Raw genomic sequence first — 72,089 nt, forward strand, 5'->3', positions numbered from 1 at the left:
TTTAGCTGTCATTCGGCAGCTAACAATTTAACCATCACAAGCACAGAACACGATTCGCCAAGTCTAATCTTTACTTCCTTTTTTTACGTTCTCTATTCCCAATTTAATGCGTTTCTTACCACGTTTGTTTCAGCGCAAAAAAATGGATTGTTGTATAATATCTACACGACCAATCCAGATTACCTTCTGCAGATTTTTGACTATGAGACGGACACACAGTAAATGCAACACATTTTCTTGGACGTTTTCTGAAAAGCACGGTATAATGAGATACAAATAAAATTGATTAGAATGAATAAGAAACTTTGCATGTTTTAAGAGAAACACCGCAGAAAAACAAGGAAATCTACTGTCATTTGCGTTTCAAACAATTATCTCCCATTAGATAAAATCATAATTATGTACATTTTCAAACTATTTCCGTGATTTGTTTTCTTTTTAAGTTTGTTTCTTTTTAAATACGCGAATCACCAACTCACGGATTTCCGTAAATCACGAATCTTTTGTTTTGATTTATTCATTTTAACATGTATTGTCGGGAATATTTGACAATTCTAGATCTGTATTGTTTTCAATACAGACCAAAATCCTTGGGAAATGAATATTATTTGTTTCTATTCCATAACGCTTACATTGAATCATGTCATTGATAATTTATCTGAGCCTATAATACAAAGTAGAAATTTTTATTTTAATTTGACTCCACAACTCACTTGTATCAGTAGTGGCAATAGCAGTAGTAGTAGTAGTGTCCTTTCAAGTGAACAGGCAAGATATTGTCACGGTACTCACATAGATTGTGTGCTGAAAGAAATATTTTCAGTAATATAACAAGCATTATAAGCTCCAAATGTTATGCATTTACGTTGATCATCTTCCAGTCTCAAATTTGTACATTTGTCCGTTTACATGTCCGTCAGTACCTATCTCTCTCTCTCTCCTAGCAACTTAGAATATTTATTTTATTCAAGCAGATTCTTTATTTAATGCAATTAGGGTTAAAAAAATATTGACAAATAGGTAGTTATACAAACACTGAAAAATAATCAAGGCTATTGCGAAGATTTAAAAAAACTGCCATGAAACAAGTATGTTAGAATGCGTAGATGCAATGTGATTTGTCTTTAAACTCTTCAGCAATGTCATACATCATCCGTCAAGACGTGACGTACATGATGAGAATGACATCAGTAATGTCCGGTTTTCGTATCTTCGTATTTTGTTGCGTAATAAAGAGCGCAGTAAAGAAATTAAACAAATATAGAGACGAAACTAAACAAAAATTGAAAATGTTCCAATAGCAAAATGTGACTTAAAAACCCTGTTGTTGTAATTTGTGCCATGCTGAGAAGAAAATGATGAATTATATAGAAAAACTCATAAATCTATATGTGAATCAGACAAGGAGTAAGGAAGCTGAATGTATATGATCGAATAGTCCAATATCTTGGGTATAATAGGCACTTTATATTACAGAAGATAGAAGTTCAGACCAGAGTCAGATCCACAATTTTTTCGGGGGGTGGGTGGGTTGTGGAGTAAGAGGTGGATCAGGAGTCTGAGGAGTAGGAGCACTTGGCAAGGGCCCTTGATTGCAAAGCCCCAAGATGCACCTGTATATTGAGCGTTTCAAAGGTATCATTTTAACTATTTCAATAAAAGAAAAATTAAATGAGTAGTTTTTTTCTCGCAGAATTTTAATGGAGCTTGATGGTTTGAGTTAATGAGGTGGGAACAGACAGAGAGGTATAAGCGTAGATACGCACGCGTGAAATTTGAAAACACTCAGCATAAAGATATTCCAAAACAGAGCATAAAGTACCATTCGTATCACGGAGAACAATCAGTTCAGTTGTTTTTAGTATGTTTATTACCTTGAGGTTAGTTTAAACATACAAGCAATGTGTTAACTATTATCATAATATTTAAACTTTTTTGAAAAGACAAATTAAAGTTGTGAAATTCTATAAAAAAATTAGATTGTGTCACTGTCATTTGAAAGAAAATTACCTAAAGAGAGAGAGAGAGATTATGACAGTATTATATGCGTGCATATATGTGTGTGTGTGTGTGTGTGTGTGTGTGTGTGTGTGTGTGTGTGTGTGTGCCAACATTTTAAGCTAATGAAGCTCTTCGTAAGGGGAAGAAACAGTTTACATCCACAAAACAAACATAAAACACAAAAGTAAAGCGATATTTTTGTCTCTCACATGTTTGAATGACAAGGAGGAAATCTTCCCACATGATATAAAGAGATGGAAAGAAGAAAATCGGTCTTTAGATGGGTAATCTAAATGTCTCTTTTAGGCTCCAGTCAACGCAACAAAGTTGCATAACAGAAATCAAAGAAAGGATCATCGTGCTTATCTCACAGTTAATCTAGGTGTTAGGAGCTAATTCCAGCTTGGGGATAAAGGACAGAAACCATGCGTGCCTAATAATCATCGCCATGTGTAAAATTTACAACAGAAATTATATTCTGGTAAAATTATGCATGGAAGTACTAAAGTAAATGATTTAAGAGAATAGTGCTGCGAGATATACTACTACTACTACTACTAATAATAATAATCATAAATTTAAACAGTTATTTGAGTAAATAGTATTGAAAAATTGTGTACCATTTGATAAAACTGATGCCAGTTAGACTTTTTCTTTAAGCCGATCTACCTGTGAGTTTTCACTTGTAGCATCCAATATTGCCTCTTTCGTATGCGTTCTATATCCGTCCACCTGAATTAGATTCAGTTAGTAGTTTCTCGATGGACTCGCATGAATCCATAGTCGAGTTGTCGCGGTGGACAAGTTTCGCATAGATTTTGTTGCGAATGACGTTCTAGTGGTTATCCATTTTCTTTTTCTACATCAACACTTTCCCAAGTATGAAGAGTTCCAAAGGTTTTACATGTTAGAAGACTGATTAACTTTCTAGTTTCACACGCTAACTTCTGATTGTTCATGATGCTAACCCCTGTCGTCGAATTTCTGAACGATTTAGTTTCTGGGTTTTTGTGCACATTAGGAAGTCTTGATTTTATATCGGTATGTACCTGAATATGTGCTCTTGTTGGATGCTACTGTGGCACGCACCAGATGGACCTTCAGAGTTTTAAGTCCACCGTACGCAACCATAGAAACTTCTTGATATATCTATTCAGACGTTCGGAGGATTCGATATATTGCCAGTGCTTTGGAGTGATCTGTTGCAAATTGGGGTTTAGGTGGGGGGGGGGAGTAACACTTTTTTGGTTTTCTTGGTTTTATATTTCTTAAGGAATCTTCTTTCGAAGAGTTGTAGTTTTGTTAAAACTCTCCTCACTGTAACTCCATCTCTATGTTCTCCCTCAGAGGAACCCCTTGATCTCTTGGTGACCCTTTCCAAAGCTAGCTGATTTACAGAATATGCGTTTAGTTCCAGTTCACATACCATAAAGAAAATTTTATATACACACGTATACATACAAACATATATATACATATGCAAACGCGCACACATATTGTTTCACCTTTCACGCCGAAGCATCCAAGAAATATTGTTGGAATTCTCCCTTTCGATATGCTAGTATTAATTTTTCTAAGATACTATATCACAGGTAGACCCTTGCCAAACGATATGTATTAGATTACATATGTTTTTACTAGTTGATGGGGTGATCAAAGTTCTGAATGGAGAGTAAATAAAGCATTCTATGAAGCTTTTACATGTTTGAACAATAACCATTTACTGTTCCACATGAATAGATTATAGAGTAGGGATTTGCCTTTAATTCATGATGAAGTGTTTGTCTTGGATATATATTTCTTGATAAAACTACATGTGGAACAAATGTTTAAACGAGGAGAAATGAATGATTGTTCGTCGTTGTGACTTTTTTCCATTTGTGCTATAGAAGGCATTTATTTGAAAGCTAACAACACCCATATCTTACAAGACATACGAGGCCGTAATTCTGGTTCATTGGGCATTGGGACACCTAATGCTATATTTATGACAAATAAAGACCTTTTTACTCTCCATTTACTAAGTTTCAAATCACCTGTTGCTTATGATTAATTCCAACGAGTACAACTTTCTCGATCTTGCGAGTATAAATTGTGTTCTCTCTCTCTCTCTCTCTCTCTCTCTCTCTCTCTGCGTGGACTTTCAGCAACAGTTACTCCGTCTTAGGCATCATTGTTACAAAGGTGGCTGCAGTTGTTCTTCGTCTCATGAATGAGAAGTTTGCATAGAATCTGGATCGATGGACAATTCTAAAGCAAAATTACTTCATTGCCGGCAAACGAACTATTCGTTCACATTGTCATTAACCGAAGCTCTAGTCAGCATCCCGTAGTGTATATATGGTGTGTGTGTGTGTGTGTGTGTGTGTGTGTGTGTGATTTTGACTTTTAATCTACCTTTAACAATTTCTCAGTCATATCACTACGAGGACTGCATTATGGCAGTTGATAGTGCTGTCTAGCACTGAGGAATCCTGCCGCAGACGTCTGGCATCATGTCCCACCTAGTCTTACCACTAACCTCTTAATGATGAGTGCCAATCGAGGCAGATACTAATACCATTTTTTAATAAGTCTTTGGTATGACTCGGCCGGGATTTGAACCCGCGACCTATTGCATCCCAAGCGAACGCTTTAACCATTTAGACCACCGGATAGGTCTGTGTGCGTTTGGCATTGTATCTTTATGGTATCCTTATCAGCAAGACAGACAAACAGACGTGTTGAGCAGTTAGTTCGATTTTTGAGGTGAAATGAATGTGGTCCAACATGGGCCGTAGCACTAAACAGACAAAGGGCCGTGAGGATTACAGTGTCTAACCTCAAGAAATGGCTGTGAGGATTGCAGTGTCTAACCTCAAGAAATGGCTGTGAGGAGTACGGTATCTAACTTCAAGAAATGGCTGTGAGGATTACAGTGTCTAACCTTAGGAAATGGAGGAAGAGCAAGATGTTACATTTGTTCCATAGTATAGGTATAACGATTAATAATGACTTTGGCGTCTTTGCCAAAGTAAATGTGTTATAATATTTAGCATCAGAAGCCTATGCATATTTTCTATTACAACAACAACAACAACAACAACAACGGCAACAGCTACTACTACTACTACTACTACTACTTCTGCTACTACTACTAATAATAATAATGATAATAATAATAATAATAATAATAATAATAATTGCATAAACAGGTATTAAATATATAATACGTTTTTTGCTTCAATTGGACGAGCATAAAAACAAGACAAATAATGCGATGACTGAAATAGGAGAGGGGCATCCTTACAGCAACAATAATGAAATTGATAAACATATGTTGGCTTTGAAGAAATATATCTCGGCGATACTAAATAACTTGGATTTCCATCTTCCATGCATAATAAATATGTGATTCGGTTTCTTGTTTGCATGCTGGTAAGAAAAAGTAAACGACAACACTGATGAACATTACGCCTTATATTTCATGAATTCAAAATATTAGAATAGCAGAAAAGATATATATGTATTGGGGGTCGTCTGTGCGAACTTCTCTATTATTAAAATGAGAAATGTGTGCTATAGCCTATGAAGGACCCTTTGTTGCACCTATGCGCAACTTCCGGTCACCCCGACAGGCCTAATTTTTATACCTAATGTATAATGGATCATAAAATGAAATCAAATTTGTTCTGTAGTGGTGTATTACAATTCTCATTTCCTAAGTGCCTTCGTGATAACTGTTATTGATCTTTTATTTACGTTTGCAGAGGAACCCTATGAGGAAATCACAGCTTAGAAATAGCCAATTGTAATCTCACTCAGAAAGGTTGTTTTCTAAAAGAAACCTTGCTCTAAAGGTTTTACACAGCTCATAGATTTTTTTTAATGAGTTGGTTGCCAAGTACAAGAGGTTTAGAAGTCATAAAGGAAAATAATTAAGTTGTCGACAGAGCAGCGAGCATTATTACTATTAGAATCTACTTTTAGAAGTACATAATTTCAAGGTTTCATGATTTACAATATAATTTCCTATCAACCTGCAGCTGTCCGTATTTGATCCATAATGAATTGTGCTGAATATGTATCAAACATTCCCAGTGATAGAGAACATTAATACAATCTACCGACCACAGCACGATTATTTATTCGGCAATTGTAGAAAGGTTTCGGGTTGAAAGGATATCATGACATTTGTTTCCTGCATTGTCATATCTGTCATGTCATCTTATGTTATTTGCTTTAAGCAAATGCTGGAAGGTATTATCAGGTTTCTTATGTACCATATCCACTTTATATGTCTGGGAGTTTGATAAGCTGTTGAAGCTACAATGTTGATTTCAGTATTCACAGTTTTCCTTCAGTTTCAACTGGCTAGTGTGTATTCCGAAACAACAACTGGTAAGCAAGATCTCTATGTATGTATGTATGTATGTATGTATGTATGTAAGTATGTATGTATGTATGTATGTATGTATGTATGTATGTATGTATGTATGTATGTATGTTATTTACATAATTATGTATTATAAAATAAAAGTTGAATCTTCGGTTTATTCACAAAATGTCACTATTAAAAGACACTTGTTTCATTGGCATTTCCTACATAGTCCAATTTTTAAAACTATAATACCAGCGTGATGTGAGTGGAGTGGTGGTGGATAGTGTTTTAGAAAGGAAGAATACAAATAATCGCACTAAAAATTCATATACCATAATATTATTTGTATTTCATAATGTCTTTAAATAAGAGAGTTGCAAACTCTGTTTTAAACATTTCAAATAAGTGCAAGCTGCGCAGTACTAAAATAACCTTAATGCAATGCATATATTAGTATACCGTTAGTTACCGACCACTTTGGTGGCACAAAAATGGTTTTAACAGCTGCCTCGCTCAGGGCTCAGCAGTTAGAGGTTAGTGTTAGGATTGGTCGGCCTGGTGTGAAGATTATGTGCCTGGGTGGGACATCATGGTACATGTCTGCGGCATGATACCCCAGTGCTAGACATGACTATAAACTGTCACACTGCAGACATCGTAGCGATATGACTTAACAATTGTTAAAGCTACGTTAAAATTCCAAATACACACATTATTAGTTATACAAATTAACAGACCATTGATATAGGTGCATATATTATGCATTGTTTTTTTTAAATACTCAGAGCCGCAGGGAATGACGGGTATGTGCACCCAATCTTAACACCTACCAATTAATTTATAATGGGAATTTGTCGAGCTGCAGTACCTATCTCCTTTTTCAAATCTCAGCGAACTATTTACCTTTTTTAGTGCATCCAGTGAGCCAAATCAGAAAAACTTGTAACATTAATATGGATTATCTTTCCTTTGTGTTCACTTCACGTGCATCAGACGGTACATACGAACTCTCGGATGAGTGTACAGCGTAAGATGAACTTTCGAAAATCTAATCAAATCTAACGGATTTTATTCTGTATTATGACATACGATTTTTAACTTCTGATTGGATCTTAATGTACCTCTTTTACGAAGGAAACGAAACATTGTTCACCCGATTGTCTAACCAACTATCATGGATAACAGCACGAGAAACTTGTAACAACATGTCATACGCCATTTTTCCCGGCATGCGAGCTGCACGTGCTCTTGGAAAGATGCATGTTGGAGAATTCGCCTGGATTGATGGAAAGGAATACACTTTCTGCTATGAAAAAAGTAAGCTAAACACTTTGTTTTATTTTTGTCATACCCTACCTAGCAAAAGTTGGTGGGATTCGTAAATACTTGTTCCGTTTGTTTCCTCGTCTGTCCGTCACACTGTATTCCCAAGGTATAGATCCAAGATCATTCAACATCTATTCATGGATCAAGCTAAACATCTCAAAATTGTAGTTGCTGAAGCTAACAAAAAATAATGTGGCAGAATACATCCAGTGTTCTCTTAGTACTCGATAAGGCTGTATGTTAAATCAACATTTTTGTAATCTCTATGTACTTTCACATTTATATTTGTTCAAAATTAATGGTTGTACGGCATACAAATTAAGCCAAACACAATCCACATATTTGTTATAACGTATGCCGATGGCATTTCTCAAAACTGTTGACTGTATAATAAGCTCTAAACAAAATAATTAAATTTCATGAAATCTAAAATTGCAGAATAAAAGGAAATCTGACTCAAGCATAATCAATAGTTTAAGACAACTGAGCACATAAAAACGATGAAATGTTATGCTACAATAAGGACATTACTGAATTTATTTTAATATGTAGATATTATTTACAGCCACATTAAAAAAGTCAGAAATTAGCAAAGGAAATTAAACTGCTGAAACATGTGCGGGTAATATGTAAATGTCTTGATTTTAAAATATTGTTCTTTGTTTTTGACCGTATGTTTATAAATCAACATTATTTAAATACATTTGAAATAATGGATGTGAGTATATTCATTACATTAAATACTTTAAATGTATACAAATATTTTATTGTATAAATATATTTTTAAACAAACATGTTTCAAACTTCCTCTCTTTGGTCAGTGATTTATACAATCATGTATACCATGTTTTATACGATCATTTATACCAAGTTTTGTTTGTAAACATGGATGATCCTTTAAAGCCAAATGCATGATATCAACTGCTGACATCACCTGGTGAATATGGGTAGGATGGCTTTGCGGTGTTTACAGGGTGTAAAAACCATGTAATCACCTACATCTTGATGTGACTAGACATCATAGCATCCCAGTGTGACATCACCTACTCGCTGATGTACAAGACCTTACCAATTCCTAGTCTGAGTAGAAGATTCTTCATATGATTTGGCAAAGCTATCCTACCACAGATCATTCTCAAGGTACATAAAGCGGGATGATGAAAAAAAAAGACTTTCGGTGAAAGACGAGGATAAAGATAAGAAAGATTTTTAAAAGAGAAATTGTCAATTAAATTGTGTCAGACATTGTGTAGAATGCTAAGAATAGCTTGGGAGTAGAGACAGGGGAGGTACAAAAATAAATAAATAAATGAAACAGAACCAAAAAAAACCCGTAGAATTAAAGTGAATTGTACTTCTTTCTAGAATGATTCGTTGTTCTAGGTCGAGCATTAATTAATTTGAAAGTTTCGTTTACCCCTCCCCCACCCCCATAAACGTGCATGGGGACATAAGTGTCACGAGTATTTAGTATGCTTTTGAAGTTGTTAATGGAGTCGGTTTCATGAGTCTCAATAGGTAATGTATTCCATTATGGAACGGACGAAGGAAAAAAAACGAGATTAATAAATACTTGTTTTAACCTTTACTAATTAAAAATTGTTTACATGTCATTATAAATAATTTAACTACCATACTTTTTTGTTACACCAGTCGATGTTCTGGCTGCCTCATTTCGTATTTTTTTTAATACAAAACAGACGCTAATGAGACGAAAAAAATATGCAGATATGTCACAGTCAGGAGAGAGGACACAAACGAAAACCTTACTTACATTTGCAACAAAGGTAACAACCTTGAATACAGCGATAATGATACTTGAAACAATGTTTTCTTTTTTGCATTGTCGATTTAAAAATAATGGATTAAGAACTACAGCAAAAGGAGACATGAATAACTCGTCATTATGTAAGTTTTCGTGAATCATGAGTAAATTTTTCACCACAGAAGTTAACAAATGATTTGAAGAAAAAATTTTTTTCTGATTCTTTGAATTGTTAACCTTGTAACTTTATGTAACAATATAACTACAAATGAGAAGAAAAATACTTGATCCGGAACCTTTAATATGGATCACATCCGGTTTGTGTCGGTGAAAACATTAGGTATGTTAAATCTTTTCAGGCGTTCATCGCCACGATCCTAAATTCTAGTAATTTACATTTGATTTGAAATAAATATACGAAACATTTAGGAACGATCCTTTTGCACTATGAAATGATTACTGTTTCGAAACCAATGACAGCGTAATTTAAGGGTTGCATATACTCTCAAGGTAATATGATGTGCAAGAACAAATACCGAGTCAATCACAAAGTCGAATGAACGAATAGAAGCAACTGATTGGCTAATATTGGGGATGACATAAATGGTAAAATTATGATCTGGATCCTGTTTTTATCGTCGGAAATGTATCAACATTTTATTAATTTCGATCAGATGGACAGTTCGAGAAGAATGAGGAAATGCTACCGTACGCTGATGCCGAAAATAAATGTCTCAAGTCCAGTGCGTCCATGCAGGGAGTGGAAGCCTTTATAATACCAATGATAATTCCAGTAAACAGGACATACTGGATCAAGGATTTCAATGATATCAGTATTATCAACAAATTGAGTATGCTTTTAGTCCAAATGACATATATAAATTTTGAACCGCGTGAATATATATATATATATATATATATATATATATATATATATATATATATATATATATATATATATATATATATATATATATATATATATATATATTCAGTCTTCATATGGTAGTATAATTCTCATAACACTTTATCTCTCTCAGATCAAAATTAATTGTATACGTATGTTTTAAATATCCACTCTTGAGTGATTTTTGTAGACGATAAGGTGCATGATCAGTACAACTATAGCCAGTGTCCAATGAATAACGTGCTTTATACAGTTATTTCCAGCATGAAATGAATAACTTGATTCAATGAGTTATAGCAAGTGTCCAATGAATAACGTGATTCATTGAGCTGTATCCAGTGTCTACTGATTTATGTGATTCATTCAGTTATAGCCAGCATCCACTGCATAACGTGGCTCATACAACTATCATTGTCAGTTGAATCATGTATAAAAAGTCATGTAAAATAAGTCATGTATAATAGGCTGCACATGTTTTAAGAAGTTATCTCATTGTATCCAGAGTTCCGATGCGTTTACTAAATATACAATTATGTCCTCGCATTTATTTCAATAGACGAATTCATATTACACATTACTGAGAATGCCAGCATCCGGTATAAAAAAAACAGAAGAATAAAAAAAAATATTTCTCTGTCGCATAGATGATATTAAGTGTCTTAGGACCTAGAAAGTCATGTCAGATATTCTACAAACATTTTTATCATGTGCAGGTCATGGACAGACGGTGACACAGATTTGTATCGGTATAGTGAAGATGGACCATGACAGTTTTGAATTCGGTACCACGTCATGTGATGAAAGTCATACAGTTATTTGTGATAAGAGTAAGTTTAATATTTTAAATAAGATTTAATGTTTTCAAAATATTGTTTGATTTAGGAATTATAAGGAAGTACCGTGGAAACTCTTGTCTTAATACTGGTGACAGATTTCTATGACTAGCGAGAATGAGTATTACACAGCGCTTACTGGAAACCAAAATGAATAAGTCAAAACATAAATCACAAAGGCGCACATTCAAGACATGATACTATAGTATTCTCGTCAAAGATGAATTGCTAGATAGAGTTTGCCACTACATATGTAATACTTTCTTGACAAGTGACAATTTATATTTATTACCTTCTTGTGAGCATGCCTACAAAGGTATGTAAGCAGCAGTAACCAATAATATCTATTGCGTTTTTTCTAATACTCCCTTCATAGACTGGTTAATATTCTAGGGGCTTCAATCTGAAGATATACACGCACACACACATATACATATACAACTTTGGAACCTTGGATGAGGAAACATGGCACAGACATGCATACCACCTAATATGAGTTGGATTCTTACATCAAATTTAAAATAAAAAAATACATTAAATCATTTGTGTTAAACACAGGTTATATTTTCCTCCTTTACAGCCGGTATCAATACCTCATTAACATTGGCAACCAGAGATGAAATGGTGCAGAGACTTGGTGACTTGAAGTCTGGAATAGCTTCTAACCAGCGGCAAAATATTGGTAAGGATAATGTCTTACAGCTCTATAGTCTTGAACGAAGTAACAGAAAAGAGCGAAAGCCAACAAGTGTTGAAAATTAAACAAAGAATTTATTTTTCATTAATACAAAGTGATAATTTAAAAAGAACGTACAGTATTGTGAATTAAATCCCAGATAGTCATAAAGTTATATCACAGGTCCAACAGTATAGAGTATTTCGAATTAATTCTAGTTGTGTTCTGAATGAATTTCGATTTTGAACGAGCTGATATGTCAATAACCTGAAGTGTGCTAATGTGTCAAGAGTCATAATTTATCACAGTGATATAACCCAAAATGTCCTTGAATGATCTGCAACAATTCAAAGATAGTGACTTAGTCCTAAATCTAAGAAAAGTTTGTAATTCCAATAAATTATTTTAAATACATAAAGTAAACTTTCTATACAAAACACAACTTCTCTAGACAGATGTTAAGATTAGAAATTAGTGATTCTGAAGTAAACAACGTTCATATAAACAGCTAAGACGTATTAATTGAACCATGATGAGGTTCATTTTCCCATCAAATTCGTATACATCATGCTTATATAAGGTTCCTAATATCCCAAGAAAGCTAGACCTTGATTTCAATAATTGTAAACATGTTTACCGTCAAGTAAAAATGATCTTAACATATAATCTAAAATCTTATACAAGCATTAGCTACGTTATGTGTTGTTTACATAACAAAATTACATTAGTCAGGTAATCTTCTACCCTCAATCGCTGACAAAGGTCAACCACACAACATAGATATATATTACTAGTGACATTTCATTGGATAGTTTAAATTGGTCAGAAGTTATTTTTATTTCCATTTGCATATATAAAGTGAACTTGGCTCAACTATGTCTGTTAAATTAATAATTATTACAATTATCGTTATCTTCTTGTACCGTCTTGACTCAGTTGGCATACATTTACTATTCTGAATCATAGTATATGCGTTAGCTATTGCACAGCTATATAGCAGTAATTTATATGTTTGTCTTCTTCTGTCGAAATATAAAATCGAGACTTTTAACACATATACCATGACATGTCAAAGCACTAAGTGTATCTGCAGAGCTAATTGTTAAAGGACCGGTAAAATAGTATAAATCGTCCGATTATTTGGCCGAGATGAAAACATAAAGGAGAAAGTTCAATATGCATAAGTTAAACCATAGCGTTTGCGTATATGTAATAATTCTGACTGAAGTCATACCTGGGCATTACGTGGAGAATCTACCAGGCACACATCTGGGGCCATGCTCTCGTGAAATTAATGTTGACCAAAGAAGTTTCTGTCTTTCACTAGGGACATCTAGTGCTTTTCTGCCATTGAATTAAAACATCGAATATAATTCTTTTATCGACAGAGTGGAACTACTTGAATCACATCATCTAAACGGGTGTGCTACATACGTACAGACCGCATGTTGTTCACATTTGCTGTGATAAAAGTTCTAGATGTTAAGAATATTGTTAACGGAATAAACTGCGAATTTTCGGCAAATGGACAAATTATTCAGATCGTATTAATCCATTGTACTGTGTTTGAGGGAGATTTCCAGCTGGTGGAAAGGTCCTGATTTTTTCCGCATTTGCATCGTCCAGAATTCTAAATCGAGCCATTCGGGACGTGTTGCCATTGAAAACAAAATGTTCAAGCATACTGAATAACAACAGCCAACTCTGCCTGTGAATTGCTGCTTGTCAAATTTGGACTACATGAAAATGAACGACGTTGTGTGAACATAATTTCCTGACTGGATCTCCTACATCTGAGCGTAATGTAAATTATGTGAGATCTGATTATGTGTGTGTGTGTATGTGCGCGTTTAAAAATGAATATCCTTGTATTTCAGATTGTAAACTGGTCTCACCTTGCTTGATCATAGTCGTCTTGTCTGTTCCAATTGCGATCATCGCCATCGTTAAATACCGGAAGAAAACGTTTATTAAAAACCTTGCATACCATAGCAAATACCGAAAACAGGGGTATGATATAAAACTCTCCTTCCATATCTCTATCTCTCTCTCTCTCTCTCTCTCTCTCTCTCTCTCTCTCTCTCTCTCTTCGTCAAGCGCACCAGTGGCTCAGTTGTTAAGGGGTTAGACTAGTAACCGGAAAGGTACGGATTTCATTATCACTATAGAATCAGCCGAAATCGACTATTGTGTTGTGTCCGACGTCAAGGATGTTTACTATACATGCCACAACACGGTTTAACCTTCATAGTGAAAGAGTGCAATAAAATAAAAAAGGTCACAAAACCAAATCTCCCGAAGCGAAAAAAGTGTATAATAATTTTGGAAGTTGTCAATCACAAATTGAAACAAATATCCCATGTCATTATGAATAAAAAATGCAAAAAGACTATAACTTGTCTGGGCCATCGCCTTTGCGATTTCACTATCTAAACTCAATCGATAAAACGACGACTACATAAATAATCATAAATCGATACTCACTCGATAAGACGATGACTACATTCATGTTCATAAATCGATACATGTGTTCCTAAGCAGGCTTAACACTCGACCTAAGCAAGCTTCCTAACCCAAACAACATATTTAGATAAAGAAAATTAAAACGCAAAACAACGTGACTTAGTGGATACATAAACATTTCTTACATTTAAAAAATGGACTTCGTATCTAAGCCAAAAACAAGCAGTGTTCGTTATCCTTGTTCAGAAGCACGGTTGACTACGCCAGTTAATCAAGACGTTGCACAAAAATTTAAAGAAATTAAAATTTACTTCAGTTAAAAATGTATCATTATGTTATTAATGTGACATGAGATTTAGACAGAATAAATTTAACTCGGCAGTGTGGATGATATCACCTGAAAGTGGTTAATATTATTCGCTTGTTAGAGATAAAAGAGTACAAATCAAGTAAAATATGTTGTAAATTTCATGCCTACTGCTAAATACGAATATAATTTTCTTGATAAAAATATGACCAACTTGCTAAAGGACAAAACATTGGATCACAAAGGAGAAACATATATATTGGATACGGAAGGAAGGATTGGAAACAGCGAACAGACATATATTCAATTAACAAACTGATGTAGGAAGGAACTGATAAAGACGAATTCATTGACTAAAATGAACATGGAAGGACGGAAGATTGGTGAACAGATGAATAGAATGACTCACACACGGATAAGAGATGGTCTGATTGAAAGGTTAAACGTGAGCTTTCAATAAACAATAAAGTTGTGGAACGAATACTTATGTACAAGAGGAGTTTCATATATTTGTATAGTATTAGTTAAAACAACTGAAAGGTCAGTTACATTGGTGTACAGCCAAAAAATGCTTCCAAAATAAATGTACTCAGACTTTACTAACTCTGGGTCACTGAGAACGAAAATAATGTTTAAAATTGTTGATTGACTCTAGTTTTAAAGTTAGGATACTGGGTCAATATATAGGACCCTTGACTTGGAAATGGCGGAAGATAAGTAAGTTATAAAGGAAAGGGATCTCAATTTAAACTAGAAATGACTCAAATACATCTCTGTCTGGATTTATGAATAAATCTATGACTGGATTTGGACAGTACTTGTGTTTTAGGCAAAGCAATGAATGATGTAATCTGGAGTTGGTATTGCATCATACTTGATATGAATTGCATCATGTTATTCCTAGAAGTCATGGACGATGCATTCATAACTAAGATTACATCACTCTGCTGAACATACTGCCCTATATCAGCTCTAGAAGTCATACAGTGTCGTACTCTCTTATTTGTCAGCGTTTGATTTCGCAAAGGGACACTTCTGTTTAGCCGAAGTGATCAAAAAGCCTCGTACTTGCGTGAACAATGCAGATAACTTCTGCTATATTTGTGTGACGTGATTTTTGCCATTATGGTTAAGAAGGCCTATCATCTTTATGTTGGGTGCAAAATTGGAGATCAGGGCAAGAGGTAGTCCCCAAACATATGCGGCAACACTTGTGCAACAAATCTTCGGCAGTGGTTAAACAGGAAAAGGAAATATATGCATGTGCAGTGTCAATGATTTGGAGAGAGCCAAGATATAATATCAACAATTGTTCCTTTGGCACGGTGCCTCCAGCTGGGAACGGTGTGTCATAGAAGAAAACGTGGACTGTGCATTATCCTAACATTGCATCAGCTATACGCTCAGTACCCCACGGAGAAGGACTGCCGGTTCCTGATGCACCAAAATCATTCTCAATTGAATCAGAGGAAGAGGAGGAAACTTCTAGCCCTGAACCATCAGTGTCACATTACCTATATTCTCTCCCATCTTTCTCCTCTGCACCACACCTCTTGTCAGGGATTTGGAACTATCCAAGAGTAAGGCAGAGCTGTTTGGGCTCCAGACTGGCAGGTGACGTTAGTGTTTCCATGTTTCGTGGCCGTCAAAAGGATCGTGTCCCATTCTTCTTCATGGAAGGTGATATTGCAGGCTGCAACAACACCAATGGTGTGATGACAACCCTCAACATCGTTCATGATCCTGATGAGCGGAGACTGTTCATTGATTTATCGAAGACGAGTCTTATATCTGTTTTGCTGCATAATGGCAATGTTTTGCCATCAATTCCAGAAGGTCATGTAGTCCATATGAAGGCAACTTATGAAAACGTGAAAGAACTTTTCAGGTGGTTAAACTATGGCCAGCATCAGTGGCAACTCTGCGGCGATTTGAAGGTTCTTGCTGTCTTGCTTGTTCTGCAGACTGGATACACAAAGTACTGCTGTTTTCTCCGCGAATTGGATAATCGTGCGAGAGCTTCCCACTCCATCAGATAGGTTGGCCATTCCGACAGTCATTGGAGCCTGGGAGGAAAGTGTTCAGTATCCACCACTTGTTGAATCGAGGAAGATTTTGGTTCCACCCTTGCACATCAAGCTGGGTCTGTTGAAGAGCTTTGTCAATGCCATGGACAAAACACAAGCAGCTTTTAAGTACCTCCGTGGAAAATTTACAAGGTTAAGTGAAACTAAGATAAAGATTGGTGTCTTTGTTGGTCTTCAGATTCGCGAACTTCTTCGAGATCATGCATTTGACTGTGCACTGCCTGGCAAGGAAAAGTCGACATGGAAATCCTTCCAGTTAGCGGCAAAAAATTTCTCGGAAACAACAAGGAAGACAACTACAGGGAGTCGGTGGAAAACTCCTCAAGGCATACAAAAGCCTTGGTTACAACATGCGACGAGCACGGCGAGCGATTTCACTAGGACATTGCAACAATGGAGAAAAGGTATCATGGGAAATTGAGCCCATCCATGCCTGAATACTATTGCTGGACAGTGACAAGAGATGGTCCATTTAATGAATGCAAGAGACAAGCCGAGAAGTGCCTAGTAGACACTGAATAAGGACTAAACTATGTACTTATATATACATAAGAATTTGTTGACCTTTGTTTCATAATAAAATTAATTTATATAAGCCGTTTGCTGTTTTTCTAAAGTTTAAATAAACAGGACAGGTGAATTATTATCATGTAATACAGCCATAAATACATGACAAGACCTAGGTGTACAATTTATGATTAAACTTCTACTATTTACACAATATACACAGACGTAAAATGTAAAAGCTTAAATATATTTGAAACAGTAGCCAATCAGTTGTTTTAATTGTCAATTGGGAATTCAGCACACCAATATGCATAATAAATAACACATTTTATCTCTAAATCAGACGATTTCTACGAAACTGTAGACACATATTGTTGGAGGAAGGCAGGACTAATTCTGAGCTAATTTGTTCGTATCGGACTCTTCTGCCATACTGTACTTACTATTAGATGCAACGGTAATTTCATTTAATTTTGTGCGCATCTACTAAAAACATCCACAAGTTCCTAACTCCACATGCTATTACAATCAGATATCTTGCATGCCCAAGGTACCAAAGCATTGATAATATACGAAAATATACTCCATCACCCATCCTACACGTACAAAACAATGCCTTCATTGTCTGTTGCGTCATATTTTACCCCCAGTAAATATATTTTGATATATATGTCTGCTTTATGTCTTGCAACGAATGACATGAAATGTTCCTGCGTGTAAATTGAACAAAGATTCAACTGATACATGCCGTAAGTCATGAGTATGATGCCATCTTCACTGTAAAGAGGAAAGTCCCCATTCCCCGGCGACATTTTCTGCATCAACATTTCACCTGCAAGTAGACCTTACCTTCCATATTTGATTTTCAACTTCTTCTTTTATCAAACTCTGCTGCCGAGAAAGATGTGTCACTTTTGCAACTCATATGGAATCTTTTTTTTCTGAAGGACCGTGACTCGGAACACGCATGCTTTTGTTTTACAGGCTACACAAAATATTATTGTAAAATTCCAAATAAACGGAACTTGTGAAGTCAAAAGAACTTGACCAAAATACTTTCAGCTCTTGAACAGTCCATTTTGGTGATTCAGCAAAGCATCTCACAACAACTTGTTGATAGTTTTGTTCCCTTGTCTGCAATGGTGACATTTAAATGTTAATGCCATGATGAAGCAATCATTTGATAGAATCGTGAGATCACAAGTTACTACATAAAAGATCGTTTTCCTCAATCCAGCTTTTACTGTCATCACCCTTCGGTTGAAGTAATTTATTCAAGATAGATGGGTCACTACTTTTGTATCTGCTAGATATAGATCTAACACCGTCAAACATTTTTCAATAGTTGTGACAGTGATCATGGGATTTACCAGTGAACGACCTTTGTGACTGTTTAAACGCCTTTGAGACTAGAACTTGATACTCGTTTGGATATAAATGTATGTCCCATGAATTACTAGCATAACATGAGGATTTTCTTGATTTCCAATACAATGCTGAGAAGGAGGCCGTGTAATGTTTGAAATAACTTCATGGCGAGTTAACGGTTGAACACCCACGTGTAGAGGACTAAAATATTCAGTGATGACCTTCCTTGCGGAAGCAATCGCATATAAAGAAAGACTTGATTTTGAAATCAAGATGGTTGAACAAATTGTGTTTGATATCTCCTGTTTAAGCTTGAAATAGATCGCTACAGAGGTTCTCACACTTCTGACTGGAGTTTTATTCAAACACGGTGAAAACGTGTGTAAGTCACTGAAGTTTGACTTGGTAAAACCTGTCAGGGTAACATAGTAGGAATCATCAAGAACATCTTGGTTATCAAAATCCAATCTAGTTTTCTTTACTATTCAGAGCAGTATCTCTACAATTTTGTATCAGCTTAGAAATACTGTCTATATTCATTCACATTCACAGTTTCAGAAGATGCTGAAATTTTTCCTGTGTCTTCTTTAAAACCGTTGTCACGTACGTAACGAAAACAAACAAAACCTGGCCTTACTGGAACCAATATGTTCTTGTGGAGGAACATTCTAACTCAGGCATCAGTTAAAACAACTCGTAGGTATGATCTTGCTTTGTTTTCAGACGCAACAGTAAGCGTGACTACTGGATGTGTTTGGTATCGGACTTGCATACAACCTGCTGTGTTTTTATAGAATTGATGGTAGATATCCTCTCTTAAACATTTTTTTGTTATCAGTTCTTGTGCTAGTAGAGTCCTTCGTCGTTGAAGTGGGATTTGCTTCTTTCTAATAATATATTCTTCTACATTACTTTCATAGAATATCATTATCTAAGGCTTCAGTCATGAAACTCTCCCTGACAAAACATTTGAGGTACCGCTTAACTTTTGATACATACTTCAGGTTTTGACAAACTGAGCTACATAGGAAGACAAACAAATCAATGGATAATACACCAAGCATTGTTAACAATGTGTATGACTTAAATTTTACTTCCAAGATTTAGAAATTCTACCTATAGTTAAATGATATTTCCTGAATTCTGATCTTTGGGGTATATCTGTGTCATGTTGTCATTTGTGACATTGATATTGTGTTATCTATTTGCCCTATACTACTTGGTGCGGTAATCACGTTGAACTCGGTTTGCAGCAGCCGTCACATCCCTTAAACTCAAATATATTTTTAGTTTTGAATCTATGACATTTCTTTATATCCATTACTTATATTTTACTATTTATTTCATTAATACATTGTATTGCATTTTTATCATATAAATAAAATTTAGTCAGTATAAATATTAGTTTAAAGATTACCTAGATTATTTCCCTAGAACCTTAAAAGTTATATTTGGATACACTTTATACTTTTCGCTGCAACAGCAATAGAAGCCTGAGAAACAAATCTAGAAGTAGAAGAAGTAATAAAGATAGTTAAAACAAGTGAATGCCTTACTTGATCGCTGGTATTCTTGTCGTTTAACGTCTGGCATTGCAATACGCGGTTCGTTGCGTTTTCAAACACGATAAAACTATCAAACATCCTAGTGACAAAAGGTTTAATTAGCCAATGTACCAGCATAACTGCCAAATCACATCCCAGAAACGCTGTACATTTTTTTATAGTAAATAGACTGGCATCAATCTAGGATTTATAATTTCGTGATTTGTGAGCTCTTGCAATTAATGTAATTACGGAAGAAAACTTAATAGTGGGCTATAGTAAAATAGTTATAGAAATTAGTAGAGTAAATATTGGTTAACCTTTTTAAAGAGTTACCAAAATTAATAATACAGCTGGTTCACTCTTGTATAATAAAGAAATACATTATCATGGCAGGTGAGTTTATCGAACTGTATAAAGCAAAGAACAGACATTATGTCTGTAATAATCTTCAACATAATACAATCATTCATGACGTCTTTCAGAATATTATATTTCTGATGTTTCGGTGTAGAAAAATAAACGTACAAATGTTAGTTTAAAATTAGCAGCCCTTTTGATCATATAGTAGACAAACGAGCAAAATACTGACGGTAATATCATCTCGAAAAGTCATATTGTAAAGGTTTTACATTATGTACTAAATAGTTATTGTTGTCATGCATATTATATAATTTATATAATTTATGCTTTTCTGATCTCAGTCAGTTTGTTTCCGCGTAAATTATTCATTGATTCTGCAAACAATGCTAGTACACAACAAAGCTTAATATTTACTTGATGACGCATTCCTTACGAACCTTTCATGCAAGCCAATTTCTAATTTTCGTTCGTTTTGAAGGAGTAGAGCTTGCTTCTGAGACCACACAAATCGTAAATAGTTGTACGGTTTATTTTCTCGCTGATTTATCCAGCAATCTACTTGTTTACTAGCAGAATATCACATTTCTTTTAACCCTTTGTGTCATATTCTTTCTCATGTCTGAGAAAATTTACCCTGTTAATAAAAAATGCTTGACAAATTGGTGTCTGTCATTATAAACGGAAAAATATCCTCAAGCTTTTGTGATTTTTTAATTTTATTTCTGCTCATACAACCTTGTGGTTAATTGGACGTTTATTCATTTTTGCTTGCTTCTGAGACCACACAAATCGTAAATAGTTGTACGGTTTATTTTCTCGCTGATTTATCCAGCAATCTACTTGTTTACTAGCAGAATATCACATTTCTTTTAACCCTTTGTGTCATATTCTTTCTCATGTCTGAGAAAATTTACCCTGTTAATAAAAAATGCTTGACAAATTGGTGTCTGTCATTATAAACGGAAAAAAATCCTCAAGCTTTTGTGATTTTTTAATTTTATTTCTGCTCATACAACCTTGTGGTTAATTGGACGTTTATTCATTTTTGCATACTACTAAATTCATGTTCTAATCGGTTTCCATTCTGCTTGCAAGCTGTAAATCTTTCTCATGTTTGAAAATTTGTTTTACATCTAAATATATACAGATGTTCTCGTATATAAAGTTTCAATATGTTCTCCAAATGCATAGAAATGTATTGGCTATATAAAATTTGTTTTCGAATCATTAGTTTCGTATCAAATTTATATTTAATTAAATATATACATCTAACCGCCCTGAGTATTCTCTTAAACTTTAATTCTAGTCGAACATAAAAGTTTAAATTACTTACTATAATGAATTATTAAGTTCTTTTTGCTTTTTAATACAAATTTTAAGTATTTTTTTATTTTGTTTCTTTTAATTATATAATCTTGTTGCACTTTATCAAATCTTCCATACCTGGTATCACTCTGTCTGGTGCTCATTAGTAACCTTTGAAATAATCATGTATATGTGTTGATTCTTCTAAATCTGTTTTATGAATACCACCAGTTCTTTTAAACGTCTTTCTAGTACTTCTAAATCTGTTTCTAAATTGCCATCAGCCCTTTGAACATCTTTATAAGATCTTTAGTTCTGATTCCTTTGATTTATTAATTGGTTGTCCATGAAATACTCTTACCGAATGAATTTCCTTATGGAAGAACCTACTCTTATTAGGTATATAACTCATGACCTTCACCTTCAGCTATTACACTCTCCGTCACTTACAACCTTACCTTCATCGGAGCTTGTTCCTATATTGATCAATTACAACGATTAGATTTAACATATATACTTTGCATCATGTCAACTGCTATCGTTCAAGAATCAATCCATTAAATCAAATCATAATCTGTTAAATTATATAGTTCTATTCCTAATCAACTCGAACCACCGTCTTCAACTGATAACGTTGCATTATAATAATGAGCTACCTGGATATAGTTGTTAATTTTGCAAACCAATATTTCTAAATTCCTGTATAAAAATTTCACACAAAGTAAAAATAGCTTGTTGACATAATCTCCACACAAAAGTTACCAAGAGAATTTAATTTGTAATGTCCATTGACGATTCACATTGGTACTTACCCTCTTTTTTTATTCACATTCATGACCTGAATATATTTGCTTTATATTCGTTGAAATTTAGATTTGTTGAACATATTAAGGTTGTTTGAGACTGTAAATTAGGTAGATATCTTGACATAGTGAATTTTCTTGCATTTCTTTAAAATATAACATTGTCCTAAGGAGCATGCCATCACCTACGTGTCATTTCATTAGTATCTTTGTTTCATATATGAAATCTATCAGTTACAAAATAGTTTATTAATGAAAAATATTTCACATCAAAAGTTGGTTTATTTGTCCTTCTTTTATGATACATTTTAGACCAAATCTAAGTCAATCAGATACGTGTCATCTCCTGAAGATTTAGGAATTAAAGTTTGTGTTAATAATATTTACAGTCATTTATTTACAGAACCTCTATATTTACCAGTTACTTTAACAGTGTTAGTGACGTTGTTGTCTCCTGTATATAAAACCTTCTGTTCACAAAAACTACATTTATTGGTTGAATTAAAATGGGTTTGTATCTTCTGTTGTATTTTTGTTGCAAAAAACCTTGCCCCTAGATATAACTAAAAAACAGGTACAAGACGGATATTTCTGTATAGAAATATCACCATTACCGATAGAATGTACATGATATAAGGAGAATAAAGCACGGAATGTTTGTCTCCATAATTAGCTTCTTAAAACATGAACTATTTTTAAACGGCAGATTCTTTTCTCTTCTCTCTCGTACAGGCGGAGTCAAGATCGACAAACACTTCCCAGAGACGGTTTGTTGAGGAGTGATATAGAATCGGTGACCATCTTCAACGTTAAAGAGAGCACACAAGACCAAAGAATTAACAGAGGCGACGATTACGATAACATCGACCCACCACTTGCGTCTTTACATAATCCCATGTATGCTAACAGTTCTTCAGATCTCCGTCATCTCCATGAACATGCGTTACTTGTAACGCCGGCCTCTCCATGTAGTAAGGCAAAGTTCAGCGGAAGTGAGAAATATGCGTTTACCGCACGAGATAGTCATGATTCTGACAAATGTTCGACGATGCATGGGAAGAAAAGTAAGGCGACAATTGCAATGTACAGTGACGACGAAGAACAATACAAGAAATGCAATAACGTTGAGGTGTTACTGGAATAACAGGGCGACGACGCAAGATTTCTAGAGCATTCACAAGTTTACAATCGTTAAGAAAATGTCTTTGTCCTTCAGGCATTTAATATCAAGGACGATTATTCGACAAAGATCGGCATTGTGTGGACTATAACCATTTAACACGAGAAAATACACATTTCGTGGAAATATGAATATGAATGGACAGCATTGCGAGGAAGGGCGAAACGTGACATACACAACTATGCGCATTTTTCTTGAAAAATATTAATAAATGCAATGGTATTTACGCCACATAAGTTTTTCAACGAGATTATATATCTACACATAAAGAGAGAAAGACAATTTTTTATAGCTGCTGGTACAAATTGTAGCCAAACCTTTCTAGCTAGGTAAGCTCTTGGCCACGGCGATAAATGAAACAAAACACGAAGACGTAGCATATATATATATATATATATATATATATATATATATATATATATATATATATATATATATATATATATATATATATATATATATATATACAGTGTGTGTGAGAGAGAGAGAGAGAGAGAGAGAGAGAGAGAGAGAGAGAAATGAGTATATCTCATTTGCTAACCTCGTTTTAATAAAATGGCTGTTATATAAATAAACTCGTCAATCAATATCATATCTACGACACATATTAATCAATGTTTACCTAGCTTTGAAAAAAGGAAATTTGAAAGCTGGTGGACTAGTTTTTAAAACGGCGTCACATTATGTCAATGTATGTATGCGTTTTGTTTCAAGGACAAAGTGGTACAAAAATGTATTATACGTTGGAACATGTCTGTAAAGTACACAGCAAATTTCCAAAGTTCCACTCTTTTTAAAACTGGTAACAAAGAATTATACTTGGCTCAAAAAACGACCAAGGCATAAAATAGAATAACTTTAGCAAGTCATGACAAAAAAACATAGTAAAGAGCTAAAGTGTGTAGAACTATTTTGTTACACTTTTACGATTCATATGTGTCCGCCATTTAGCAGAGGCGCTTTCTTAGTGCTAGTGCCGAATGTGATGTACCAAGACATTTTTTTTTAAAATCATGCCAATTACTTTTGAGTTTAAGACAGAAATAGATTATTAATTGTCATAATAGATTATGCCATCCAGGCCTTAAAGACATGGCACAACAGTATTATCATCTGCTGAAAATTTATTCACCAGACAAATGTGTAAATTTAACCACACACAAAAGCTACCCCTTGAGATATTGAGTGGTAAAAGCAACGAATGGAAATTGCATGACTGTGTTTCGTATACTTTCAGCAGTTAAACATGTACTTCATTATTTCACCACCAATGTGAAGTGATGTAGTTTATGCCGGATTATTCCGGACGTACATGTAATATATATCGTATTAATATGCAGTTTTGGTTTCGAGAATATTGTTTCGTGGTCATTAGATCGAAAGGGACATCAATCACGCGTACTATTGTTATATTTTTTAATACCCCATCTGGATTTCACAAATATATGTAGTGAAACCATACATATATATATATATATATATATATATATATATATATATATATATATATATATATATATATATATATATATATATATATATATATATATATATATATATATATATATATATATATATATATATATATCTGTGTGTGTGTGTGGGTTTGAACCAGGAAATAAACAGACACTTTAATCGAATGATCCGTATCATATTTATTATTATATAAGTTCTGCACGGCAACTAACAGTCATACACCGAGATATGTTGCGGCATGATGCAGTAGCAGATCTGGGTCAAGTCTCTTCTTCTTCTGCTCCATGATTTTCACCTAACACAGTTTAACGTAATCTGACAGCGCATAACTCGAATGGTGCAGTGGACCTTGACCTTTTTCACTACCGTCTATGAAGACATAAGATGTTACAGGATTGGCTAATTGCTCAGATGTAGAAATTTCCTAAACGATAGTATCGTACAGATATTACGTACTACCAAGAAATTCCATTATTATTTTCCCATTTCATTTCTTTGCATCTTCTCTCAAACAGAAGTCGCGAGGGATGAGCTGTGCGAGACTTTAGAATCTGACCAAGATACACAAGTACATGATTTGGATGGGAAAAGGAGAAGAACGTAACTTTCAATTTCTTGGTGATACCTACTATTTACACGGTTCTCTTTACCAGAAAACTTTAGACTTGCGCGATCATGAAGTTCCCTAAGATTTTCTAACATGTGATTTTCCTCGGACCTTTAGATTGCAATATAAAGTATAACTATGCAAAGTAAGGTACATATCAACTTTAAACTTTTTATAATATGCCGATTTGTATTTTAAAAAATTTCGTCCTTTATTTAAAAACGTACTCTTAACGATAATTAGAAGAAGGCAAAAGATGGCACATACGACTGAGGAATCCATAGAGAAATCACTAACCTTGGACTGGCGAACATTTAATGTCGTACTTGCTCGGGATCGGATTTAGATCTCTGGACCAAAGAAGTATGCAAAGCAATTGTATTTCATACATCGTTGTATGTCAAGGATATCGGTAGACGAAGGAAGATGGGATACTAATATAAATTGTATGCAACCCTAACCTATTTCCCGACATCCATCGAAACCATCTGATCTAACAACTTTAATCTAAGTAGAATCATTTCTGAAACTGTTGTTTTCCGAGTTGTAACCATTTATTACAATTCCAGATTTGGGGTTTGTCGCGATTTTGATTTGTTCAGGTTGTGAGTCATGGGCAAATTCAAACTAATGCTAAATAATTGCACGAAATAGTATTGATATATAAAATTAATTGAAGAAATAACCGTTATGTTTCTTTTGTCCCATTTATATCTCATACTTGACATAACTTCAGTACTTAATTTTGTACCAAAATTTCGATTCACCTATTTTCTCTTGCCCAGATTGTGGAATCTCAAATAACTCGGTTTAAATTCTCCATTACAAATTAAGTTGATAGCTCCTGGTAAAATATAAAGGAAGTATTCATTTACCAAAAGTTAATTTAGAAGATATAAATTTAAAAAATATTGTGTTACCTAATTTTAAATCCTCAATGATTTCTACAATAATCATAATATGTTGTGTTAAAGCACATACAAATATAGGTGTATTGTAAAAGCTTTCATTTCAGAAGTTTTTTTTTTTAAATATGGTAATAAATTTAACTGAAATTGTGAAGAAGTAAATAAGAGATAAGAGCAAAGAACAATATAAAAGGTACAACATAATTTATTCTTTAGTTATGTATAACATCATAAATAGAATACATTTCTTCTTTATGTTCTAATATCTCTTCTGTCGTTCTAGTTCTAGACCATAGTATGCATAACAATCATCACCAACACAACTTGCATATTTCTACTCTCTCTTTTCGGGGGCCCCGAGTGGCCGAGTGGTCTAAAGCGCTCTTCGTTACGGACCACTGCCATGTCACCTTTGTATGCGAGGGATCGATTCGCGGATTCGGCCAATGTGGGTATGTGAAAAAGCTTGCCAGTAGCTTCTCTTGGCTCGGTGGTTCTTTCTGAGGTTTTCTCGGGTTTTTCCTCCGCCATTAATACTGGCCGCCATATTTAGCCTATCGTGTGCTGAAAATGGCGTTAAACCCTACAACAACAACAACATCTACTCTCTTTTCACCTCAAGTCAGTCACAGGAATGTACCAGAAAAGCATTATACAACTGTTGAGTTCGAGCATGACCACGACATCACTAACACTGGTTTGGTTTCTACAAACACGTAAGTGGTCGATTGAGCCAATTTGTGTTCTTAACTGTCTGCTGTTAGTGGGCTCCGTTGCACGTGGAAGGGGATACAAAATGGTGCCCTAAACACTGCCTAATGAGCACTGAGATCATGCAGGTCAGTCGCTCAGAAAAATCGCAGAGTTCCACTGCTGCAGAGGTAGCCAGAGATAAATCCTCATCCTCTTTCATACTGATAATTATGCAACTATTTAACTAAACACGGGGCGTGGGTAGGACGAGTGGCCGAGTGGTCTAAAGCGCTCCCCTTTACGGATCACTGCCATCTCAACTCTGCGTGGTTCGAGTCTCGGAGTCAGCCAATGTGGGTATGTGAGAAAGCTTGCCAGTAGCTTTTCGTGGGTCGGTGGTTCCTTCCGGGGTTTTCCGGGTTCTTCCTCCATCATAAATACTGACCGCCATGTATAGCCTATCGTATGCTGAAAAATGACGTTTAACCCCATAACAACAACTAATAACAGGAAAACGTTATGTAACTAATGACATGAAATCATATGCTAGGATGGCATGGAACATGACACTGAGAAGGGTTGAGGACAGCTTACAACTGTACTTGACTCCAGTGATCTTTGGCCGCTTGACTAATTGAGGGCTTTTCAGGAAAGCGTTATGTATTTGCTGATTGGAAAGCTTTCTGTAAAGTACTATTACTGAGTTAAGAAAATAATGATTTAGGAAAGAATCATGCAACAACTAACAAGAAAGCGCTATTTAATTACTGATTAGTAAGCGTTATAAACTAATGATTGGATAGCATTATGGAACTTGAAACATGAAAGATTTGTACAACATTTGACTGGAATGCGATATGGTGGAGCTCTACAATTTAATATTTAATATTTACATAGGGTTAGATTTTGAAAGAAAAAGTTTTACATACTGGTTATCCGGGGTATTTAAAAAAAGACATTGTATATCTCATGCATTGTTCAAAGCAGTGGCGTTCCAAGGGGAGGGTGATACACCCCGAGTGACAGCCAAAAGGAGGGATGCGATCATGAGAGCTTCAATAAGAGTACAAATAAAACAAATCAAATGAAAAATTCGCCAAAGTAAAAGTTATTTCCAATTAGCTTATGATAGCACTGTTCAATTAAAAATCAATTTCCAAACATGATATATTTTATGTGTGCTTACATTTTAAAAATTATTTGTCGGGATGCCAAAAGGAAGGATCCAACCAGGGTGCCAACTTGATTTAGGAATGCCCCTGGTTCAAAGAGCTTTTAATTTCTTTTATTTTGGTGCTCATTTTTAATTTTTATTTCCCGGACTTTAGAGGTAAATTGCAATGAAAGAGCCTATAACTTTGTTTACATTTCATATAATTTGTAACTCATTATTTGCTCTTTCAGAAGATGGTATTGTCTAGTGTGGCAAATTCGTTTTCCCTATTTGAATAACAACTAAAGATAATGTACATTAGACTAATTCAGACTGAATTCTACAGCACATGTGACCAGTAATTTTGGTTTGAGCTATGTGTTGAGACCATGTACAGTTTCCACAAATACAGTCTCCAAAGAAATTTCAGCTACATGACATAAAAGTAACATAGTGGTATACCAACATTCTCACCATAGTGTATGTTGTAAATGCAAACAACTTCACCTAACAGATTTCCCTCTGTCATAAGTTCATAAACTCGATAGAACGCTTTTACATAATTACTGATTGGAAAGCGTATTGTGAAGTATTGAGCAGAAAATCTTATGTCATTGCTGACATAAAGTGATATATAACTGCTAACAGGAAAGCATTATGTAACTTACTGTCTCAATGGCATATATCTATATCTATCTATATATATATATATATATATATATATATATATATATATATATATATATATATATATATATATATATATATATATATATATATATATATATATATATATATATATATATATATATAATTATACAATTTAATAATTTACGTGTTCTGCCATTGCATACCAAAGACTGATCTAACAAACATACGGATACTATTTTTTAAATGTGTTAGTTGATATTTTGTGTTGTATTAAGACTATGTGGTCTCAAAATAACTCATAGAAATGAATGAGAAACAACAAGCTTTGTAAAATTCAATAAATGTTAAAAAAAAAACTTACGGTATTGCGCACTGAATTCTAAATAATCCTATAATTTACAAACAAATTTTAATGAATAAAGTTCTGAATACACTTTAGTGGAAATCAAAATTAAATTCAGCGCTGAAAGTGTTGATGTACATCTGGTGGCTCGTTTAGTGGTGACGTGCCAACAATCTTTTGTTGGATAACAAAAAATTATTTCCAGCGAATAAATAACCTGAATAAATAAAACTCCAGCCCAAACGAAATACTGGACACAACAATTATACAATTGATTATGCCACGATCTTAAATCACGAATGAACAATTTCTAAAATAACAAGATTTTATAGTTCAATACTTGCCTTATGTTACATTTAGCATTTTTTTAAAACTATTACCTCATGGAAAATAACCTTCCAGAAGGATCAAATTTGTTTACAAAATAAACTCTTAGTTAAAGTTCGAATATAGAATGTGGTAAATACAATGTCCTTGACTCAAACAAAAATAATAATCCTAACAGATAAACAGTATTCACAGGGAAACTATTTAGCTATATATTACTTATTTACATTTTAAAAAATTAAAAAATCAATGATTCAGGTAAAGTAGAATATGAAGTTGATTTTGGATAAGGTCAAGTCTAACATACAATCTTTCAATATTGATACCATTAATTAAATTAAATTTTATTAAAGAAAAAAAACGTAACAAACAATTCAAATGAATATATGATTAAATGATCATGGTTGGGTATTTATCGATGTGTAAATTTTACCTAATCACTCACAAAGTAAATGAAGTCTGAAGGACTTATGTTAACTTCGTGAGTGATTAGGTAACATTTACACATCGATAAATACCCAACCATGATCATTTAATCCTTGTAACTCCAATTTCGTTCTTTCTTTCTGAAAAATTATAAAAGGCGTATAATTTATACTTTTTTGCTGAATAAAAAATCTTAAAGATGAAACAGTCGTTTCGCAATGATGTGTCTGCAATGTTTATTTATATTGTAAACCGTACAAAAACCGAAAGTAGTCCCAGAATTTATCGATGTGTAAAAAATTCCAGATTGATATCACGTGACCGTGTACAGCCAATTGTATTGCAGAAAACCCGTTTCCTTTCTAAAATTTGGAATTATAAAATCATAATAAATAATAACATAAGGTATAGCACAAATATTTACGGTTGAAAATTCCGTTCAAAGTAAAAAGCATTTCACCTGCTTGGCTTTAAAAAGCACATACCATAAAACAACTCCTTCAGAAGCTAAATCGGTATGTAAAAGTCATTCTCTTGTGCACTTAGATCAGAATGAGTACCTGGATGAGATTGAAGCTGTTGTTTTTTACAGCATGACTAACCGATTAATCTTAATCTTCTACCATGCAAACTGACACATGCAAAAAGGAAGGAAACAAGTGATATTGATATACTTTTAACATTCAGTGAAAACATAAGAATTTCCGGGGAGAAACTGTGTCACGTTATAAGCAAGGAACAATAGCAAGATTGCAACATGTATATGCTAGGCCCTGAGGTTAATTGTAAATGTTGCGAGTGTCAGCCTTGCGAACAATGAATGTCAAAGCGATGTGTACAGTGAAAGGTCAGTGACTCATTTGTTCGATTGTCGCAATATGTTACGGCAAGGTAATGGTACTTTTATTATGTGCAGTATGTATACTTCATTACTAGAATCGTTAGTACGTAGAATTACCATTTGTAGGGTTTGATTCATTTGTAGTGTTTGATCCACATGCATATTTTGAGATATGAGCAATGTTTATGTAAAGAATTAATATTGTAATTCGCTATTTGGTTAATTCGTAGTAACCTCGTGCATTTATTCATGTGATATTCTAGATTTGCGAATGTTGAATTGAATCATAACTTTGTATAATGGTTACAGTGTGCAACATTAGTTAATAGGGGTATTTGACTATTTGTGTATATTTTGTAGGATAATAATGTGTAAGGATATATCAGCGCATGGATATGTGGATATCTGTCTGATTATGTGACATTGTTCTGTATAATAAGATTGAGAATCTATATATACCGACGTGATGAAATATATTGATATATGCATGATAAGCAGTTGATACCGTGTATACCATACCAGAAAGTATGGGTATTTCAATGTGCACGAATGCGTGACCAAAGAAGGTAATGGCTTATCTGATGATAGATTGTTGTTTAGTGTGAGACTAGATAGCTTGAGGAATATACTAATGTCCTTGTGTGTGTTTTTAACAGGAAGTGTTTAGAGACCGGAGGAGCTGTAGGAGACAGAGAAGGGAAATACCCTGGTACAGTTGGTCCCGAGTCTCTGGGAGACAAGAAAAGGAGAGAACGGAAGTAGAGGAAGTGGAAGGGTGAAGGACGTGGATGTTGGACTAATGGGGTACTGGGTACCAGTCAAGAAATACTACAGATGAGTAGAAACACAGGACAGGAGGAAAATATATCACACTAAGTCAGATGATGAACTAGGCCGTCACTTGGTAGAGTGAAAGACGGGTGATAGGGTTTTAAATATTGAATTTCATTTGAGTAAGGACTATCTGTTATTGAATGGCATTCAATTTGTTGTTTTTTTGAATTTCACCTTTTGTGTACTCAGTAGTTTAACTGTCGGCATCGCTGAGTGGGGGCTGGGAGCTTTGCATCTCTATCACTACTTTAATTTCTAACAAAAACGAGCCAGGGTGGGTCTTCTGTAATAATTGAAGATAATTCTGGGAGCACCCCACCCCATCCTAAGGTCTACGAGACCTTTACAAACTGTATGTGTATTGTTAAATGCACGAAACTGACACTTAATTGTAAGCTTTCCCCCTTTGTTAACTGAACTTAGGAATTTCAAGATATATACATAACACTGAAACATTTCCTATTATTACCCATGTGTGAGATATGAATCTCTTATGTCAACTTCAGAGTGGGGTCGTGAAGGTAGAAACTATGTCGGTGTGCTAAAACTTTCATTCTTCTCACCAAAATATAGCAAGCAATATGCCATATGCATCATTATTTCTAAGACCGTTCCACCGGTGACATTCAACATTCACAACAGTATGTGTATGTATGATTCCTCTGAAGTCTATCTGCTCCTGTGGCGTTAAATTACTTTAAAGAATGCATGTTGACATGCTATGCCAATTGTTTCTGTGTGCCTGTATTGAAATGTGAAAAATATTCATAAAAATAGGGGTGTAAACCTTGCCAGTTACAGAAAGAGCAAGACAATACATTATGGTCACCATTTTGTTCCCATAATTAGTACGTTTGATACAAAATATGCTACTTTGTCATGTTGTAAACAGTTCTCACATTGAGGTACAAAACACAGTTACCTCCCTCTCAAAGAGAATTACATACAACACTAAGTGATATATGAAGAAAGGAAGGAACTATAATAAAAATAATACGTACAAATTATTTAAATATACACAAAGAAACAGAAAAGTATAATAGATGTGGCTGACTGAACCATACAAAATTATCAATTTTTCTTAAGGGGGCAGGGGCAGGGACCAGTTTTTATGTACAAATTCAATGCCGCAATCAGCGACATAGTATAAAAATCATAATAATCAATAACAAAAGTGAGGTCAAAAAGATCCATATTTTTAGATACCTATATTAAAACAAAGCATAATAATAGTATCCACTTGACCAGAGAAAGTCAATGGTAGTTCGTAGCAGAAGAAGTTTATGCACCCCAACCACAAATTTCTACCGGCAGTTTTCATGTCCGAAGGTCATTTTTGACACCAAGTGATGCTCGGAGTGCAAACACAAGCTCTTTTCCTAGATGACAATTCTGCAAAACAGTGTGTACTAAACAGGTTAAAAAACTGAAAATAATTGTCCTCCAAGCCGTCTTTGAGATATTCTACTTGCCCCAAACCCATGTGTTTATTGTTATGTGAGGCTAGCTCTTCTTCCTAGCCGACTATTGGTATTTCACTATCAACATACTGCAAAGTAACTATAGAAGGTGTACATGCCTGACATCAATTTCAAGAACAACACAAGCCCAAAACACCTAGTTCACAAATATATCCATATTTTTAAATAGTTAACAATAATACCTGATAAAGTCACAACACAGCCTTCAGTTAAGAAATTTGCCATGGGGCCAATTTACAAAACTGGGCCCCGCCGACTGAATGATGTCTTACATCGTACATCACTACGTAAAGTAACACAATTTTCGCTTTTTAATACACAAAAAAGATATGAGTATCGAACGAAAAATATCCAAGCAAAACAAAAGAAAGACACAAAGATTGCAGCTCAAAGTGAGACTTATCTATTTATCTTACAATTTGTGTCTTGCACATAAGAACGTTGAGTACAATAGGCCTTTGATAAAGAAGAAGAAGTGAGTGTTTGATTTGGATTTTTAACGTAGCTTTAAAAAAATTTCAGTCATGTCGCTACGATGTCTGCATTGTGGCAGTTTATATTGATGTCTAGCAATATGGCATCATGCCATATACATTTAGCACCATGTCCCACCTAAGGCACATTATCCTGACACCGGGCCGACCAGTCCTAACACTAACCTCTTATTGCTGAGCGCCTAGCAAGGCAGCTGTTAGTACCATTTTGATAAGACTTGTTTTGGTATTACTCGGCCGAGGTTCGAACACGCAAGTTCCTGCATCTGAGGCGGATGCTCTAAAGATTAGGCCACCGAAGAGGCAAGATGAAGAAGAAGAAGAAAAACAAGAACAGGATGATGATGACAATTTATCAAACGAAAGATGCCTTATATAAAAACGAATGAAATAGGAGATCATAGACATTATTATATTATTTTGTGGGCTTCACTTTGTTCAAAGGCGTCATGTCTTAGTCTCTCACACATAATATCGGCGAAATCGATCCAAATTGAACAAATATAACTTTCACCAAGTAGATATGAGTCTAAAATGTTTGATTGTGATACTGAGTGCTATAATTCTTGATTGCTAAAACATTTATATTGGTCATTAGCGATGCCTGCGACATGTACCGTCCCTGGCGTAGATAAGTCGAGTGCAAACTTCATTAGAGGTATTTGATGCTAAGTAAGAACTTAATACCATCTGCACATTTTTGGGCGTGTTTGTGTTTCACGGCATATAACAATGACGCTAGGGCTATGTACAAAGGGAGACAACAGAACCATGCAATTAACACATTTCACTGCACCATGAAATTACTACATTTAACTGCGGCGTTATCTCTACAAGGCCGTTACATGCAACCTCTAAAATCCCCCACCCGCCTCACACAGTTAATTAAAACAGAAATTATCTTACTACGCGAAATATTTTTTTAAAAATTCAAATTATAGATTTTTAAATATTTGGTGACATGTTAGACACGAGCTATCAGGAGCTGGAGTCCCTACAACTTGGAAAGGTAAATACTACAAAGAGATCAAGTCAACTATCGTAAAAGATATATAAAATTAAGAACGATTCTGGATTTAACTCCAACGAGAACTGTCAATTACTATGATTTGACTTAACATAAAAACCGATTGCAGAATTTAAATCTGAGAAACAAACTGTTGTTGACACAAGAGAACAATCGGATCTGTCAGTAAGCATCTTGGAAGACACAACTTTCTTCAATCTTTCAACGAATACTATTGGATCTTCTTTCCAACAGATACTCAGAAACCGCAGGACTGGGTGAAAGATCCAGCTTCTGCTTTTTGATAATGCGATTAAAAATCTTCTAGATAAATATAGCATAAAATGTCAAAATCTAAACTTAAGTTTTTGCTTATACTCATAAACAGAATACGTTTAAACCTGATTTAAGTGATCTCTACTTGAGCTAATGCATTAACCTGATATGTTTTTTAAATCGGTTTTCGTATTTCTCAACACACATTGTCGATGATTCTAAACTCTCTGATCATATATCCATGTCATGTTAAACGCCACGCGAGTAAGATCGTATTTGATTCGCAACTTTTTTTATAAGTTACACTTGCAGTTTTATATGCCCTTTTTTGTTTCAAATCTTGGTTCTTTTTTTCTTCCATGATGCTGTAAGAGAAACGCTAATACCAGATATTATCAAAAAGAACGGATTTAACGACGTTCCACTTGAAATTAGACCAGAACTTGTCAAAAGAAACTGGAATATGCGAAATCAATTGCAGAATTCTACCTTAGTATTTCTAACAGTGTTTTACGCACTTTAGATTTTTGTGATAAAACTTGTAGTATTGCATTAGCGCGTCAAGTTTTTTTAAATATATTCAGACACGTGGTTGAAGTCAATGACTTGCTTTTTCATTATTTTTTACGATAGTGGATAAGTTTTAATACCAACGACTAATTCAAGAAGCTGATGAAATTTTTTGTCCTTCTTGGATCTCCAGGAAAATTTCTGTATTTGTGATAGATAACAGGAGTTGTATCCTTATACCCGTCGTCGGTTAATGCTTCATCTTTTCTTACCCACTTGTACTAATTAAATTCATCATTTACAGATGTTACATCATTGACAAGATCTACATAATCTTATACGGCACGTGGAAGTAGAGGTCAAACAATATACTCGTTCTCTCTTGACGTTCCACCGGTTTCACTAATGCAAGTTGAACCACGTCAGATAATATAGTATCCAATATCCACAGAAAATCAAATATCTTCAATCACAATGCAACTTATATATCAATATGGACGGCAATTAGATCTTAACAATGAATTGTAATTTACTAATTGCATCCGAGATTCAGCAACTAAAACACGAATTGCATCATAAAGTTCTGTATAACAAGATGAAACAAAGAACAATTTATAGAAGAAAAATTGTAGAAGGATTCCTTGGTAGTATATTTTCTAAGATCGTTGAAAATACAAAATTTATGCAAATAACGTCGTACCAATTGCAATAGAGGCATCAAAAGCATTTGCTATTGGAGCAGCATCTGCAGCGGGAACTGCAATTGGACAAAAGATATCAGATAATGTAAAAGGAACACTATTTACAACAGTACTAGATATCAAACAAGTTTTTTCGGAAATAGCAGCAACTGCAGATACAGCAAAGGCTATGATAAATACAACCAAAAACCTGGCGTCTGTACCTGGTGAAAAATTATATGTAAACTAGTAAATAAAGCACCAACTCAGATCAATACAAACAAGTGAAGACCCCATGCATAACATGGCATCTTACACAATATCAACTCAAGACCTGCCTGGTGTAGTTTCTTAATTATGCAAACAAGTGAAGACCCCATGCAAAACAAGGCATCTTACACAATATCAACTCAAGACCTGTCTGGTGTAAATTCTTAATTATACAAACAAGTGAAGACCCCATGCAAAACAAGGCATCTTACACAATATCAACTCAAGACCTGCCTTGTGTAGTTTCTTAATTATACAAACAAGTGAAGACCCCATGCAAAACAAGGCATCGTACACAATATCAACTCAAGACCTGCCTGGTGAAATTTCTTAATTATACAAACAAGTGAAGACCCCATGCAAAACTAGGCATCTTACACAATATCAACTCAAGACCTGCCTGGTGTAATTTCTTAATTATACAAACAAGTGAAGACCCCATGCATAACAAGGCATCGTACACAATATCAACTCAAGACCTGTCTGGTGTAATTTCTTAATTATACAAACAAGTGAAGACCCCATGCAAAACAAGGCATCTTACACAATATCAACTCAAGACCTGCCTGGTGTAAATTCTTAATTATGCAAACAAGTGAAGACCCCATGCAAAACAAGGCATCTTACACAATATCAACTCAAGACCTGCCTGGTGTAATTTCTTAATTATACAAACAAGTGAAGACCCCATGCAAAACAAGGCATCTTACACAATATCAACTCAAGACCTGTTTTGTGTAAATTCTTAATTATACAAAAAAGTGAAGACCCCATGAATAACATGGCATCTTACACAATATCAACTCAAGACCTGCCTGGTGTAAATTCTTAATTATGCAAACAAGTGAAGACCCCATGCAAAACTAGGCATCTTACACAATATCAACTCAAGACCTGCCTGGTGTAAATTCTTAATTATACAAACAAGTGAAGACCCCATGCAAAACAAGGCATCTTACACAATATCAACTCAAGACCTGCCTGGTGTAAATTCTTAATTATGCAAACAAGTGAAGACCCCATGCATAACAAGGCATCGTACACAATATCAACTCAAGACCTGTCTGGTGTAATTTCTTAATTATACAAACAAGTGAAGACCCCATGCAAAACAAGGCATCTTACACAATATCAACTCAAGACCTGCCTGGTGTAATTTCTTAATTATGCAAACAAGTGAAGACCCCATGCAAAACAAGGCATCGTACACAATATCAACTCAAGACCTGCCTGGTGTAATTTCTTAATTATACAAACAAGTGAAGACCCCATGCAAAACAAGGCATCTTACACAATATCAACTCAAGACCTGTTTTGTGTAAATTCTTAATTATACAAAAAAGTGAAGACCCCATGAATAACATGGCATCTTACACAATATCAACTCAAGACCTGCCTGGTGTAAATTCTTAATTATGCAAACAAGTGAAGACCCCATGCAAAACTAGGCATCTTACACAATATCAACTCAAGACCTGCCTGGTGTAAATTCTTAATTATACAAACAAGTGAAGACCCCATGCAAAACAAGGCATCTTACACAATATCAACTCAAGACCTGTTTTGTGTAAATTCTTAATTATGCAAACAAGTGAAGACCCCATGCAAAACAAGGCATCTTACACAATATCAACTCAAGACCTGCCTGGTGTAAATTCTTAATTATGCAAACAAGTGAAGACCCCATGCAAAACTAGGCATCTTACACAATATCAACTCAAGACCTGCCTGGTGTAATTTCTTAATTATGCAAACAAGTGAAGACCCCATGCAAAACAAGGCATCTTACACAATATCAACTCAAGACCTGCCTGGTGTAATTTCTTAATTATACAAACAAGTGAAGACCCCATGCAAAATAAGGCATCTTACACAATATCAACTCAAGACCTGTCTGGTGTAATTTCTTAATTATACAAACAAGTGAAGACCCCATGCAAAACAAGGCATCTTACACAATATCAACTCAAGACCTGCCTGGTGTAATTTCTTAATTATGCAAACAAGTGAAGACCCCATGCAAAACAAGGCATCTTACACAATATCAACTCAAGACCTGCCTGGTGTAATTTCTTAATTATACAAACAAGTGAAGACCCCATGCAAAACAAGGCATCTTACACAATATCAACTCAAGACCTGTTTTGTGTAAATTCTTAATTATGCAGGCAGGTGAAGGCCTTATGTGCAGCATGACATTATTATACATATCAGCAACTCAAGTCCTGCCTAGTGTAATTTCTTAATTCTGCAAACAAGTGAAGACACCATGCATAACATGGCATCTTACACATCATCAATTCAGGACTGGCCCAGATAATGTTTTTAGTTAAGCAACTAAGTCAAAACTTTATGCAAACAACTGCATCTAACAGTAACTCTGAACATGCAAACGGAATGAACAATTTTCAGACAAAAACCAGTTCACTTTTATTGATTAATGTGACCATGACCTTTGACCCCTCCACACTCACAACTGTGTCTTGTGACTCAAGTGCAAGCAAATTATCATGTTTTGGGTTAAGATTTGTGCTGCAAAACTTAAGTTATTGAGCTAACATAAAGATTAATATGACACTAAATTTTGTATGCAACACTTCTCTGCAAATGAATCAATTATGCATTTATTATAATCTTTCTACCAATTATCACCTATTTTCACTGTTCATTTCTTAATTTAAAAAGGTGTAAAATAAGAAAAGCTTGACCAAGATTGCCACAAGGACATAACCCTGATTGTGATATGCTGCACATCTTTTCACAGGTGTTTACAAGCGTACAAAGTTTCATTCTACCATCTCAAATAGCCACAGGGTAACAAACCGGAAATGAAAAACTGTTGTGATCTTGATCTTGAAGGTAGGACCCAAATTCAGTAAATTGCAATACACAGGTGTACTAAGAATCATACAGCATTTTAAGCTATATAGTGTAAAGAAAGGGCGATAGACTACCAGAAACTAATTTCATGTCTCCTGCTTTTTTGCAAACAGAAGTGGGGGAGAAAAAGGTATGGTAAAAATATTTATGTACTACCAATTTACCATAAGTGATATCTTCAAGGTCCCCAAATAGTTGATAATTGAATGTGAATCTTCTATTTATTTCTCTTGGCCACATCCATACATGTGTGTATTTGAGAGAAAGAGAGAGACAGAAGTGCGGTAGTATTGAAGATTGAATATTGTCACCTTCCCGCACTTTTCAAAGGAATTATTAAGATATTCGATGAACGATTACAATTTCGGTATAAATCTTTATATCATTGGCACAAGCAAGGTATTAAACAGTGAAATATGTTTCTCTTCTCTCGCCTTCACTGTCATTGTCATTATTAACGATGGTAAATCTCTAATAAACAATACTGTATTCACATGTGTTTCTTCTTTCTCATTGTCATACATGATAAATGTATCATTCACTGTCCTTTTTTATCCTTCACCACCACCATGTTTTTCACCTCATCATCATCAATTGTATAATTATCAGGTCAAGTATCATTTGTACCTCTCTAACGTCAGTATTACACTAAATGCTAAATATAAGTAATTTTTTTCATTCATCATCTGCCTTTGCTCTCTCTCATCATCGATAAATCATACAAGAATCATTTTGTTCCCTCTCGCATCGTCATTAATTGTAATGTATCATATTACATATTGATTTTATCTGTCACAATTATTCTCTCTCTTACACACGCACACACACATCATCAATGGTTAATCAGTGGTATAAAGTATCAGTTTTTCTCCTTTCCTACTGTTTTGTTTTCTCTCTATCATTATCATCATCATCATAATAAACAGTACATCATACAAGCATCATATTTTTTCTTCACTATTATTTTCTGTTATGAAAAAAAACATCAGTACAAGCAACAGGTTATCGTACAGGTGGCAACCAAGTTGATCAAAAACTTTTTTAAATCTACCGGGTCTAGCATCCGTCTTTAATATTTGAAGTGTGATGATGTCATCAACTGTTATTTCTACAATCCGAATTTTAGCTTCATATTTCTGTTCTGGAAATTTATATAAAATTATAAAATGATACAATCTGAAATAAAAAGCAAGATAAAGATTTTATCTTGTGAAATTACTTTCATCATGCTATTCAGCCCGTGGTAGAATGGGCTACTTCCATCCGGTGGATTCTAGTAGAAAGGGTTTGTGACCCTAATGGTGAAAATAAAGGTCATTTCCCCTGATTGGATTCATTTATATTACCAATAAGGTGATTTCATGTTGTCAGTGATTTTGCCATACTTTGTTGGTAAAACGTCACAATCATGTGGTGCATGGCCTGTAGCATACTGTAGTATCATTTATTTTTGTTAGGCTTAATTTTTGTGGTATTGTAAATAAAAAGGCATTTCTATGGGTACTTAAATTTGTGGTTTTGCCTGTCAAAGTTTATATATTAGTAGGTATTTAACATTATGGTTTAACCTCTACAAATATACCCCAAAAGGAATACAAAAGAATAAAACAATGCCGATGCAAACTGTAGTCACTTTAATGTTTAAAATAATGCTACCACCTGTCTGAGCACAAATCAAAGATCTGGCAAGTTCAATACTTACAATGTGTTTTCGACCACGTGAATAACATCAGTCAAAGCCCATGCAGCCAGCAACACTAAAACAATACTTCTATCTCAATGAGCACAAATAAAATATGTCAAGATTATTCTTTTTTGACATGTTTTCGTTCGAGTGATCAACATCAAAGGAAGCCGACTGTAAGAAAACGGGGGAAGGATCATCATCCTAGCTGGCTCATCTGTCGTTGAGGAATTAAATTCGTGGTTCGGGGTAACAACAAAAACCACGAAAATTGGTGCCCCACGAAAATTGATGCTTCTACAGTATGTTTTAAAGGGGCCTAAAATAAAAAAATAAAAAATTAAAACACATAACTGCTGGGTCCATAGCATATGCCATTTTTGCTTCCAGGATAATCCGGCACTAGCAACTTTAATAAAGCCTGCTTTTCGTGACATTTGGAAACATTAGTTATGGCGTGTGACGACAGTGTCACTAAAGGAACTTTGGTTTGATTGAAAATGCCAACTAGGCCTAGTTGTCAGTGATTGGGACATTCTGGCGACAGTCAGAGTAAAAAGTATAAAAAGTGGTGTGCATTTCGTTATATCCCTGATGCCTTTTGTTTTTAAAATTGATACTAGCACTGGGGTACCAAAATATATAACTACGTTGCATATTTTTAGGTTCGAATCGCATGCATCATTTTGAATTTCTTGCGAGAGGCGACACATCAATTAAACTATCAGCGGCATTCCACGTCAATAAATGGTCTGCTAATGAAATAAAGTAAAATTACACACCACAAAAATCACATTATTTTTAAAAAGAAACTATGAATTGGACTTACCGGCGACTTCATTCCCTTCCCGCTACTTCAACTTCTGCACTGATGCATTGCTCAGGATCCAACTGCGCATGCGTCAAGGCATGCGATTTCCGGACATGCGCGAACGACAAAGTGTAAAGAGATTGTGTATGAAAATGCAGCGGTTCCAGTAATATGTGTAAACCCGGGTCTACACACGTCTGTAAAGTACCGTCAACTGAGACAGTCCAAATTGTAATTTTTTCTTCATGAAACATAAAAAATTAGCATAAATGCACATTTTTGGAAAGTGAAGACTTGACTCGGGTCCCCATTTGACTTTTAAATCCCCATTTGTTGGTGTGTATTCAACATCTGGTCTTCACTTGGCAGCAGTTACACACACACACACACACACACACACACACAGAGAGTAGGTATGGGTGCAACGTTGTATTTAATGACGCATGTTTTTTAGGTCAAGATTGCACACAAGTGCATTCACATTGGAGAACATCTGCAATATTTGCCGTTTTCAAACGACATAATATGTTTGCGGACATCGTTTTGGAATTACTTACCTCGGGAAGGTAAATCGACATGTTAATCAGACAAGGAGTAATGAAGCTGAATGTATATGATCGAAAAGTCTAATATCTTGTTTATAATAGGCACTTTATATTACAGAAAATAAAAGTTCAGACGAGAGCCAGATCCTCAATTTTTTCGGGGTGTGGGTGGGTTGGGGAGTAAGAGGTGGATCACGGTTCTGAGGAGTAGGAACCCTTGGCATGGGGACCTTGATTGCAAAGCCCCAGGATGCACCTGTATATTCAGCGTTTCAAAGGTATCATTTTAACTATTCCAATAAAAGAAAATACTGTATTAAATGAGCTATTTTTTTTCTCGCAGAATTTTAATGGAGCTTGACGTTTTGGGTGAATGGGGTGGGAACAGACAGAGAGGTATATGCGTAGATACGCACTCGTGAAATTTGAAGACAATCAGCCTTAAGATATTCCAAGACAGAGCATAAAGTACCATTCGTAACACGAAGAACAATTAGTTCAGTTGTTTCTAGTATGTTTATTGACTTGAGGTTAGTTTACACAGATAATCAATGTCTTCACTATTATCATAATATTTAAACGTTTCAGAAAAGACAAGTTAAATGTGTGAAATTCAATATAAAAAATTAGGTTGTGTCACTGTCAGTTGAAAGAAAATAAGCTAAGGAGAGGCAGAGCTGTATGACAGTGTTAATTGTGTGCATATTTTTATATATATATGCGTGTGTGTGTGTGTGTGTGTGTGTGTGTGTGTGTGTGTGTGCCAACATTTTAAGCTAATGAAGCTCTTCATAAGGAGAAAAAACAATTTACGTCAACAAAACAAATATAAAACACAAAAGTAAAGCGATATTTTTGCCTCTCACATGTTTGAATGACAAGGAGGAAATCTTCCAACATAACCTAAGAGATGGAAAGAAGAAAAGCCGTCTTTAGACGGATAATCTAAATGTCTCTTTTAGGCTCCAGTCAGCCCAACAAAGTTGCATAACAGAAATCAAAGAAAGGATTATCGGGCTTATCTCACAGTTAATCTGGGTGTTAGGAGCTAATTTCAGCTTGGGGATAAAGGACAGAAACCATGCGTGCCGAATAAAATTTACAACTGAAATTATATTCTGCTAAAATTATGCATGGAGGTACTAAAGTAAATGATTTAAGAGAATGGTGCCGCAAGATATACTACTACTACTACTACTACTACCACTACTACTACTAATAATAATAATAATAAATCTGAACAGTTATTTGAGTAAATAGTATTGAATTGTGTACCATTTGTTAAAACTGATGCCAGTTAGACTTTTTATTTAAGCCCAGCTAACTGTCAGTTTTCCCTTGTACCGTCCAATATTGCCTCTTTCGTATGCGTTCTATATCCGTCCACCTGAGTTAGGTTCAGTTAGTAGTTACTCGATGGACTCGATGGACTCGCATGAAGCCATTGTCGAGTTGTCGCGGTGGACAAGGTTCGCATAGATTTTCTTGCGAATGACGATCTAGTGGTTATTCATTTTTTTTAAATCAAAAGTTTTTACGTGTTGGAATACTGATTACCTTTCTAGTTTGACACGCAAACTTCTGATTGTTCATGATGCTAACCCATGTCGTCGAATTTCTGAATGATTTAGTTTCTGGGTTTTTGAGCACATTAGGAAGACTTGATTTTACAGCGGTATGTGCATGAGTCTGTGCTGTTGTTTGATGCTACTGTGGCACGCACCAGATGGTCCTTCAGAGCTTTAAGTCCACCGTATGCAACCATAGGAACTTCTTGATATATCTCTTCAGACGTTCAGAGGATTTGATATATTCCCAGTGCTTTGGAGTGATCTGTTGTAAATTGGGGTTTAGGTGGGGGGAGTAACACTTTTTTGGTTTTCTTGCTTTTATATTTCTTAAGGAATCTTCTTTTGAAGAGTTGTAGTTTTGTTAAAACTCTCCTCACTGTAACTCCATCTCTGTGTTCTCCCTCAGAGGAACCCCTTGATCTCTTGGTGACGCTTTCAAAGCTAACTGATTTACAGAATATGCGTTTAGTTTCAGTTCACATATCATAAAGAAAATTTTATATACACACGTATACATACAAACATATATATACATATGCAAACGCGCACACATATTGTTTCACCTTTCAAGCCGAAGCATCCAAGAAACAATGTCGGAATTCGCCCTTTTGATATGCTAGTATTAATTTCTCTAAGATACTATGTCACAGGTAGACACTTGCCAAACGATATGTATTAGATTACATTTTTTATATTAGTTTATGGAATGACCGACGTTCTGAATGGAGAGTAAATAAAGCATTCTATGAAGCTTTTAAATGGTTGAACAATAACCATCTACTGTTCCACATGAATAGATTAGAGAGTAGGGAGTTGCCTTCAATTCATGATGAAGTGTTTCTCTCAGATATATATTTCTTGATAAAACTACATGTGGAGCAAATGTTTAAATAAGGAATAAGTGTTCGTCGTTGTGGCTTTTTTCCACGTTTGTGCTGTAGAAGGTATTTATCTGAAAGCTAACAACACCCATATCTTGCAAGACCTACGATTCCGTAATTCTGGTTTATTGGGCATCGTGACATATTTATGACAAATAAAGACTTTTTTACTCAGCATTTACGAAGTTTCAAAATCACCTGTTGCTTATGATTAATTCCAACGATCTTGTGCAGTATAAATTATGTTCCCTCTCCCTCTCTCTCTCTCTCTCTCTCTCTCTCTCTCTCTCTCTCTCTGCGCTCTCTGCGTGGACTTTCAGCAACAGTTACTCCGTCTTAGGCATCATTATTACAAAAGTGGCTGCAGTTGTTGCTTCATCACATGAATGCGAATTTCGCATAGAATCTGGATCGATGGATATTTCTAAAGCAAATTATTTCATTGCAGGCAACGAACTATTGGTTCACATTGATATTAACACCTCTTGTCAGCATCCCATAGTGTATATATGGTGTGTGTGTGTGTGTGTGTGTGTGTGTGATTCTGACTTTTAATCTACGTTTAACAATTTCTCAGTCATATCACTACGATGTCTGCAGTATGGCAGTTGATAGTGCTGTCTAGTAGTGAGGAATCCTGCCGCAGACGTCTGGCATCATGTCTCACACAGTCATAATATATACTGACGCCTGGCCGACCAGTCTTAACACTAACCTCTTAATGCTGAACCCCAATCGAGGGAGCTGCTAATACCATTTTTTAATAAGTCTTTGGTATGACTCGGCGGGGATTCCAACCCATGACCTCTTGCATCCGATGCGGACACTTTAACCACTTGGGCTACCGGAGATGTCTTTGTGCGTTTGGCATTGTATCTTGATGGTACCCTTATCAGCAAGACATACAGAAAGACATGTTGAGCAGTTAGTTCGATTTTTGAGGTGAAATGAATGTGGTCCAACATGGACCGTAGCACTAAACAGACCAAGGGCCTTGAGGATTACAGTGGCTAACCTCAAGAAATAGCCGTGAGGATAACAGTGTCTAACCTCAAGAAATGGCATTGATGATTACATTGTCTAACCTCAAAAAATGACCGTGAGAATTACAATGTCCAACCTCAAGAAATGGCCGTGAGGATTACGGTGTCTAACCTCAAGAAATGGCCGTGAAGATTACAATGTCCAACCCCAAGAAATAACAGTAAGGATTACAGTGTCTAACCTTAGGAAATGGAGGAAGAGCAAGATGTTACATTTTTTCCATAGTATAGGTATAACGATTAATAATGACTTTGGCGTCTTTGCCAAAGTAAATCTGATTTAATATTTAGCACCAGAAGCCAATGCATATTTTCTATCACAACAACAACAACAACAACAACTACTACTACTACTACTTCTACTACTACTACTTCTACTACTACTGCTACTACTACTACTACTACTACTACTACTACTACTACTAATAATAATAATAATAATAATAATTGCATAAACAGGTATTAATTATATACTAAGATTTTTACTTCAATTGGACGAGCATAAAAAACAAAATAAATAATGCGATGACTGAAATGGCGAGGGGCATCCTTACAGCAACAATAACGAAATTGATAAACACATGTGAGCTTTGAAGAAATATATCTCGGCGATACTATAGAACTTGGATTTCCTTCTTGCATGCATAATAAATATGTGATTCGGTTTCTTGTTTGCATGCTGGTAAGAACAAGTAAACGACAACACTGATGAACATTACGCCTCTATATGAATTATATATCATGAATTCAAACTATTAGGATAGCAGAAAAGAAAATTGCAGCTTAGTCTAAGACTCTGCTGACTAAGTCACTCTCGGCGAAACATAATTCCAAAGAATGTAAGTAACAGCAAAAAAGTCTATTTCGAAAATTTAAGAATATATATATAATGGGGTTCGTCTGTGTGAGCTCCTTTACTATTGAAATGAGAAATTTGTGCTACAGCCAATGAAGGGGCCTTTGTTGCACCTACGCGCAAATTCTGGTCAGCCCGACAGGCCTAATTTTTATACCGAATGTATAATGGATCATAAAATGAAATCAAATTTGTTCTGTAGTGGTGTATTACAATTCCCATTTCCTAAGTGCCCTCGTGATAACTGTTATTGATCTTTTATGTACGTTTGCAGAGGAACCCTATGAGGAAATCACAGCTTACAAACAACCAATTGCAATCTCACTCAGAAAGGTTGTTTTCTAAAAGAAACATTGCTCTGAAGGTGGTACACAGCTTATAGACTTTTTTTACTGAGTTTGTTGCCTAGTACAAGAGGTTTAGAAGTGATAAAGGAAAATAATTAAGTTATCGACAGAGCAGCGAGCATTTTTACTATTATATTCCACTTTTAGAAGTACATAATTTCAAGATTTCATCATTTACAATATAATTTCCTATCAAACTGCAGCTGTCCGTATTTGATCCATAATGAGTTGTGCTGAATATGTAACAAACATTACCAGTGATAGAGAACATTAATACAATCTACCGACCACATCACAATCATTTAATGGGCAAATGTAGACAGGTTTCAGGTTGAAAGGATATCATGACATTTGTTTCTTGCATTGTCATATCTGTCATGTCATTTTATCATGTTATTTGCTTTAAACATATGCTGGAAAGTATTGTCAGGTTTCTTATGTAATATATCCACTTTATATGTCTGGGAGTTTGATAAGCTGTTGAAGCTACAATGTTGATTTCAGTACTCACAGTTTTCCTTCAGTTTCAACTGGCTAGTGTGTATGCCGAAACAACAACTGGTAAGTAAGATCTATATGTATGTATGTATGTATGTATGTATGTATGTATGTATGTATGTATGTATGTATGTATGTATGTATGTATGTATATATGTATGTATGTATGTATGTATGTATGTATATATGTTATTTCCATACTTATGTATTATAAAATAAAGGTTAAATCTTCGGTTTATTCACAAAATATCACTATTAAAAGAAAGTTGTTTCATTGGCATTTCCTACATAGTCCAATTTTTAACAATATAATACAGCGTGATGTGAGTGGAGTGGGGGTGGATAGTGTTTTAGAAAGGAAGAATAGAAATAATCGCAGTAAAAATTCATATACCATGGTATTATTTGTGTTTCATAATGTCTTTAAATAAGAGAGTTGCAAACTCTGTTTTAAACATTTCAATTAAGTGCAAGGTGCGCAGTACTAAAATAACCTTAATACATTGCATATATTAGTATACCGTTAGTTATAGACCACTGTGGTGGCATAACAATGGTTTTAACAGCTGCCTCGCTTAGCGCTCAGCATTAAGACGTTACTGTTAGGATGGGTCGGCCTGGTGTGACGATTATGTGACTAGGTGGGACATCATGCTATATGTCTGCGGCATGATACCCCAGTGCTAGACATCACTATAAACTGTCACACTGCAGACATCGTAGCGATATAAGACTGAACTGTGGTATGTCTGTAGTGTGTATCTTGACATTCTATTTTTATTTATTTCTGCATAATTATTCATATAAATTTTATTGTTTTATTTTTAAACTGAACATTTACTTGGATAAATGAATTGAATTGACAGATTATTAGGGAAAACGTGCTCCTCGGAGACCTTTGATTATGTTTATATTACATAGTAACGCAATTAACAATGTATTATTGACATTTTCAAGAAACATTTTTCCATTGTCAATGTATTCATGGCGACATGGAAACAATCTGCAAATCTGACACATTAGATGTGTGTAGCGTAACGCCATAAGCTTGTTACAGAAAAACACCCAAGAATAAAGCCTTTGTCGCCTTTTCCAATCTATTGTTTTTCATCCGCAGTTTTTAATGTCATACAAACTTCAAGTTCACCAGACTGAATCTTTTTCATGGACAAATTAAGCAATCATTCGGAATGTGCACACGTATCAGATTAGTGACTTATAGGTTCCGTCTACTACGAAAAGTTGTTGACTGTCCATATTTTCATAATTTTCTTTTTGCTTAGGGGGATTATAGATGATACCTTTTTTTTTCAAAAAACAAAACTGGATAAACTTGATTCTGGTGCAAATATACAAATCACAGATCTCGTAAAACGTTTTGTTTCATGAAGTAAAAAGTACACAACATTTTAACTGCCCTATATCGCACTTTGTATTTGTAGGCCAACCACCTGAAATACCGAAAATGGTTAAAATAAAAGAACAACAAACAAATGAAGCAATTATTCATATTATCTCCGTTTACCTACCCCAAAAACATGTTTGTACTGAATATTTTTTATGATGAAAATCTAACAGATAAATAATTTAGCATCACGGTATCGTACCGACCTTGGAGGATTACAAGTGTAAATACTGTCACGTCTGAAATATTTTTTTTCAATAACAATATAAGTGTTTTAAATAAAAAATTTAAATTTTCTACGCAAAGTGATTAGCAATATATTTCATTGTCGTACCAGATTTCCGGACGTTGTTTTTCTGTCATTACGACTTTGATGCCTTTTTTAAAAAGAAGGGTAATATTGTAAATTATGGAAATCTTGGCAAATCCACCATATTGATTGCATGTAATTTTCCAGAATCATTTCTTTATGATGTGCGTATATTTAGGAGGGATTAACAGTTTTAAAGACAGAACGTTCTAAACCAAGTTTTCTTAACACAACTTGTTTGCTAATAATGTGTTTGTTTCTGATAGATTTTAGTTTAAACATATTTTATTTCATAATTGTGTAGCTCTAAATTAGAATATTTTGGGAGTAGAGACAGGGGAGGTACAAAAATAAATAAATAAATGGAACAGAACAAAAAAACGTAGAATTAAAGTGAATTGTACTTCTTTCTAAAATGTTGCACCAGTCGCAGTTCTGGCTGCCTCATTTCGTATTTTTTTAATACAAAACAGACGCTAACGAGACGAAAAAAATATGCAGATATGTCACAGTGAGGAGAGAGGACGCAAACGAAAACCTTACTTACATTTGCAACAAAGGTAACAACCTTGAATTCAGCGATAATAATACTTGAAACAGTGTTTTCTTTATTGCATTGCCGATTTAAACCTAATTGATTATGAACTACAGTAAAATGATACATGAATAACTCATTATTATGCAATTTTTTGTGAATCATGAGTACATTTGTCATCACAAAAGTTAACAAATGATTTGAAGAAAAAAAATCTTTCTGATTCTTTGAATTGTTAATCTTGTAACTTTATGCAACAATATAACTACAAATGAGAAGAAAAATACTTGATCATAACCTTTAATATGGATCACATCCGGTTTGTGACGGTGAAAACATTAGGTATGTTAAATCTTTTCAGGCGTTCATCGCCACGATCCTAAATTTTAGTAATTTACATTTGATTTGAAATAAATATACGAAACATTTAGGAGCGATCCTCTTACACTATGAAATGATTAATGTTTCGAAACCAATGACAGCGTAATTTAATGGTTGCATATACTCTCAAAGTAATATGACGTGCAAAGGGAAATACTGAGTCAATACGCTACCATACGCTGATGCCGAAAATGAATGTCTCAAGTCCAGTGCGTCCATGCAGGGAGTGGAAACCTTTATAATACCAATGATTACTCCAGTAAACAGGACACACTGGATCAAGGATTTCAATGATACCAGTATCATCAACAGTTTGAGTAGGCTTTTAGTCCAAATGACATATACATGAATATATATATATTCAGTCTTCATATGGTAGTATTATTCTCATAACACTTTATCTGTCTCAGATCAATATTAATTTTATGAGTAATATTTTATGTTTTAAATATTCACTCTTGGGTGATTTTTGTAGACGATAAGGTGCATGATCAATACAATTATAGCCAGTGTCCAATGAATACCGTGCTTCATACAGTTATTTCCAGTATCAAATGAATAACGTGATTCATGCAGTTATGTCAAGTGTCCAATGAATAACGTGATTCATTGAGCTGTATCCAGTATCCACTGATTTATGTGATTCATTCAGCTGTAGCCAGTATCCACTGCATAACGTGGCTCATACAACTATTATCATTGTCAGCTGAATCATGTATAATAAGTCATGTATAACAAGATGAACATGTTTTTAGAAGTTATCTCATTGTATGCAGAGTTCCGATGCGTTTACTAAATACACAATTAGGTCCTGCCATTTATTTCAATAGACGAATTCATATTACACATTACTGAGAATGCCAGCATACGGTATATAAAAATAAAGAAGAATAAAAAAATATTTCTCTGTCGCATAGATGATATTAAGTGTCTTAGGACCTAGAAAGTCATGTCAGATATTCTACAAATATTTTTGCCGTATCTTGTGCAGGTCATGGACAGACGGTGACACAGATTTGTATCGGTATAGTGAAGATGGACCATGACATTTTTAAATTCGGTACCACGTCATGTGATGAAAGTCATACAGTTATATGTGATAAGAGTAAGTTTAATATTTTAAATAAGATTTAATGTTTTCAAAATATTGTTTGATTTAGGAATTATAAGGGAGTACCGTGGAAATACTGAAAACTAGTGACATAATTCTATAACTAGCGAGAATGAGTATTACACAGCGCTTACTGGAAACCGAAATGAATAAGTCAAAACATAAATCACAAAGGCGCACGTTTAAGACATGATACTATAGCATTCTCTTCAAAGATGAATTGCTAGATAGTGTTTGCCACTACATATGTAATACTTTCTTGACAAGTGACAATTTACATTCATTACCTTTTTGTGAGCATGCCAGCAAAAAGCCGAAATTCCCAACAAAGGTATGTATGCGGCAGTAACCAATAACATCTATTGTGTTTTATCTAATACTCCCTTCAGAGACTGGTCAATATTCTTAGGGCTTCAATCTGAAGATAAACACGCACACACACACACATACACACATACACACAGACACATATACACATACAACTTTGTAACCTTGGATGAGGAAACATGGCACAGACATCCATACCACCTAATATGAGTTGGATTCTTACATCAAATTTAAAATAAAAAAATACATTAACTCATTTGTGTCAAACACAGGTTATATTTTCCACCTTTGCAGCCGGTCCAAAAAACTCATTAACATTGGCAGCCAGAGGTGAAATGGTGCCGAGACTTGGTGACGCGAAGTCTGGAATAGCTTCTAACCTCGTTTTTTCTTGACGTTTTAAGGAGAAATAAATCGCAGACACACACATATCTAGGATGGATGATGTAATATTGCAAACACCTAACGTAGTTTTTCATTTTTCATAGGTACAGACATAAATACTACTAAATACGAGTTGGATTCTTGCAGGAAAAGCGAAAAGGAAAATAGGTTAACTCACTTTAGCCTAAAACGGTTATATTTTCTTCCCTTGCAGGTGGCGTCCATACTGCATTTACATTAACAACCAGAGATGAAATGATGCATCGGCTCGCTGATTTGAAGGTTTCTAACCAGCCGCAAGCTGATCGTACGTATAATGACACTTCAATGGGCAGTTAAAATTCGTACAACATAAAATATTCCGTTTACATCATGTCCGTGAATTTATTTCACCTTAGATTTTACAAGTTCTTGTGAACGAAAACAACAACTATTACAAATCCATTTAGTTCATGTACATTCTCGACTCACTTGGCTCCCGTTTACTGTTCTGAAGAAAAGCATATGTATAAGAGAAAACACTGCTATTTTGCATTATTTCATAAATATACATCATTTAAATATTGAAATATAAATGAGAGTTCTAAAATACATTTACCGTGCTATAACAATTTACTTAATATACGTGTTGCTTTTTTTGTCAAAGGACAATAGCCTGAATCGTCACCTGCAGATATGCGTACATAAAGAGATTGTAAGATATGCATAAAATACACTACATTGTTAGGATTATTGAAGATGATTACAGTCATACATCTGTGTTACGTGGAGATCCAGCAGGCATACGTCACGGGACATGCTCTTTTGAACTTAAGTTGGCCACACATGTGTCTTTCGCTGGCAACATTTCACGTCATTCAGCCAGTGGAAAATAAACTCAAATCGAATATAATTCATGTATCGTCATATTGAAGCTATTTGAATCATATAACTTACACATGAATGCGATGCATCTACAGACGGCATATATATCAAGTTGTCGGGGAGAAACGCTAGAGATGTTTCAGTTATTATTGGCGAAGGAAACTTCGGCAAATGGACAAATTGAGTTTCGGCAAATGGACAAATTGATAATATATTAATCCATAGTAATACTTTGAAGGAAGTTCTCCGTTGTCGGAAAGGCTGAGATATTGAGATTTGCAGGTGTTCAAATTCTGAAACGAGCTAAACTGGATGTGTCCTGCAAAACTACTGAAGAACAACAGCTAACACGTTTGCAAATGATTATATGATTGTTATATAAATGTATGTTACATGTACATGATCGAAGTTATATGAACATAACCGCATGATTGGAGTCAATTTCATCTTCAAGTAAAGTAAGGTCTGTGAGATCTGATATTTAGTATTATATGTTACATGCACTAAATGTTTGCAAACTTCTATTTCTGCATTTCAGATTTGATATTCATCGTATTATACTCGACCTTATGGGTCTTACCCTTTGCCCTATCGATCGTCGCCATCGTGCAGTACCGGAAAAAACGTTTGACTAAAAGCATTGCGAAGAATAGTATATACAAGTCGCGTCGTTCTGATGCAAAGTAGGTCTTTCTATCTCTGTCTTTCTGTCCGTCTGTCTGTCTTATTCTCTCTCTCTCTCTCTCTCTCTCTCACACACAGTTGTTAATGGATTGAACTTGTGACTATATTTGTTTTACATGCCTCGTCATAATATAACCTTCAAAATCAGTACGGTAAAATAGTAAACCACAACCCCACATATCTCTCTCGTGCATTTGGTATCTAACTAACGTCATTGTGGTTACGAATAGAAATGATTAAGAGGTAAAAATAGACATATATGTCAATAACCTGTCGGTTCGTTTATTACAGTGACAATGAAAGAATGCATATGCTTATAATAAGCACCACTCACGCTCGGACATATATGGTAAAGAGCTAATCACGCTGAACAAACAATTACTTCGAATGGTTAGATAATAGATATACATATTTTAACATAATTTGTAATAGTATTTCTCCTCCTCATGATTGGAGATGCATAAAAGTAACAAATAAAACAGGTATTTTTAATTATAATCATTGCAAATTATCATCACATGCAGCTATGAGGAAACAAATGACGTAAATTGGCGATTAAGGACCTGTTTTAGTAAAATGACGGAAAATTACGAATTTTTAGAAATATGTTATAGCGAATTAACATTCAAACCGATAAACTGGGGTTTCTTTCTTTTGCAATTCGCATTGGAATACATTGTTAAATTTAACCACCCAATCATATTTTTATATGAAGTCATCAAACACAAAAAACACCAGTAACACAGTCTCTCGTAATTATTCAAAATTGTTCAAAATTGTTCAAAATGTTATAGTTTAGGTAAGCAACGTTATGATTTAGATTAAAATATCACGACAAGATTTCAGCAAAATATTTCTGATTCCAAAGTTAGACTAAACGATGATGATACATTTTCATTGCTGCCTTGTGAAATAGTTATAAAAATGAGCAGTATTTTTCGGTAAAAAATAATTTTATAAATCAACGGATTGTTTCAAACTATGATTTAACACTGCTATAAACAAAGGACGTTGGAAACAAAATATAATTCCAACAAATTATGCACTGCCTGTAATAACACGTCAAAGACATACACAAGACGAGGACTTGGGTAAAACTGTGTGGACAACAACACCATGGCAACTGCAACTGAACATCATTTTAAAGACAAGGATCTCGAACGGAAAATGTTTTATTCATGCTAATACCCACAAAAGCAGATTTAAAAATAAACATTTCAAATTTTAAAATATTTTATAAATTACAATTTTATGCATTATGTTTATTTTTCAAATTTCCACATTTTTAAAAAAAGCTGCAAACAACAACTCAACTAATCATTCAATAACAACAATAATTATGTCAGTTTCGAATGACCCCAGCTCTTTCCTGTGTTATTTTACACAATCTCCATGGTAATAACCTTGACAATTTCAAACAACGCCACCTCTTTCCTGTTTTATTTTACTTGGGTTTTCGCTGGCAGTTTTGCATTTTTTAAACAATATGCTTTCACTATCGCTGTTCTGTCTCATATATGTCAATCAAAACACAAGGAATAATGCGATCTCCATTTAAATCATTATGGTTCATACCTTCATGTTTTGTAATTCAGACACATATAGTACAAATGACGTGGCATTACACAAATCATTATAAATCTTCTTAAATGATTTTAATTTTTTAATGATTTTAATTTTCTAAATTATTATGTTTCGGGAATTTGTATTCTTGATGTATTATATTGGTGTAAAGATTACCTGAAACAGAGTGTAGACTATTTCGCGAGAACTATGCAAGTCATTTTTACGTTTACCTTATATGCTTGTTGCAAATTAAGGTAGAGAGAACAAATATAGAAGACGAAAATTCAACAACTGAAGACTTAAACATGTTTGGTGAAACTAATGGTTTTATTACTTGACCGCTGGTTTCATTGTTGCTTTAGGTCTGGTATTGAATCACAAATATTGGTATATTTTTAAACATGTCATACCTAATACAAACTCCGAAGGACAATCAATTAAATCGGCTAATGTGCGAAACCAATTCCAAAACTGTTGTAAATTTGTAATTGGCTGAGTTTTTGCAACTGGTGTGATTGCAACTACAACAATATAATTGTACAAAGTCCTTCATGCAGCCTGATTACCCATTTGATCATATTGCTAAAGAAAGTGAGAAATGAAGCTAGGGTTATTTTCAAAGTTATAATGGCTAAATGTTTGCATTATTCACAGTATCTCATGTTGCCCCACAAAGACAAAGAAGTAGAGCTATGGTATATACGTCATGGTGGTGGGATCTAAATAGATTTATTTTCTGGCAAAGTTATATTTTGATTATACAAGCAATCGTTGTATTATCAACTTTTAAATAATTGCAGTTGCACCGGTTGATAAATGAAAGGAAGATTTCCATTGGTCGAACATAATCATGTGATCAGACCCGATTGCGTTTATTTCTGTATAAACTGTACGGAGAACTACTTTATACTAACTTCTATAAGTGGAGTCACGTGGAAAGTAACTAACGTAAACACTAACTTGGAAGGCATACACACTGCATGCCTTTAAAACGAAATAAAAACGGTGGGGGCGTTATGTCCTGTGTGAGCTGGCATCTGGCAGCTTATACCACGATAAACTCAGAAAAACAACGTCACACTCTTAAATATATTCTTGATGACACATATCCTGGAAAGATTTATTATAAGAAAACAAAATTGTTGGATATCATTTCATCTTTCAGTCTTTCAACAACTTCCTAGGTTACAAATGGTATATTGTAAATGTAATATTTATAATGTCATGGAGTGGACTGCTCCATTTCATTACTCTGTAAAGTCTTCTCGTTTCAAATTAAATGCATATCAATAATATCTTATTCTAGTATAATTCGTGAACTCTAATATTATAATTCCTTCCTAATTATCTTTGGTAATTTGATTTGTTTCACATTTTCCATACTTGCTATGGTCAAATCATTATCATTTATTATCCTCATTTTTCTCATATTTGAATATTTGTAGTACATCTCAATGTTTACGGTGTACATCTGTTTTGCAAATAGAGAGAAAATTTAATACTCATAAAATCATTTTTATAAAATTATTGGGTTTTTTGTTCGATAAAACTGTTTTCAATTGTTTGTCTGGTTTTTATTTTACTGGCCAATGCGCACCAAATGGAACCGAAGAGCAAAGAACGTTGGAATTAAGTGACTTTTAGTATTGGTAAATATACCTGTCTGAGAATTATGGTGAACTAAAAGTTTTAAAATTTCCATTCGATGTTATACTTGGAATATACAACTCAATCCACAGTTCAATTGCATGATCGTGCTTACCTCAATTGACAGAGTGAATATGTTATGCGTTTAGTAAAGATTAAAATTCCTTATAGTCTGTCATTGTCACAAGCATACATCAGCAGATATCAAGTGTGCTTCACATATCGCTTTATATAATTATTACATCAGCAGAGATCAAGTGTGCTTCACATATCGCTTTATATAATTATTACATCAGCAGATATCAAGTGTGCTTCACATATCGCTTTATATAATTATTTAGAGCATCATTTTTTCTTAATGATTGGTGTTACATTTATTAACTGATTTAAAGAAACAAAATGCTATCAATAATATTAGGACCTTTTCAAATACCCCTAGTGGTACCATGTGCATATAATAATAGCGCTAGCATCTAATTCGACTGCATACGCAATTCTTAAAATATTAACTCGAGGCAATAACAAACATCCATCAGCAAAGTAGGGATTTACATTTTTGTAGATTTACAATGTGATAAATGTACCCAATAAAGAGTGAAGAAGTAAATAGCTATTGTCCTGTTATATGTGTGTGTGTGTGTGTGTGTGTGTGTGTGTGTGTGTGTGTGATTTGGATTTTTAACGTAGCTTTAACAATTTGTCGGTCATATCGCTACGATGTCTGCAGTGTAGCAGTTTATAATGATGTCTAACTCTGGGGCATCATGCCGCAGACATGTAGCATGATGTCCAACCCACTCACATCATCCTGACACGAGGCCTACCAGTCCTAACACTAACCTCTTAATGTTGAGCGCCAAGTGAGCTGTTAGTACCAATTTTGTAAGTCTTTGGTATGATTCGGCCGGGGATCAAACCCATCACCTCCCGCATCCGAGGCGGAAGCTCTAACCACTAGGCCACCGGAGCGGTTCTCGTGTCCTGTTATATGTAGTTTGGACTACCTTGCCCTTTTTTATATTTAAGTGTTCAACTATATGTTCCTGGTACTATAACAACCAAAATGCTTTAAAAGTTGTCGTGTCCTGTTATATGTAGTTTGGACTACCTTGCCGTTTTTATATTTAAGTGTTCAACTATATGTTCCTGGTACTATAACAACCAAAATGTTTTAAAAGTTGTATATTTTTGCAAATGACTTTTGACAGCAAAGATTACGCTGGCGGTAATATAGAAAAGAAATACTAAGTAATTAGGTAATTTATGATTTCCCAGAAATCACTTTCTAAAGTTTGGTTTTAGAAATTTAGAAAGGATCGAAAAGTTATAAAGCCTAGAACCTAGGCTGGGCTTAATGTACGTTCATAACATTATATGATATATGGAGAATAAACCACTGAAACGTTTCGCCGTAGTTATCTTTTAAGATCTTTTCAAAAGATGCAATATTTTGGAGCAGCAAATTCATTTCTCTGTTCACTCTTTCAGGCGAAAACAAGATCGAGAAACGCAACCCCGAGACCATTTTATGCAGTGGAATAATGAATCAGGGAGCAAATCGACGCCTTGTAACGGCTACAAGATCGAGGACAGCACAGAAGGTCAAGGAAATAATCCAAGAGACGTCAGTGATGACGAAAGTTACGATAATTTCGATCCGCAACTTGGGTTGTATGAGAATCCTATTGCCGCTAACAATTCTACATCTCGCTATCATATTCAAGGACACGCACTATTGAGAAAGCATGCCCCTCTTTGTAACGAGCGTTACGATTATATCGATCCGCAACTTGGGTTGTACGAAAATCCCATTAACACTAACAATTCCACAACACGCTTTCATATCCAAGGAAAGGAGCTATTGACAAAGCAGGCCGCTCTTTGCAAAGAAGCAAAGTCCAGCAAAAATGAGAAAGGCTTGTTTCCCGTTAGAGAAACTCTTGACCCTCAAAAATATATGTCGATGCATGCGAATGAAAGAGACAGCACGGTTGTTTTGGACACAGAGAACAAAATCTTTACGAGAACTTCAATCGGGTCGATATTGGAATGTCAATACGATAATATCTGATTCTGAATATATCCGCAACTTTAAAAATCCTAAGAAACATTATCTGCCCTATTAATTATGTGTACAAAATATTCAGATCTTTTCAATAAAACTATCTGAGAAAGACTGGTATTATATTATTTTATTATGGAGTGTGTCTGTGTGTGTGTCTATATTATATCCCCGACTTGGTTCATTCCTCTGTTGGGTATGTGAGTGTTGTCAAGATGGTTTGTAGATTATTTTCAGTCGGGGACAAATTAAAATCACCTAACATACATAATAATAAAAATTTCTCTCTGTAAAATTAACAAATAATTTATATATGTATACGGTGTCGTTAATGTAATCGTTATATATTTAAATTAGCAGAGTCAGATACAAGTAAATTAACACACTGTTATTTCTCTACAGAAAATTTGATAATACCTCTTCTCATTGGCAAGTAAAAAAGCAAAAGGGGTGAGAATACAGTATCGTTTGTGGAACTTATTTTATTCAATTTTTTATTTTTCCTTTTGCTAAATAGCTGGACTAAATCATGTAACTTGGTTGTCAAGTACTACTACTACTAAAAAAAAAAAATAATAATTATAATACATGTAAAATAATCATGATGATAATACTACCAATGATAATGCTAATGATAATGATGTTCGGTTCATAATCCCTAATTTTGTCATAATGGAATGCAATAACTTCCTTCAGAGGTCACCTGAATACAAAGGCCATTTATGTCTTTTGCATTGCAGCCGAACTTTGTCCTAAAAGGCAAACATTTTGTAACACCACGAACACACACACACACACAGGGTAGGTATGGGTGCAACGTTGTATGCGATGACGCATGTTTTTTAGGTCAAGATTGCAGACAAGTGCATTCACGTTGGAGAACATCTGCAATATTCGCCGTTTTCAAAACGACATATGTTTGAAGACGTCGTGTAGGAATTACATACCTCAGGAACTAAAGGTTTATCAACAGAAGTGTTCCAATGAGCATTTTCAATTTAATTGTGTGCAAAGTTTATGTTAAAACATTTTTACAATGACGTTTCCTTAGTTCAAATTGCAATTAAGGCATAAAACAGAATTAAAAGAGCAAGTCATCACAGCAGATATAGTAAATGACTCTTCTCTATGGAACTATTTGGTTAGACTTTTAGCCTGCAGAGGCGCTCACATAGCGGGTGATGGTGCTGTGTAAGATACACTTAAAATAAAACCTTCACTAAAAGTCGTCCCACTTGCCACACTTGTTGTGGACAAAAATGGATTGCTAAACGTATTATGGATTATGACGCTATTCAGATCATCGTTATCATCTCGTGTAAATGTATTTGTATGTAGAAACATTAACCACATATCAGTGCAACAGCTTGACATACTGAATAAATAGCAATTCACAAATGGATATTGCATGACTGTGTTTAATACCCTTGCAGCAGTAAAGGATGTATTTTGTTTATGCCAGATGTTCATAATCCTTTAACCGATTTTGGTGTCAATAATATTGTTCAAAATTGTTGCTTTCAGGAACGGGGGATGAAGAACATGTACTAGTTTTAATTGTGGAAACTATACAATCAGGTTTTTGCACACACACACACACACAGATAATTGATCCACTAAGCAAGTAATATAAGTGAATATCCGTACGATATATTGATTACTATTCTCTATGCGGGACTACCAAGAGCGTAGGCATAGATAGGTTGTTGCATGGTGGACCTGCCAATCAATTGTAGTTGTGGAAGTTCAGAGTTATGACCCATAACAACATAGAATTGTCCAATAACGGAAAGCAAAGTGTATGTGTTGCGTTTTATCTCAATATTCCATTATCATGTCCTCCAATTAATTCTTTGGACTTTGTCTCAAAAAGAAGTCGTAAGGGCCGATTTCACATACCATACGAAACTTTCCAATCCTACTGGCGTATACCAATCGATAATTTGTCTGCGAAAAGGTGAAGAACACAGCTTTGAAGTTTCTTGGTGACACGTACTATTTGCACGTTTCTATATTATCGGACACTGCATGCCTGAGCGATCTGTGTACTCTGGAAGCTTTTGTAAAGTAATGAGCTCTATGGCCACAGCCAAACCTCCATATTAAGAGATGAAAGATTTGCGTTAAGAAGTAAGGTGTCTCCAGCCAAATTCGACTGCAGATATGGGCCGAAGCTGTTCAATGTTGTGCAGTTTTTTATCCATGGAAAGGGACTGTACTCGAATCAGAAATTATAACTGATATGAACTTCAACTCCCGAAAAATGCTGATTCTGTAAAGGTAAAAAACAAACTGCTGAAAATGAATTTGTGAAATATGAATCACGTTTAAACCTTATTCAATATCAACTTCTAATCTGAATCATAACAGATTTTGATATCAACACAAATTTCATTAGAATCACTTGAGTTCGAATCTGGGTTTATGGGTTTCGTATGTCATTGCATTTGGATATGTCTGCCTGTGAAAACATTAGAAACATTTTTCTATGAAAATCTCTGCACATTAAAAATTTACACGTCTGTGCTCATCGCTTATGATGAATTAAACACGTACAACAAGGACATGTTATTTGACTGACTGGGCTAATTACCTGTAAACTTTAATAAAGATTGTGACAGTATGGGCCTACTTTTACAGTTTCGTACATATTGGAGTCCTTAATAAAATAGAGGCTAATCTATGACTCGGTTCCCCAACCCATCTCTCTTTCACCCTCTTATATCGTAATTCACAAGCATTTTTCGTATTATAATTATGAACAAACTGTTCAGTAAACTATCATATTGCTTAACTTTGAGTCACGCTTCCACAACTTTTAGAATGGCAGCAACTGTGGTTGTGATCTAAACGCGTATTTTCGTCGTTTTGAAAATGCTTTTAAACATTACGATCAAAATTATAAGTCTGCAATCTCGACCTAAATCAATAAATATTATCAAACTTGCTCTGAGGGCAGAATCTACTTTACTATTGCTTGAGAAACATGCTGTACCATGGACGCGGTTTTAAATATAGAAATGGAAGGCTCTGTTTTTGTCAATAAAGGCAAAGAAAAAGAAACTATCGCATGCAGGATTTGCAAAGAGCAACTGGCAGCGTTAATCGTTTTATGGTTTCAAAAGGAAAAATACATAAACAAACAATTTTTTCTTTTAACTTTGTCAATATTATACCACTTGCGAATTAGACGATTGCAAGCATGATTATGTTTTTATTCTCTAAAATCGATTTGCGTAATTTCGAGGATGCTGAGAGGGTATTCTTTCATAAGAGGGTTTTGAAGACGAGAGTAGAAATACACTGAAATGTGTAATTACGCTGGAATCAAAGACAACACTATGCAAAGACGGCAAGTGAAAGAGATTTCCTCTTTTTCTTCTCCGTTTAACGTGGTATAAACTGTTTGTTGCCAAAACACACAATTTGCATAACCCTATCTGGCCTAATTTGAATCAACTGTTTTAGCTGTTATTCGGCAGCTAACAGTTTAACCACGACAAGCACAGAACACGATTCGCCAAGGCTAATCTTTACTTCCTTTTTTTACGTTCTCTTTTCCCAATTTGGATCTTTTCTTACCACGTTTGTTTTAGCGCAAAAAAATGGATTGCTGTATAATGTCTACACGACCAATCCAGATTACCTTCTGCAGATTTTGACTATGAGACGGACACACAGTAAATGTAACACATTTTCTTGGAAGTTTTCTGAAAAGCACAGTATAATGAGATGCAATTAAAATTGATTAATGAATAAGAAACTTTGCGTGTTTTAAGAGAAATATCGCAGAAAAACAAGGAAATCGACCGTCATTTGCGGCGCAAACAATTATCTCCCATTAGATAGAATCAGAATTATGTACATTTTCAAACTATTTCCGTTGATTTGTTTTCTTTTTAAGTTTGTTCCTTTTTAAATACGCGAATCACGAATCTTTTGTTTTGATTTATTCATTTTAACATGTATTGTCGGGAATATTTGACAATTCTATATCTCTATTGTTTTCAATACAGACCAAAAACCTTCGGAAATAAATATTATTTGTTTCTATTCCATAACGCTTACATTGAATCATGTCATTGATAATTTATCTGAGCCTATAATACAAAGTAGCAATTTTATTTTAATTTGACTCCACAACTCACTTGTATCAGTAGTGGTAGTAGTAGTAGTAGTGTCCTTTCAAGTGAACAGGCAAGATCTTGTTACGTTACTCACAGACATTGTGTGTTGAAAGAAATGTTTTCAGTAATATAACAAGCATTATAAGCTCCAAATTTTATGCATTTACGTTGATCATCTTCCAGTCTCAAATTTGTACATTTGTCCGTCTACATGTCCGTCAGTACCTATCTCTCTCCTAGCAACTTAGAATATTTATTTTATTCAAGTAGATCCTTTATTTAATGCAATTAGGGTTAAAAAAAATATTGGCAAATAGGTAGTTATACTAACACTGAAAAATAATCAAGGCTATGGCAAAGATTTCAAAAACTGCCATGAAACCAGTATGTTAGGATGCGCAGATACAATGTGATTTGTCTTTAAACTCTTCAGCAATGTCATACATCATCCGTCAAGACGTGACGTACATGATGAGAATGACGTCAGTAATGTCCGGTTTTCGTATCTTCGTATTTTGTTGCGTAATAAAGAAAGCAGTAAAGAAATTAAACAAATATAGAGACGAAACTAAACAAAATTGAAAATGTTCCAATAGCAAAATGTGACTTAAAAACCCTGTTGTTGTAAGTTGTTCCATGCTGGGAAGAAAATGATGAATTATATAGAAAAACTCATAAATCGATATGTGAATCAGACAATGAGTAAGGAAGCTGAATGTATATGATATTTAGTCCAATATCTTGGGTATAATAGGAACTTATATTACAGAAGATAGAAGTTCAGACCAGAGTCAGATCCACAATTATTTCGGGGGGGGTGGGGGGTGGGGGGGTTGGGGAGTAAGAGGTGGATCAGGAGTCTGAGGAGTAGGAACCCTTGACAGGGTCCCTTGATTGCAAAGCCCCAAGATGCACCTGTATATTGAGCGTTTCAAACGTATCATTTTAACTATTTCAATGAAAGAAAATACTCTATTAAATGAGCTAGTTTTTTTCTCGCAGAATTGTAATGGAGCTTGATGGTTTGGGTTAATGGGGTGGGAACAGGCAGAGAGGTATAAGCGTAGATACGCACTCGTGAAATTTGAAGACACTCAGCATAAAGGTATTCCAAAACAGAGCATAAAGTACCATTTGTATAACGGAGAACAATTAGTTCAGTTGTTTTTAGTATGTTTATTGAATTGAGGTTAGTTTAAACATAGAAGCAATGTATTAGCTATTATCATAATATTTAAACGTTTTAGAAAAGACAAATTAAATGTGTGAAATTCTATAAAAAAAATTAGGTTGTGTCACTGTCATTTGAAAGAAAATAAGCTAAGGAGAGAGAGAGCTGTATGACAGTATTATATGCGTGCATATGTGTGTGTGTGTGTGTGTGCCAACATTTTAAGCTAATGAAGCTCCTCGTAAGGGGAAGAAACAGTTTGCATCCACAAAACAAACATAAAACACAAAAGTAAAGCGATATTTTTGTCTCTCACATGTTTGAATGACAAGGAGGAAATCTTCCAACATGATATAAAGAGATGGAAAGAAGAAAAGCGGTCTTTAGACGGGTAATCTAAATGTCTCTTTTAGGCTGCCGTCAGCCCAACAAAGTTGCATAACAGAAATCAAAGGAAGGATTATCGTGCTTATCTCAGAGGTAATCTAGGTGTTAGGAGCTAATTCCAACTTGGGGATAAAGGACAGAAACCATGCGTGCCGAATAATCATCGCCATGTATAAAATTTACAACAGAAATTATATTCTGGTAAAATTATGCATGGAGGTACTAAAGTAAATGATTTAAGAGAATGGTGCTTCGAGATATACTACTACTACTACTACTACTACTAATAATAATAATAATAATAATAATAAATCTAAACAGTTATTTGAGTAAATAGTATTGAAAAAATTGTGTACTATTTGATAAAACTGATGCCAGTTAGACTTTTTATTTAAGCCGAAATACCTGAGAGTTTTCACTTGTAGCGTCTAATATTGCCTCTTTCGTATGCGTTCTATATCTGTCCACCTGAGTTAGATTCAATTAGTAGTTTCTCGATGGACTCGCATGAATCCATAGTCGAGTTGTCGAGGTGGACAAGTTTCGCATAGATTTTGTTGCGATTGACGTTCTAGTGGTTATTCATTTTCTTTTTTTAAATCAACAGTTTCCCAAACATGAAGAGTTGCAAAGGTTTTACATGTTGGAAGACCGATTACCTTTCTAGTTTGACACGCTAACTTCTGATTGTTCATGATGCTAACCCCTGTCGTCGAATTTCTGAACGATTTAGTTTCTGGGGTTTTGTGCACATTAGCAAGACTTGATTTTACAGCGGTATGTGCCTGAATATGTTCTCTTGTTGGATGCTACTGTGGCACGCACCACAGGGGCTCGTTACAAAGAAAATCAAGGGATGGGGGTTCTAACTTGTAATAATATAACACAAGGGAAGACACCGGTCCGCACCCCTCGGCAGTTCCAACACTGCTAGTTTATCCTAATTGCGTCTGCTAATTTCCAACTTAGGCCAGTCGTAATCAAGAATAGTTCAATTGTCAGAACAGCTCGACACACTTCGTTCAATTTGTGATATAATGGAGAAAATGCAATAATTGTTCGCCGGTCTTGACGTATGTACATCTACCCTACTCACAGGGCATTTTTGCATTCGGACAATCTTGGATTTCACCATTGACCAAAAGGTAAGTTTGTTCGGATCTTCCAGTTCACATACCATAAATAAAATTTTATATACACACGTATACATACAAACATATATATACATATGCAAACGCGCACACATATTGTTTCACCTTTCACGCCGAAGCATCCAAGGAATATTGTTGGAATTCGCCCTTTCGATATGCTAGTATTAATTTCTCTAAGATACTATGTCACAGGTAGACACTTGCCAAACGATATGTATTAGATATGTATTAGATTACATATGTTTTTGCTAGTTGATGGGGTGATCAAAGTTCTGAATGGAGAGTAAATAAAGCATTCTATGAAGCTTTTACATGTTTGAACAATAACCATCTACTGTTCCACATGAATATATTAGAGAGTAGGGAGTTGCCTTTAATTCATGATGAAGTGTTTGTCTTGGATATATATTTCTTGATAAAACTACATGTGGAACAAATGTTTAAACGAGGGGAAATGAATGATTGTTCGTTGGTGTGGCTTTTTTCCATTTGTGCTGTAGAAGGCATTTGTTTGAAAGCTAGCAACACCCATATCTTACAAGACCTACGAGGCCGTAATTCTGGTTCATTGGACATTGGGACACCTAATGCTATATTTGTGACAAATAAAGACCTTTTCACTCTGCATTTACTAAGTTTCAAATCACCTGTTGCTTATGATTAATTCCAACGAGGACAACTTACTCGATCTTGCGCAGTATAACTTGTGTTCTCTCTCTCTCTCTCTCTCTCTCTCTCTCTCTCTCTCTCTCTCTCTCTCTCTGTGCGTGGACTGTCAGCAACAGTTACTCCGTCTTAGGCATCATTGTTACAAAAGTGGCTGCAGTTGTTCTTCGTCCCATGAATGAGAAGTTTGCATAGTATCTGGATCGATGGACATTTCTAAAGCAAAATTACGTCATTGCCGGCAACGAACTATTGGTTCACAGTGTCATTAACCGAAGCTCTTGTCAACATCCCGTAGTGTATATATGGTGTGTGTGTGCGTGTGTGTGTATGATTTTGACTTTTAATCTACCTTTAACAATTTCTCAGTCCTATCACTACGAAGACTGCAGTGTGGCAGTTGATAGTGCTGTCTAGCACTGAGGAATCCTGCCTCAGGCGTCTGGCATCATTTCCCACCTAGTCTTAACACTAACCTCTTAATTCTGAGTGCCAATCGAGGCAGCTACTAATACACTTTTTTTAATAAGTCTTTGGTATGACTCGGCCGGGATTCGAACCCGCGACCTCTTGCATCCGAGGCGGACGCTTTAACCATTTAGACCACCAGAGAGGTCTGTGTGCGTTTGGCATTGTATCTTTATGGTATCCTTATCAGCAAGACAGACAGACAGACGTGTTGAGCAGTTAGTTCAATTTTTGAGGTGAAATGAATGTGGTCCAACATGAGCCGTAGCACTAAACAGACAAAGAGCCGTGAGGATTACAGTGTCTAACCTCAAGAATTGTCTGTGAGGATTACAGTTTCTAACCTCAAGAAATGGCCGTGAGGAGTACAGTATCTAACTTCAAGAAATGGCTGTGAGGATTACAGTGTCTAACCTCAAGAAATGGCCGTGAGGATTACAGTGTCTAACTTTAGGAAATGGAGGAAGAGCAAGATGTTACATTTTTTCAATAGTATAGGTATAACGATTAATAATGACTTGACTTTGGTGTCTTTGCCAAAGTAAATCTGTTTTAATATTTAGCATCAGAAGCCTATGCATATTTTCTATTACAACAACAACAACAACAACAACAACAGCTACTACTACTACTACTACTACTAATGATAATAATAATAATTGCATAAACAGGTATTAAATATATAATACGTTTTTTACTTCAACTGGACGAGCATAAAAACAAAACAAATAATGCGATGACTTAAATAGGAGAGGGACATCCTTACAGCAACAATAATGAAATTGATAAACATATGTGGGCTTTGAAGAAATATATCTCGGCTATACTAAATAACTTGGATTTTCATCTTGCATGCATAATAAATATGTGATTCGGTTTCTTGTTTGCGTGCTGGTAAGAACAAGTAAACGAAAACACTGATGAACATTACGCCTCTATATGAATTATACTTCATGAATTCAAAATATTAGAATAGCAGAAAAGAAAATTGCAGCTTAGTCTAAGTCTCTGCTGACTAAATCACTCTCGGAGAAACCTAATTCCAAAGAATGAAAGTAACAGCAAACAAGCCCATGTCGAAAATTTAAGAATATATATATATATATATATATATATATATATATATATATATATATATATATATATATATATATATATATATATATATATATATATATATATATATATATATATGTATGTATGTATGTATGTATGTATGTATGTATTTGGGGTCGTCTGTGTGAACTCCTCTATTATTAAAATGAGAAAAGTGTGCTATAGCCTATGAAGGACACTTCGTTGCTCCTGTGCGCAACTTCCGGTCAGCCCGACAGGCCTAATTTTTAGACCGAATGTATAATGGATCATAAAATGAAATCAAATTTGTTCTTTAGTGGTGTATTACAATTCTCATTTCCTAAGTGCCTAAATGATAACTGTTATTGATCTTTTATTTACGTTTGCAGAGGAACCCTATGAGGAAATCACAGCTTAGAAATAGCCAGTTGTAATCTCACTCAGAAAGGTTGTTTTCTAAAAGAAACCTTACTCTAAAGGTTTTACACAGCTCATAGATTTTTTTTAATGAGTTGGTTGCCTAGTACAAGAGGTTTAGAAGTGATAAAGGAAAATAATTAAGTTATCGAAAGAGCAGCGAGCATTATTACTATTAGAATCCACTTTTAGAAGTACACAATTTCAAGATTTCATCATTTACAATATAATTTCCTGTCAAACTGCAGCTGTCCGTATTTGATCCATAATGAGTTGTGTTGAATATGTATCAAACATTCCCAATGATAGAGAACATTAATACAATCTACCGACCACAGCACGATTATGTAATCGGCAAATGTAGAAAGGTTTCGGGTTGAAAGGATATCATGACATTTGTTTCCTGCATTGTCATATCTGTCATGTCATCTTATCATGTTATTTGCTTTAAGCAAATGCTGGAAGGTATTGTAAGGTTTCTTATGTAATATATCCACTTTATATGTCTGGGAGTTTGATAAGCTGTTGAAGCTACAATGTTGATTTCAGTATTCACAGTTTTCCTTCAGTTTCAACTGGCTAGTGTGTATTCCCAAACAACAACTGGTAAGCAAGATCTCTATGTATGTATGTATGTATGTATGTATGTATGTATGTATGTATTTTATTTACATAATTATGTATTATAAAATAAAATTTGAATCTTCGGTTTATTCACAAAATATCACTATTAAAAGAAAATTGTGTTTCATTGGCATTTCCTACATAGTCCAATTTTTAAAAATATAATACCAGAGTGATGTGATTGGAGTGGGGGTGGATAGTGTTTTAGAAAGTAAGAATATAAATAATCGCACTAAAAATTCATATACCATAATATTATTTGTATTTCATAATGTCTTTAAATAAGAGAGTTGCAAACTCTGTTTTAAACATTTCAATTAAGTGCAAGCTGCGCAGTACTAAAATAACCTTAATGCAATGCATATATTAGTATACCGTTAGTTACCGACCACTTTGATGGCACAAAAATGGTTTTAACAGCTGCCTCGCTCAGGGCTCAGCAGTTAGAGGTTAGTGTTAGGATTGGTCGGCCTGGTGTGAAGATTATATGACTGTGTGGGACATCATGCTACATGTCTGCGGCATGATACCCCAGTACTAGACATCACTATAAACTGTTACACTGCAGACATCGTAGCGATATGACTTAACAATTGTTAAAGCTACGTTAAAATTCCAAATACGCACATTATTAGTTATACAAATTAACAGACCATTGATATAGGTGCATATATTATGCATTGTTTTTTTAAATACTCAGAGCCGCAGGGAATGACGGGTATGTGCACCCAATCTTATCACCCACCAATTAATTTATAATGGGAATTTGTCACGCTGCAGTACCTATCTCCTTTTTCAAATCTCAGCAAACTATTTACCTTTTTTAGTGCACCCAGTAAGTCAAATCAGAAAAGCTTGTAACATTAATACGGATTTTCTTTCCTTTGTGTTCACTTCACGTGCATCAGACGGTACATACGAACTCTCGCATGAGTGTACAGCGTAAGATGAACTTTCGAAAATCTAATCAAATCTAACGGATTTTATTCTGTATTATGATTTTTAACTTCTGATTGGATCTTAATGTACCTCTTTTACGAAGGAAACGAAACATTGTTCACCAGAGTATCTGACCAACTGTCATGGATAACAGCACGAGAAACTTGTAGCAACATGACATACCCCATTCTTCCCGGCATGCGAGCTGCACGTGCTCTTGGAAAGATGCATGTTGGAGAATTCGCCTGGATTGATGGAAAGGAATACACTTTCTGCTATGAAAAAAGTAAGCTAAACACTTTGTTTTATTTTTGTCATACCCTACCTAGCAAAAGTTGGTGGGATTCGTAAATACTTGTTCCGTTTGTTTCTTCGTCTGTCCGTCACACTGTTTTCCCAAGGTATAGATCCTAGATCATTCAACATCTATTCATGGATCAAGCTAAACATCTCAAAATTGTAGTTGCTGAAGCTAACTAAAAATAATGTGGCAGAATACATCCAGTGCTCTCTTAGTACTCGATAAGGTTGTATGATAAATCAACATATTTGTAATCTCTATGTACTTTCACATTTATATTTGTTCAAAATTAATGGTTGTACGGCATACAAATTAAGCCAAACACAATCCACATATTTGTTATAACGTATGCCGATGGCATTTCTCAAAACTGTTGACTGTATAATAACCTCTGAACAAAATAATTAAATTTCATGAAATCTAAAATTGCGGAATAAAAGGAAATCTGACTCAAGCATAATCAATAGTTTAAGACACCTGAGCACATAAAAACGATGAAATGTTATGCTACAATAAGGACATTACTGAATTTATTTTAATATGTAGATATTATTTACATCCACATTAAAAAAGTCAGAAATTAATTTTATCTAACCTAGCAAAGGAAATAAAACTGCACTGCTGAAACATGTGCGGCTAATATGTAAATGTATTGATTTTAAAATATTGTTCTTTGTTTTTGACCGCATGTTTGTAAATCAACATTATTTAAATACATTTGAAATAATGGATGTGAGTATATTCATTACATTAAATACTTTAAATGTATACAAATATTTTATTGTATAAATATATTTTTAAACAAACATGTTTCAAACTTCCCCTCTTTGGTCAGTGATTTATACGATCATGTATACCATGTTTTATACGATCATTTATACCAAGTTTTGTTTGTAAACATGGATGATCCTATAAAGCCAAATGTATGATATCAACTGCTGACATCACCTGGTGAATATGGGTAGGCTGGCTTTGCGGTGTTTACAGGGTGTAAAAACCATGTAATCACCTACACCTCGATGTAACTAGACATCATAGCATCCCAGTCTGACATCACCTACTCGCTGATGTACAAGACCTTACCAATTCCTAGTCTGAGTAGATGATTATTCATATGATTTGGCAAAGCTATCCTACCACAGTTCATTCTCAAGGTACATAAAGCGGGATGATGAAAAAAAAAGACTTTCGGTGAAAGACGAGGATAAAGATAAGAAAGATTTTTAAAAGAGAAATTGTCAATTAAATTGTGTCAGACATTGTGTAGAATGCTAAGAATAGTTTGGGAGTAGAGACAGGGGAGGTACAAAAATAAATAAATAAATGAAACAGAACCAAAACAAACCGTAGAATTAAAGTGAATTGTACTTCTTTCTAGAATGATTCGTTGTTCTAGGTCGAGCATTAATTAATTTGAAATTTTCGTTTACCCCTTCCCCCATAAACGTGCATGGAGACATAAGTGTCACGAGTATTTAGTATGCTTTTGAAGCTGTTAATGGAGTCGGTTTGATGAGTCTCACTAGGTAATGTATTCCATTATGGAACGGACGAAGGAAAAAAACGAGATTAATACAGACTTGTTCTAACCTGTACTA

General features: G+C 34.7%; 1 protein-coding gene across 5 annotated transcripts; it reads left to right on the forward strand.

Moving 5' to 3' along the window:
• The first annotated feature begins 6,225 nt into the window (after nucleotides 1-6,225).
• LOC149791791 (uncharacterized) lies at nucleotides 6,226-24,021 on the forward strand. 5 transcript variants are annotated; one of them, XM_089970290.1, is made up of 8 exons: nucleotides 6,231-6,381; nucleotides 7,496-7,678; nucleotides 9,388-9,474; nucleotides 10,127-10,285; nucleotides 11,073-11,186; nucleotides 11,773-11,874; nucleotides 13,746-13,878; nucleotides 23,348-24,021. In XM_089970290.1, exons 1-8 carry the CDS (start codon nucleotides 6,312-6,314, stop codon nucleotides 23,757-23,759), a joined length of 1,260 nt encoding a protein of 419 aa, XP_089826416.1. In that variant the 5' UTR covers nucleotides 6,231-6,311; the 3' UTR covers nucleotides 23,760-24,021. The 5 variants fall into 5 exon arrangements, with proteins under 5 accessions (XP_089826419.1, XP_089826416.1, XP_089826415.1 ...); XM_089970289.1 differs by having other exon boundaries at nucleotides 6,232-6,381; nucleotides 10,127-10,303; XM_089970291.1 differs by having other exon boundaries at nucleotides 6,320-6,381; nucleotides 7,274-7,678; nucleotides 10,127-10,303.
• The last annotated feature ends 48,068 nt before the right edge of the window (nucleotides 24,022-72,089 follow it).

Source organism: Sinohyriopsis cumingii, chromosome 9, assembly GCF_028554795.1.
Source record: "Sinohyriopsis cumingii isolate HCF-2022 chromosome 9, ASM2855479v2, whole genome shotgun sequence".
Lineage (NCBI taxonomy): Eukaryota > Metazoa > Mollusca > Bivalvia > Unionida > Unionidae > Sinohyriopsis > Sinohyriopsis cumingii.

Excerpts from the sequence above, each read along its gene's own strand:
- LOC149791791 (XM_089970289.1), top strand. The coding sequence starts at position 6,312 with ATGTTGATTTCAGTATTCACAGTTTTCCTTCAGTTTCAACTGGCTAGT. Across the intron at positions 6,382-7,495 it reads GTATTCCGAAACAACAACTG|GAAACGAAACATTGTTCACC; the intron begins GTAAGCAAGATC and ends TCTTTTACGAAG. Across the intron at positions 9,475-10,126 it reads TACTTACATTTGCAACAAAG|ATGGACAGTTCGAGAAGAAT; the intron begins GTAACAACCTTG and ends AATTTCGATCAG.